General features: G+C 42.0%; 1 protein-coding gene across 1 annotated transcript; it reads left to right on the top strand.

Annotated features, from left to right (window-relative positions):
- Positions 1-3046: 3046 nt before the first annotated feature.
- LOC118401165 (C2 domain-containing protein 5-like) lies at positions 3047-43820 on the top strand. The gene is made up of 29 exons (XM_052474888.1): positions 3047-3360; positions 7411-7519; positions 7642-7728; positions 7882-8053; positions 8741-8836; positions 8937-9092; positions 10160-10409; positions 17677-17834; positions 18280-18495; positions 19189-19277; positions 21553-21661; positions 31828-31942; positions 32106-32279; positions 32479-32670; positions 34118-34304; positions 34418-34582; positions 34678-34722; positions 35806-35946; positions 36130-36193; positions 36282-36343; positions 36438-36536; positions 36659-36748; positions 36909-36981; positions 38675-38767; positions 39346-39381; positions 39658-39759; positions 42158-42355; positions 42534-42679; positions 42839-43820. Exons 2-29 carry the CDS (start codon positions 7430-7432, stop codon positions 42962-42964), a joined length of 3531 nt encoding a protein of 1176 aa, XP_052330848.1. The 5' UTR covers positions 3047-3360; positions 7411-7429; the 3' UTR covers positions 42965-43820.
- Positions 43821-60948: the final 17128 nt, after the last annotated feature.

Genomic DNA, 60948 nt, shown 5'->3' with positions numbered 1-60948 from the left:
ACAGTCTCCTCTGAGCAATGGACATTGGATCTGTGGAAATCTGTCCGTTGTTCTGTCTGCCGTGTCTTTGTGAGATGCAGAGTAGGTGAACGGATAATCTCCACATGTGTGATTCACACCGTGAAGCATGGAGGAGGAGGTGTGATGTGTGGGTGTGCTTTGCTGGTGATTTATTTAGAATATCTGGGTCTCAATCCACTGCATCCGCCGATGTCAGCCTTCTGCATCTGCGATGGAAGATGGCAGAGCTACAGCAATGTATGTCAAACCTGGAGACATCTCGAAAATCGGCCTGGTCATGAAAACGTCCGTAGCATCTCTATGGAAATTTTTTGTCTATGACCCCAAAATGTGTCACGGAAATCGTCTGAAAAATGTATGGAACTGAATAGGGCATTTCTTTGTCAAAGGTATACAGGTAGTTCCATGGTAAAAACATTTTTTTTTCTGAGCTTTTTTATACTTCTCAGATATAGGACAGACATTTCAAGACATGCTTCTTTTTGATAAAAAAAATGTACTCTCAGTTTTTCCATGTATGAAACAGTTATTCAATGCATTTCTATGGGCCAATAGGCCCAATGCCAAATTCAATGTTTCATCAAATCGTTTTTTATTTTTATTTTTTAAATATATTTATTTTATACCTACCAGGGGTTCTCAAATTCAAAATCAAAAAGCTACATTTTTCTTGGTATGGCCATCTTAAAACAATTCCATATGTTAGTTTAGTAGTAGTCTCGCGTTGGCATACCTCCAAAGTCACATTGCTGTCACTCCTCTCTTGAATGGCAAAACCGGTTTGAATGGTCCGACCTTCATATTATGGTATTCCAGTAAAAGAAGAACTTACATATTTAGGCATAACCATTACAAAGGATCAGAAGTCTAGAGGCTTACTAAATTTTAACCCTCTTATTAAAAAAACCCAGAAGAAACTAAATCAATGGCTACAGAGGGACTTATCTTTAAAAGGTAGAGTCCTAATAACCGAGGCTGAAGGTATCTCTAGAATAACACATGGTGCTCTATCTTTATATCTTGACCGTAAAATAAGCAAGGAGATAGACCAGATGCTTTTCAACTTTCTTTGGAGAAACCGTACCCATTACATTAGGAAAACTGTTGTAATGAACACTTATGAGAATGGTGGACTGAATTTTCTGGATTTTACTACTTTAAATAATACTTTCAAGATCAATTGGATAAAACAATTCCTAAGAAGACCCACTTCTATCTGGAATTGTATTCCTCATCATGTCTTCTCTACTTTTGGTGGCCTTAACTTCATGTTGTTTTGCAATTATAATATTGACAAAGTTCCAGTGAAACTTTCTGCTTTTCATCGGCAGGTTTTCTTGTCATGGTCCTTAATTTATAAACACAATTTTTCTCCACACAGATATTATATATGCAATAATCGGGATATATTGTATAAAAATACCTCTCTGTTTTTAGAATATTGGTTCAGAAATAATATCCTATTGGTGAGCCAACTGGTAAATGCAGAGGGTCTTTTACTCAGTTATAAAGAATTCTTATCACTTTACAAGGTCCCTGTAACACCTAAAGATTTTGCAATTGTTTTAGATGCCATTCCCTCAGGTGTTGCTATGTTATTCAGGAACCTGACCCTCAGAGCCTACCTTCTGTTGACCCTGTTGACTCATCAGTAGGAAAGATTTGTTTCTCTTTTGGTCCATTCAACAACAGAGCGATACGATCCTTGTTTCAGCAGGATGTTGTATCTATCTATACCTTATGTCATGCCTTATTGGAATGGATTTATTGATAATATCTGTTGGAAAAAAGTTTGAATGTTGCCACAAACATACCTACTTGTTAACAAAATTAAGGAAGTTTCCTTTAAAATTATAAAATTATTCATAAATATTATCCTGCCAACCACTCATTCTTCACATCAACTCAAATTGCTCCTTTTGTAATGACCACCCAGAAACAGTTGTGCATCTTTTTTGGCATTGTATGCATGTAAGAAAACTGTGGCAAGACATCAGTAGGTTTATAATTGAACACATTTCTGAAGATTTTACACTATTGTGGAGAGATGTACTGTTTGGATTCTTTACATACAATAGAAATAAGCAGAATCATTTTTATGTAATTAATTTCATTATTCTTTTGGCCAAATTTCATATACACAAATGTAAATTTACAAACAGAAAACCACATTTTCGTATCCTACAAAAATAAATTGAACTGTATTTTAAGACGGTTAAATGCTCTACTAACAAAAAAGCTGTTAGAATTGTAAGTATATGCATGTCCCTTAAGGTCCTTGTGTAATTGTAATGTGATATTGTACCCCCTAGCTCGATTGTCCATTGTTTGTAATCTATGTATGCTTGTGTTCCCTCATGTCCTTTATGTATTGATTTGTTGTTAATAAAATAAAAAAATAAAAAGGTTTGAATGGTCCGCTGGCTCCCAGCAGCAAGATTCTGATTGGATGGTGCAGGAGCAGATGCGTCAAAGTAGTGGAATGGGGTAGTGGGTTTTAGGTTAGTTGGAAGTTGGAGTGTAAGGTTAGTTGGAAGTTTTTTTATATATTTTTTCTCACCTTTTCCCATTTTGTGTCACAAAGTATTATCGATATATATAATAGTCAAATTGGGGGGTTAAATTCCAAAGAAGAAGAATAATGATGTCTGTTGTTGCTATGTCCATCACTGTTTTCAGACCAGGAAGGACACACGTTACCTTATGCTAGTTTGCAACATTGCAGAAAAAAAACGTAATTCTGTTTTGTCAGAAGTGTGCTCTACAGACCAAATCGATGGGGGTTTAATCTACGATCTCCCTGCCATCCTCAACATTGATTAAAATAATCCTCAAACACTGTTACAGATTTGCCTCTGATTGGGGTCTCCAAATGCGCCCCTGTGTGTACAATTAATTATCAGGTAGAACAGACAACCAGTAGGCTCCGGATCTCGAGGGTAAGAGTTGAATACCCCTGCCCAAGTGAGTAATCCCAACTCCACTTTTACTTTGGCAATGTGAATAGTGGACTTTTATTGTGAAAAATTCCGAAACGCCGTGCCCCGGAACTACTTTTTAGTGTTGATGACGAGACGCTAGCATTTTCCATTCGTACAGTCCGGACGCTAACAGCAATGTGTATTTTTTTTATTAGCTTAGCTAATTATCATTTGGACAGAAGTAACCCAGTTGTAGCAGTGAATTGTCATATAGCGTCGAATAGTGAATATTAGCTACATCTACCCGGTCTTTGAGAGGATAACCTTCCTGTCATGTTTGGGAGAGAGGCGGAGGTCAGGCGCGCGGGCTGTCAACAATGTCCAGCTGAAAAAACGCAACTGGGTCTCCAACTTTCTCGTAAGTCATAGTCCTGGTAACGACACTGACGTCTAATGACATAGCTAGCCAACTTGCTTAATATGTTAGCTACCTATGCTGTTTTTAACAGATGTCAATTTTGTGGGGCGAACCGGTCGCACAGAAATGGCTATCTACGCATGTCACTGTCAACTGCAATGCCGTAACGCTAGCTAACTTGTAGCTAGCTACTGGTGGGCTGGACGCATGAATATGTGTGCGGTTTTTTTCCTGATAAAAACTAGTTCATTGCATCCACCATGGAGCCCAGTTTCATAATATTACCATATGTCCCAGCTGCCTGTCATAGTTTGAAGTAATCATTGAAAAATGTGCATTATATTTAGGGAATTTTTCACCCTATTTAGGGCATTGAGTTAAAAAAGCTGCATACAAACATGGTCTCTTTTTTTGCTTGAGTCAGGCAGGTGATTTCTGTGGGGGAGCCAGCGGAAAATACTTGGTAATTTTTTATAGTTGCTCCTTGATTGGCTCAGTGTTCTGTCACTCAATGGGGACACTACTTCACTTCACTGCAGTTGCCATACCAGGCAGTGATGCGGTCAGGATGCTGTTGATGGTGCAGCTGTAGACATTTTCTGAAGATCTGGGGACTCATGCCAAAATTGTGTCACTTCTCTTGCGTTCAGTGCAAGCAGAGTCAGGGTATATGCAGCACTTTGGGCCGCATGGCTCGTTTCGAACTGTGTGAAGACCATTTCCTCCTAACAAAGACCGTAAATTAATTTCCCTGAAGTTTACATAATTATGACATAACATTGAAGGTTGTGCAATGTAACAGCATTATTTAGACTTAGGGTTGCCGCTCGTTCGATACAATATGGAACGGTTCCATATTTCACTGAAAAAATAAACGTTTGGTTTTCGAAATGATAGTTTCCACGGATTTGACCAAATGAATGACATAAGGCTCGTATTTCTGTCTGCTTTATTATATTATAATTAAGTCTATGATTTGATATTTGAGAGAGCAGTCTGACTGAACGGTGATAGCAGGAGCAGGCTTGTAAGCATTCGTTCAAACAGCACTTTCCTGCATTTGCCAGCAGCTCTTCGCAATGCTTGAAGCACAGCGCTGTTTGACTTCAAGCCTATCAACTCCTGAGATTAGGCTAGCAATGCTATAAGAACATCCAATAGTCAAAGCTATATGAAATACAAATGGTATAGAGAAATAGTCGGTCATAATTCCTATAGTAACTACTAGAGGTTGACTGATTTATGATTTTTCAACGCCGATACCGATTATTGGAGGACAAAAAAAGCCGATGCCGATTTATTTAAATAAAATAAAAAACATCTGACAATGTAAAAATTTGTCGTTCTGCCTCGTTCCTAGGCCGTCATTGAAAATAAGAATGACTTGCCTAGTTAAATAAAGATTAAATAAAGGTGTTAAAAAAAAAAATCTGATTGTTATGAAAACTTGAAATCGGCCCTAATTAATCGGCCATTCCGATTAATCGGTCGACCACTAGTAACTACAAACTAAAACTTCTTAACTTGGAATATTGAAGACTCATGTTAAAGGAACCACCAGCTTTCATATGTTCTGAGCAAGGAACTTAAACGTTAGCTGTTTTACATGGCATATATCGCACTTTTCTCCAACACTGTTTTTGCATTTTAACCAAATTGAACATGTTCCATTATTTATTTGAGACTAAATTGATTTTATTTATGTATTCTATTACCGTAAGTTAAAATAAGTGTTAATTCAGTACTGTTGTAATTGTCATTATAAAAAAATATATATATATATATATGAGTTGCAGGGTCCTTATTCTAGTGATGCGCTTCCTGGGCACTATGGTGTTGAATGCTGAGCTGTAGTCAATTAACAGTATTCTCCTATAGGTGTTCCTTTTGTCCAGGTGGGAAAGGGCAGTGTGGAGTGCAATTGAGATTACGTCATCTGTGAATCTGTTGGGGTGGAATGGGAATTGGTGTGGGTCTAGCCTATCAGAGAGGGTGCTGTTGATGTAATTCATGACCAGCCTTTCAAAGCACTTCATGGCTACCTACGTGAGTGCTACAGGGTGGTAACCATTTAGGCAGATTACCTTCACTTCCTTGGGCACAGGGACTATGGTGGTCTGTTTGAAAGAAGTAGGCATTACAGACTCGGGGAAAGGTAAAACATTTCAGTCAAGACACTTGCCAGTTGGTCAGCACATGCTCGGAGTACACGTCCTGGTAATCTGTCTGGCCACGTGGCTTTGTGAATGTTGACCTGACGAACGTCAGAGCTGGTGTAGTAGGATTCAATCTTAATACTGTATTGACACTTTGCTTGTTTTATGGTTCGTCTGAGGATTTCTTATAAGCTTCCAGATTGGTGTCTCGCTCCTTGAAAGCGACAGCTCTAGCCTTTAGCTCGTTGCAAATGTTGCCTGTAATCCATGGCTTCTGTTTGGGATATGGACATACGGTCACTGAGGGGACGACGTCGTCGTTACACTTATTGATGAAGCCGATGACTGAGGTGGTATACTCATCAATGCCATTGGATGAATCCCGGGAACATATTCCAGTCTGTGCTAGCAAAACAGTCCTGTAGCATAGCATCCACGTCATCTGACCACTTCCGTATTGTGAGAGTCACTGGTATTTCCTGTTTTAGCTTGTGAACAGGAATCAGGAGGATAGAATTATGGTTAGATTTTCCAAATGGAGAGCGGGGGAGAGCTTTGTATGCATATCTATGTGTGGAGTAAAGATGGTCTAGAGTTTTTCCCCTCTGGTTGTACATGTGACATGCTGGTAAAACTGATTTTACAACCCAGCAGCAGGACCGCTACCTCCGTCTTTGTGCAAGGAGGAGCACTGCCAGAGCCCTGCAAAATGACCTCCAGCAGGCCACAAATGTGCATGTGTCTGCTCAAATGGTCAGAAACAGACTCCATGAGGGTGGTACGAGGGCCCGACGTCCACAGGTGGGGGTTGTGCTTCAGCTCAACACCGTGCAGGACGTTTGGCATTTGCCAGAGAACACCAAGATTGGCAAATTCGCCACTGGCGCCCTGTGCTCTTCACAGATGAAAGCAGGTTCACACTGAGCACATGTGACAGACGTGACAGAGTCTGGAGACGCCGTGGAGAACGTTGCACCACAGACTGTCCAGGAGTTGGTGGATGCTTTAGTCCAGGTCTGGGAGGAGATCCCTCAGGAGACCTCATCAAGAGCATGCCCAGGTGTTGTAGGGAGGTCATACAGGCACGTGGAGGCCACAGACACTACTGAGCCTCATTTTGACTTGTTTTAAGGACATCACACAAGTTGGATCAGCCTGTAGTGTGGTTTTCCACTTTAATTTTGATAATTTGTGTGTGATTTTGTCAGCACATTCAACTATGTAAAGAAATAAATATTTAATAAGAAAGAATATTTAATTCATTCAGATCTAGGATGTGTTATTTTAGTGTTCTCTTTATTTTTTTGAGCAGTGTAGATAGTGTGGTCTACACCTTATTGTAAGGTACTCTACCTCAGGTGTGCAATACCTCGACTTCTTTACTCCTCACTTTTCTATTTTTCGAGTTATTCCTACTCTTTAAATGTCTGCAAGCTATGTCACCTGACCACGTACTCATGTCAGGGCCAAACAGAACTGTCAGCATTCTTAGCAGCACACCTGCAGTGTGATCTTAGGTTTTTTAGCTCATTAATGAATTCATCTTTTATCATGGTCTGACGAATACAGGTGAACAGTACACGTGTTGGCATTGTAATAATGGAAAAGCTGGAGACCCGTGCACTGTCTTATTTTTTTTGTTTTAAACTGAGGCTTGAATGCAAAATAAAGATATTAAAACATCTTGGTGCCCATCAAATCATAGTGCAGAAATTAAAAGATTTAAACATTTCTTCAACAGTGTGCAGGTCTCCATCTCTTCCAGTATTCATATTTTGACTCCTACGCACCTGGAACAGACACTTCAGTAATCAGGATCTTAAGAGTGCAGACGACTTCTTATTTAGGCATTATAATATTGAAATGATTTACCTTTTAATTATTGCATCTGCAGGTTAAGACCAAGCTGAATCATGCCGGGGAAGCTGAAAGCGAAGATTGTGGCAGGGCGCCACTTACCTGTCATGGACAGAGCCAGCGACCTCACTGATGCCTTTGTAGAGGTGAGCATCCTGAAAAACATCAGGTCAACGTAATCCTACAACCATTTCAACACATACAGTATACACTGTGTTCCAGTGCTGCAGTCCTAGCCTTGTGGTGTTCTTCATTGATGTTCTTACAGGTCAAGTTTGGCAACACAACTTTCAAAACGGACGTCTTCCCCAAGTCACTTAACCCACAGTGGAACTCGGAGTGGTTCAAATTTGAGGTAAAATGTCTGGATATGGCTTCTTTACTTATTCTCTGTGAAATTAGTTGCAGGAGGTATTTGTGAATGGCATTGGATTACAGTGTAAATATGCTACAGTCAACATGATAGTCCTGTATCCTTGTTTCCTCAACTTTGTCACCCTTCCTGTAGGTGGATGATGAGGACTTGCAGGATGAGCCGTTACAAATCACAGTGTTGGACCATGACACTTACAGTGCCAACGATGCAATAGGGAAGGTCTACATTGACATCGACCCTCTGCTCTCCTGCGAGGCTGCTACTGTCATTTCTGGATGGTTACCCATCTACGACACTATACACGGTGCATTTTTTTATAGGGTCTTTATTTTTGATTTCAATCACCTTTTGACTATCACTTTTTGATGTAGTTGTCCATGGTCACAGTGACTTTTTTCACCTCATTGCCAAAACATTCAGAAGATGGAGGTGCTGTAAGTTGACCCTTTTGCACACCCCACCATACCATTAGACATCCAGTTCTTCATCACTGGAACATTTTTACAGATGAGTTTGATATAATGTAAAAGCTTATACATAAAATTAAAAAAAAAAAGATTGTATGGAAAGTTTCATTTAAATCAAAAGTTAAAAAGTCATCACAGAGAATTCTACAAGATCATTCCATTTGACTATCTACAATGCTATACACGGAGTCTGTTATATAGTACCCCATCTGACACTAATGATGTCAGTCATATACTTCCCCATCAAAAGGTGCATGGCTACAGTGGGAATTGTTAGATATAGAGCCAGGCCTCTAAAGTAACACACAGTGTTCTCTGTGTAACAGCCTGTAAATGCATGTTGTTGCTCTCTGCTGCCTTACTAAAAGCTGTTCTTTAACTGTGTCTGTTGGGTCATGATGATGTAGTTCCTGTCTTCCTGGTGTCAGAGGGGACAGTAACGAGTTATTGAAGAATTGGGGTTTCTAGGGTTAGGTGCTGTTTCTGACTGGTAGTAATGTTTCTGTTGATCTCCTCTCTTGCAGGTATCAGAGGGGAGATTAATGTTCTGGTGAAGGTGGACCTCTTCAATGACCTGAACCGCTTCAGACAGTCCTCTTGTGGTGTCAAATTCTTCTGCAGTGAGTCTGGTTCGCTATGTGGCTGTACTATACTAGAGATGAGGTCTAATCACAAGAAATTACGATAATGTGTGTGTTTATGCACGTCTCTGTGTATTAGCAACGTCCATCCCGAGGTGTTACCGCGTGGCGCTGGTCCATGGCTTTGTTGAGGAGCTGGTGGTGAACGAGGACCCAGAGTACCAGTGGATTGACCGCATCAGAACCCCCAGAGCTTCAAACGAGGCCCGGCAGAGACTCATCTCTCTCATGTCTGGTACATAACACCACTATCAAACACTCTATATATACACTCCCCTATGTTTTTATTTGTTCAGTGAAGTGAAAATGTTTAATTGGTCTCTCTACTCCAGCATTTTGGAAATGAGATCAAATGTTTTATGAGGCGTCAGTACAGGAGTGTCACCCTTTATATTTGAGGATATTTTCGTGTCTTCAGAAAGTTTTCATACCCCTTGGCTTATTCCACATTTTGTTGTTACAGCCTGAATTCAAAATAGATTACATTTATATTTTCTCATCCATCTACACATAATACCCCACAATGCCCAAGTGAAAACATGTTTTTAGAACTTTGCTAATTTATTTAAAATCCTGTTTCCATTGATCATCCTTGATTATCCTACAACTTGGAGTCCACTTGTGGTAAATTCAATTGATTGGACATGATTTGGAAAGGCACACATCTTCCAGAAGGACAACCATCTCTGCAGCACTCCAACGATCAGGCCTTTGTGGTAGAGTGGCCAGACGGAAGCCACTCCTCATGCACATGACGGCCTGCTTGGAGTTTGCCAAAAGGCACCTAAACGATTCTCTGGTCTGATGAAACAAAGGTTGAACTCTTTGGCCTGAATGACAAGCGTTACGTCTGGAGGAAACCTGGCACCATCCCAACCTGGCACTGCGCGTCTGTCTTTCTTGTGTTTGATAAGCTGTCTAGATAGCTGCATGTAACTCCCCACTTGAGTTTTGCATTGAGGCAAAAAACAATCTGCGAGTTTGTACGAACATGTTCATATTTTTTGTGTACAACATGTAGCCCAACTCCCCTCTTGAAAAAGGACCATGGAATTGCACTTATGCTTAATAGCCTACTTAAGCATGGAAGTTTGATGGGCTACACCAGACAAAGGCGTTCATTGCCGGTCAAGGACAGGGAAGCGGCAGCGGAGCACTGAGCAGCAGATACGTTTAAAAAAAATCCTATGCAAGAACAGAAATCTCTGTATCCTTAGCCACGGCCAATCAGGTTTCCAGAAAATCCAGAACCTCAGCCACTCCATTAAATTAAACCTTCTCTTCTTCTGTGTTTGTGTGTAGGTGAGCTGCAGAGGAAGATAGGTCTGAAAGTGTTGGAGATGGGTGGTAATGCGGTGGTGGGGTACCTGCAGTGCTTTGATCTGGAGGGAGAGTCAGGTCTGGTGGTCCGAGCCATCGGCACCGCCTGCACTCTGGACAAACTCAGCCCTGGGACGGCTCCCAACACTACCACACACACCAACACACACACACTCCCCAACACCGCCCCCACATCCAATGCCTGCAACTCTCCTTCCAAGGACAGCAAAGAGTGAGTATTGAGTAATCGCATGAACATGGAGCCTGTGTGTGCATGCGAGAGAGGGAGAGAGAGTATCTGTCTCCTGCCATTGTACTGACTCCTGTTTGTTTTTGGGGCTCAACATTTTTGGTCTAATTTAGGGCTGGGCGGTATACTGTATTTTACTATATACCGGTATTGATGCACGGGCCGGTTTGGATTTTTTCTTTACCCTCCTATAATGGTATTTCAATACTTGTGTTGTTAAATGTGATAGGGAAATCTGGGGCTTGTAATGTCAGTTTTTATAGTTTGCTCTGTTTGCTACTTGAGTTGTCTTTCTCCTATTGTCCAGCTGCGTGCCGCTTTCCAAACCAAGCCCTGACCCCTGTCACACAAGGAAAGAGCAGTTGTTTGACCACTGAGTCAAAAGCACTTTTTTGCTGTTCAGTCTGCATGGTCAGATAGATGCAACAAGATGTTGGTGACATGCTACTTTCCACAAGCGTTCTATAAGTAAACTATTAGTTTGTGTATCTTACTGTCTGCTAGTTTGTAATTTTGTAGGAAGTTAGCCGCTAATGCTAATCACAAGCTAGTTGGCTAGCTAGCTTGCTAAATGTACTCAAGAGCAAGCATGTTGTTTGTGCAACGGTGTATTCTAAATTAAAGAAGTATAGGCAAAGTATAAATATGTTAGCTAGCTTGCTACATGAGGTAAGAAACCATGTAATGTAACATTACAATTATGGTCATCTGTCAATAATTCCTCCCTGCCTTATTCATTCGTTCAAACAACTATGTACTCATTGTGCTTCCCACTATATTCCAAATATTTAATTAGAATAATAATTATATTTCCATGATTCCAACAGTTCACCAATTAACTAGGCCTAGATTCTTTGCCCTTATCATGCTGCCTTGCATGGCACAGTGTGGAAATGCTGAAATGAAATGTTTTTTAGTTTGAAGTTGGATTTAACAGTATAAAACAGAGTGGAGAAAGCCCCATTGAAATCACTTCATTTGTGTTGCCACCCTAATGTCATTAACCACTCATCAAGCATATAAAGTTATTTTATTATTCAAAAACATAAAATACAGTCATACCATAAAATAAATTGTAAAGAATATTGTGATATGATATTTTGGCTGTATTGCCCAGCCCTAGTGTTTGTGTATTATAATCATGTGACATGGCTACATTCCTTATCTGGGACATACACACAGCCCCCTCCCTGTACAGCCTCCCTCTCTCTCTCTCTCTAGTGAGTTCTAGATGAGTTATATGTCTGAGGGCTGTGCATGAGCTTGTTACTGCTAGTGCACGGTCAGAGAGGAATGGAGGGATGAAAGGAGGTAGGGTGGGTGCCCGATGCAAGCATTTTCTTTAGCTACAGCATGTAGGTGCATGTTAAAATGCAAAAGGAGGGGGTGGAGAACCTCATATTTTGTCTTGTCTTTTGTTGTACTCTATTTTTCTTTGCTGCAATGTTGTGGTGTGTTGTGTTTCTCTTCTCTACCTTTGCTGCACACGGATTGGCTCTTCTCTTGCTGTGTGCGTTTGGATTCGTCCACTCTGTCCGTCTCTGCGTGGTGAATGGTTCAGGTCTCCCCTGGCCCACGGATGTCGCTCCACCCACAACAGCCCTGTCCACTCAACCTGCAGCTCTCAGAGACTGTCCCACTCCCAGAACTTCTCTGTCTCTGTCCCTACTCTGGTCTTCACTGGTACGGACAGAGAAAAAGAGAGAGAGTAAAGGAGGGAGGGAAAGAGGAAGGCTGATCGTTACTGGTTCAGAGTGAGAGAGCGAGAGAGAAGGGGATTGAGGGAGAGAAATATTGTCCCAGAACTTCTGTGTTCCTACATGGGTCTTCACTGGTACATAGAGAGGGAGGGAGAGATTATTACAGAGGTAAGGAGACGGAGGTGAAGGGGGGTGGAAAGGGAAAGCCAGAGCAAGGGACAGAGAAACGAGAGATAATTACCACCCCCTTCCTAAAAAAAAAACAGTAACAAGGAGAACCCCTTCTTCCTTGCCATTAGATGAGAAGATGGTGACATCCACAGCCCCAAACTCTTCCTGTGTCGCCCTCAGCCAATCATAGAGCCCCTACAGGCAGAGCCACACACACTGTTGTACATTAGATACCCACCCAAGCAGATCCATCCCTTCCACCTGTCCTCAGCACCCGTCTTAGTCCAGTTTTAGTTTAGTCAACTTTATTTGTCTCCAAGGCGCAGTCACTCAGAAGCCTGTTGTGCTCAATTCCATTTCAATTCAGTCTTTTCTGGAGGTGAATTGAAAATTCCACTACAAGAAACTGCTCATTCCTTTGGTGTTGTTTTGGTATGGCCCGTGTGTGTGTGTGTGTGTGTGTTTCTGCCGTGCTTTCCTCCTCAGTTGGATATACAGTATCTGTGTTTCTGTTTACCAGTGTTTCCCTTAGGATTTTTTTCAGCAGTGGTGGTAAAGTTTTTTTCTGGATCAAAATGGTGCTTAAATTGTGGGTGTTGTGAAAGTGTGTTAGTGGGTGTGGCCAATGGTGCGGTCTCCGGCCCAAGATTTTAGAAGCCCTCTTGGCCGCAGAGACAAACTGTTGCTGTTTTAAAGCAGATTTCCTGCAATTCTACACATTTTGCCATGGCTTATGCAGTGTTCTTATGCTGAGTCACTTAAACATTATAACTAAATCAATGGGGGCCCCCATGCCATGTAAATTTGGAAATGTAGTTTCTCCCTGACTGTTAGTTCTGAAAGATAATCTTATATATAAAAAAATATACTGAACAAAAATATCAACGAGGCCTCCCGAGTGGTGCAGTGGTCTAAGGCACTGCATCACAGTGCTAGCTGTGCCACTAGAGATTCTGGGTTCGAATCCAGGCTCTGTCGCAGCCGGCCGTGACCGGGAGACCCATGGGCCAGTGCACAGTTGACTAGGGGAGGGATTGGCCGGCAGGGATGTCCTTGTCCCATCGCGCACTAGCGACTCCTGTGGCGGACTGGGCGCAGATCTCGCTGACACGGTCGCCATGTGCACAGTGTTTCCTCCGACACATTGGTGCGGCTGGCTTCCAGGTTAAGTGGGCGTTGTGTCAAGAAGCAGTGCGGCTTGGTTGGGTTGTGTTTCGGAAGACTCACGGCTCTCGTCATTCGCCTCTCCTGAGTCCGTACGGAAGTTGTAGCGATGAGACAAGACTGTAACTACCAATTGGATACCACACAATTGGGGAGAAAAAGGGCAACAAAAAAACATTTGGAGAAAAAAAGAGGTAAAAAAAATATCAACGCTACATAAGTGTTGGTCCCGTGTTTCATCAGCTGAAATAAAAGATCACAGAAATGTTCCATATGCACAAAAAGCTTATTTCTCTCACATTTTGTGCACCAATTTGTATACATCCCTGTTAGTGAGCAATTCTCCTTTGCCAAGATAATCCATCCACCTGAAAGGTGTGGAATATCAAGAAACTGATTAAACGGCATGCTCATTACACAGGTGAACCTTGAGCTGGGGACAATAAAAGGCTTTTTTTAACAAATCAAAAACTAAAAAATTGGGCGTGCAAAATTATTCAGCCCCTTTACTTTCAGTGCAGCAAACTCTCTCCATAAGTTCAGTGAGGATCTCTGAATGATCCAATGTTGACCTAAATGACTAATGATGATAAATACAATCCACCTGTGTGTAAAGTCTCCGTATAAATGCACCTGCACTGTGATAGTCTCAGAGGTCCGTTAAAAGCGCAGAGAGCATCATGAAGAACAAGGAACACACCAGGCAGGTCCGAGATACTGTTGTGAAGAAGTTTAAAGCCGGATTTAGATACAAAAAGATTTCCCAAGCTTTAAACATCCCAAGGAGCACTGTGCAAGCGATAATATTGAAATGGAAAGAGTATCAGACCACTGCAAATCTACCAAGATCTGGCCATCCCTCTAAACTTTCAGCTCATACAAGGAGAAGACTGATCAGAGATGCAGCCAAGAGGCCCATGATCACTCTGGATGAACGGCAGAGATCTACAGCTGAGGTGGGAGACTCTGTCCATAGGACAACAATCAGTCGTATATTGCACAAATCTGGCCTTTATGGAAGAGTGGCAATAAGAAAGACATTTCTTAAAGATATCCATAAAAAGTGTTGTTTAAAGTTTGCCACAAGCCACCTGGGAGACACACCAAACATGTGGAAGAAGGTGCTCTGGTCAGATGAAACCAAAATTGAGCTTTTTGGCAACAATGCAAAACGTTATGTTTGGTGTAAAAGCAACACAGCTCATCACCCTGAACACACCATCCCCACTGTCAAACATGGTGGTGGCAGCATCATGGTTTGGGCCTGCTTTTCTTCAGCAGGGACAGGGAAGATGGTTAAAATTGATGGGAAGATGGATGGAGCCAAATACAGGACCATTCTGGAAGAAAACCTGATGGAGTCTGCAAAAGTCCTGAGACTGGGATGGAGATTTGTCTTCCAACAAGACAATGATCCAAAACATAAAGCAAAATCTACAATTGAATGGTTCAAAAATAAACATATCCAGGTGTTAGAATGGCCAAGTCAAAGTCCAGACCGGAATCCAATCGAGAATCTGTGGAAAGAACTGAAAACTGCTGTTCACAAATGCTCTCCATCCAACCTCACTGAGCTCGAGCTGTTTTGCAAGGAGGAATGGGAAAAAAATTCAGTCTCTCAATGTGCAAAACTGATAGAGACATACCCCAAGCGACTTACAGCTGTAATCGCAGCAAAAGGTGGCGCTACAAAGTATTAACTTAAGGGGGCTGAATAATTTTGCACGCCCAATTTTTCAGTTTTTGATTTGTTAAAAAAGTTTGAAATATCCAATAAATGTCATTCCACTTCATGATTGTGTCCCACTTGTTGATTCTTCACAAAAAAATACAGTTTTATATCTTTGTTTGAAGCCTGAAATGTGGCAAAAGGTCGCAAAGTTCAAGGGGGCCGACTACTTTCGCAAGGCACTGTATATACATACACATACCTATATAGACATACATACTTTTTAAAGACTACACCGTTATTACCCGCAAACCCTACCACCGATCCCCCAATTGGAGTAAACTAATAAACACTTCTGCTTTTACCTTCAATTTATACATCTTATACACATTTTACAGACAGTCTACTTGACAATAGTTCTCTTTTGTTTGTTCTTAGTCCTTCCTCTATTTCCATCCAGTTTGATTTCTATTTGTAACTGTGCTATTTCACAAAAGTTCCTAACCTATATACATTTTACAGATCCTGTATGTTTTACAATGTTTATCTTGTTATTAGTCCCACCCTTTAGCTCCATTCAACACCTCCCATCTATCTCTCAACATCAGCCATTTCGGGTTTCTATTTGCCTTATCTGGTTTTAGTCATTTAAGTTTACACTGAAAATTTTACACCCCCATTTATATATATATATATATATATATATATATAATAAATAAACAGTTTGTCAAAAGTTTGTACACACCTACCCATTCAAGGGTTTTCCTTTATTTTTTAAAACTATTTTCGATATTGTAGAATAATAGTGGAGACATCAAAACAGTGAAATAACACATATGGAGTCATGTAGTCACCAAAAAAGTATTAAACAAATCAAAATATATTTTAGATTCTTCAAAGTAGCCACCCTTTGCCTTGATCCAGGCTGTATCACCACCGGCTGGGATTGGGAGCCCCATATGGGGGCGCAGAATTGGCCCAGCGTCGTCTGGGTTTGGCCGGGGTAGGCCATCATTGTAAATAAGAATTGACTTGTCTAGGTTAAATAAAAAAAATAAATAAAAATATTCACACACTTGGCATCCTTTCAACCAGCTTCACCTGGAATGTTTTTCCCACAGTCTTGAAGGAGTTCCCACATATGTTTTCCCTTGTCACTCATTCCAAACCATCTCAATTGGGTTGAGATCGGATGATTGTGGAGGCCAGGTCATCTGATGCAGCACTCATTACTCTCCTTCTTGGTCAAATTTCCCTTACACAGCCTGGAGGTGTGTTGGGTCATTGTCCTGTTGAAAACAAATGGTAGTCCCACTAAGCACATACCAGATGGAATGGTGTATCGCTGCAGAATGCTGTGGTAGCCATGCTGGTTAAGTGTGCCTTGAATTCTAAATGAATCACAGACGGTGTCACCAGCAAAGCACCATCACCCCCCATGCATTACAGTGGGATACACACATGCAGAGATCTTCTGTTCACCTACTCTGTCTCACCAAGACACGGCGGTTGGAACCCAAAGTCCAAATTTGAGATTTTTCGGACCAGAGGACAGATTTCCACTGATCTCATGTCCATATTGCTCGTGTTTCTTGGCCCAACCCAGTCTCTTCTTATTATTGGTGTCCTTTTAGTAATCTCAGCATGAAAAGAAACGTCTCTTTCAGGACCCTGTCTTTTCAAAGAATTTGTAAAAATCCATGCATTCCAGTTGACTACCTCATGAGGCTGCTTGAGAGAATGCCAAGTGTTCAAAGCTGACAAGGCAAAGGGTGGCTACTTTGAAGGATCTCAAATTCAAAATATATTTTGTTTTGTTTAACACATTTTTGGTACTACATGATTCCATATGTGTTATTTCATGGTTTTGATGTCTTCGTTAGTGTTCTACAATGTAGAAATAGTCCAAATTTAGAAAAACCCTTAATTGAGTAGGTGTGTCCAAACTTTGGACTGGTACAAAATATACAGTGCATTTAGGTTAGTTGACTCTTTCCACATTTTGTTACGTTACAGCCTTATTTTAAAATAGATTAAATAGTTCCCTCCCCCATCAATCTACACATAATACTCCATAATGGCTGAGCAAAAACTGTTTTTTAAATGTATTTTTTAATAAAAAACAACCGATATTTCGAGGATCAAACAAAGCTGATACTGATTTATTTTTTATTTATTTTTTTTACATTTTAAAATTCAATTAAAAAAAAGTATTTTAATTGTTATTTATTTTTGTTTAAATTTATTTTTTAAATATATATATATTTGTAATGATGACAATTAATTCAGACCCTTTACTAAGTACTTTGTTGAAGCACTTATTTTAGTCAGATGTTTTGGAGTGGTGGCAATGTTTTTGCAGCAGTGCCCCCCCCACACTGCTAAATTAATCTAAGGGAAACGCTGTGCTTACGCTTCATGTGCTTGGCTTTCTGTTCCGCGGCCAAGTAATTTGCATTCCACACACTTCACATACATCTATCAGCAAAGCATCTCTCTACACCACACCCACACTGACTGATGGGTGTGTGTGTTCTCCTGGCAGGCCCGTGTTCAGTGAGGACCCCCCCCATTCCCTCTCCGGCCCCCCCACGCCTCTCAGAACCCTTCCTTCCTCCTCTCCTCCTCCCTTCTCTCCATCCAAGCCATGCAGTCGCCAGTCCTCCTCCTCAGACACAGACCTCAGTCTGACGCCCAGGATTGGTAAGACCTCACCAGCCTCCTCACCCTCTCCTCCCCTCTCTGCACCTTTCCTCATCCCCACTCAGAAACTCACTGTGTTGTTTATTTTGCTATTCCAGTTCATTGTTTTATTGATTTATTTCAAGTAATTTTGTTAGAATCACACTGACAGCAGCTGTTGACCATAGTTCTATAATAACCCACACTTCCCCTAGGACAGGACATGGCTCCCCTTACTGATGGAAATACACCCTTTGATCCCCCTCACTTCCTCTCTTCCCCAACTCCCTTCTTCCTAAAGGAGTTGTATTTCCCTTTTTTCCCCCTGTCAGATTTCAAATCATGTGACTCTCCTCCACTGTCTTTCTTTTCTGCTTTTCTTGCTGTCTTCTTGTTTTCTCTTTGTTTTCTGTCTCCCTACCTCCTGCCTCTCTCTTTCTCTCTCTCTTCACCTCTTTCTCTGCAGAGAGGTTTGTGTCTAGTCCTGGGGTCTTCCTCTGTCCCAGTTCCCCCACCCTCTCCTTCGATTCCCCGTCCCTTCCTTCCTCTGGGCTAATCCTGTGCAGCATTGGGTCTGCCCTCAGAGCCTACACCCCACCCCCTCTCCCCTCTGTCCAATCAGAGGGGTCTGTGTTGAGAAAGACTGTATCATTCAGTGAAGAGCTGATGCTGGCGGCCTCCGGTAGGACGGTCATGAAGGTCTATAACTGTCTTTAACACTATAACACCCTGCAGGAGTCATGAAGCCCAACAACACCCATTATAACACTTGTTACACTTAAATAGTTAAATAGCCTTTATTATAGTCTCTGGTAGGGCACAAAGTTCAGAAGTCATGAAGCACTAAAACACCTTTTACAAACTGCATCTACAACCTCTAACAGCCATAAATGTGCTCCTCTCGAACTTTACCCCACTTAACCTTGGGTGAAATGTCCATCCTTGCTGGTCTCTGGCCCTGATACTAACTGCCCTGGAGTGACCCCCTGCCCATGTTTTTCTACCCCAATGTGTGGTTTAAGGCATTTCCAGCCCCCCCACAATCACCCACATTTGCAAGTCTCTATGGTGGTGTCGTATGCAGTAGTGTACAGAGGGGATAATAAAGCAGCTATGTGAATGTTCTCTATCCTCACAGGTAGATTTATGGGAATGTTGTCATTAGCAAAGGTGTATGATAAATGCTATGTAGATATTAGCTTAGTATTCTAAGGGACACTATTCATCTGGAATTTGCATGGTTGTCGAGGTGTTCCAGCTCGCACAAGCTAAGGCTCTTGCAAGGATACTTACATACTTGTGGTTGTCGACGAATGCCAGCTTTCTGTGATGAAGCGATGTGATTTCTTGAAGTGGTGTTCTCTCGTCCTATCAGGGATGGGGAGTGGGGGCAGCGTTGGAAAAGAGGCTGGGCCTCTGAAGACCCTCCTCAGACAACATACCCAATCAGCTCTGGAGCAGAGGGTAAGCACACACACCGGACACACACCACACTGCATTTTGCTGTGTGAAAGGGTGAATTGTGAAGAGTTTGTGAGGGTGAAGTATGATTATGTTAGTGAATAATGTTCTGTCTCTCCATCTTCTTGACCACTCCTTCCTCTCAGGGAGCCTCACCCTCTGGTATATTTGTAAACACCAGGGTATGACACACACACAGTGTTTATTCTGGATGCTTCTATCAAACCTCTTTCCTGCCTGACTTCTGCTCAGGGGTTTTAGTCTTTAGTTGGGCTGCTTCTCAACAGTTTACAGTGGTTTCCTCTCCTTACAGTGCATTCGGAAACCATTCAGACACCTTGACTTTTTCCACATTTTGTTACGTTACAGCCTGATTCTGAAATGTATTCTTTTTTACTTAATCAATCTACACACATTTACCCCATAATGATAAAGCAAAAACTGTTTTTTAGATTTTTTTTTGCAAACATATGAACAAATATTTATATTTACATAAGTATTCAGAACCTTTACTCAGTACTTTGTTGAAGCACCTTTGACAGGGATTGTAGCCTCAAGTCTTCTTGGGTATGACACTACAAGCTTGGCACACCTGTATTTGGGAGTTTCTCCCATTGAGAGTCCTTTGGATGTCTTTTGGCAAAGTCCAAGCAGGCTGTAGTGCCTTTTACTGAGGAGTGGCTTCCGTCTGGCCACTCTACCATAAATTCCTGTTTGGTGGAGTGCAGCATCGATGGTTGTCCTTCTGGAAGGTTCTCCCATCTCCACAGAGGAACTCTGGAGCTCTGTCAGAGTGACCATCCGGTTCTTGTTTACCTCCCCCAATCAATTGATTGGACATGATTTGTAAAGGCACACATCTGTCTATATAAGGTCCCACAGTTGACAGTGCATGTCAGAGCAAAAACCAAGCCATGAGGTTGTAGGAATTGTCTATAGAGCCCGAGACAGGATTGTGTCTGCACAGATCTGGTGAAGGGTACCAAAACATTTCTGCAGCATTGAAGGTCCCCAAGAAGATAGTGGCCACCATAATTCTTAAGTGTAAGAAGCTTGGAACAACGAAGACTCTTCCTAGAGCTGGCCGCCCGGCCAAACAGAGCAATCGGGGGAGGAGGGCCTTGGTCAGGGAGATGACCAAGAATGCGAAAGTCACTCTGAAAGAGCTCTGGCGTTCCTCGAGGGAGATGGAAAAATCTTTCAGGACAACCATCTCTGCAGCACTCCACCAAATCAGGCCATTATGGTAGAGTGGCCAGATGGAAGACACTCTTCAGTAAAAGGCACATGACATCTCACTTGGAGTTTGCCAAAAGGCATCTAAAGATTCTCAGACCTGATGGTCTGATGAAACCAAGATTGAATTATTTGTCCTGAATTCCAAGCGTCACGTCTGGAGGAAACCTGGCATCATCTCTACGGTGGAACATGGTGATGGGAGTATCATGCTGTGGGGATGTCGGCAGGGACTAGTCATGATCGAGGGAAAGATGAACATAGCAAAATACAGAGAGATCCTTGATGAAAACCTGCTCCAGAGCGCTCAGGACCTCAGACTGGGGCAATGGTTCACCTTCCAACAGGAAAACAACCCTGAGCACACAGCCAAGACAACGCAGGAGTGACTTCGGGAAAAGTACGAGTGGCCCAGCCAAAACCCGGACTTGAACCCGATCGAACATCTTTGGAGAAACCTGAAAATAGCTGTGCAGCAATGCTACCCATCCAATCTGACAGAACATGAGAAGATCTGCAGAGAAGAATGTGAGAAACTCCCCAAATACAGTTGTGCCAAGCTTGTAGTGTCATACCCAAGAAGACTCGAGGTGGAAATCACTGCCAAAGGTGCTTCAGCAAAGTACTGAGTAAAGGGTCTGAATACTTATTTAAATGTGATATTTCAGTCTTTTTACATTTGCTAAAATATCTAAAAACCTGTTTTTGGTTTGTCATTATGGGGTATTGTGCGTAGATTGATTAGTAAAAAAACAAATTCATTTTAGAATAAGGCTGTAACCTAACAACATGTGAGAATGTTAAGGGGTCAGAATACTTTCCGAAGGCACTGTGTATATGTGTGGACAGAGACTAAGTCAGTATGGGTTTTTCTCTTCTATCTTATGCCCTTACAACCCTGCATGTTATTGTTTGAAGAAGACCAGGTTGTGCATGCCAATCCTTAATTCTACTGTCTCCCAAGGAAACAGATGTCCTGGAGACAGGTTTGAACCCTGACTCCTGACTTTTACTGTAACTGACCCTATTTGTATCTTTTCAGGAGTTCCCCATCTTCACGTTGACCTGTTTCCCCCCTGGCTTCTTGGTTCACGTCGGGGGCGTGGTCAGCACCCGCTCGGTCAAGCTGCTTGACCGCATACACAACCCCGGTGAGTTCCACAAGAAAGCACCGTCCTGGCTATAAGAAAACACATGTTGTATTACACGTTGCACTGTAGTTTCCAGGCTAGTTCGATCATGTTTATGACATGACCCGCTCACCCAGTGGGTGAGGGGTGTGTCACACATCGTGAGATCAGTGTGTTAGTCAGCGAGAGTTAATTAGGATTGGGAGGTATCCAGGTTTTCATACCTAATTACTGTACCAAACCGGGTTTTACGGTATTGCTGGCAGTGCACAGAAGGGGGTGCTTTTTTTCAAAAGTAAAAATAAATAAATAATAATAATAAATAATAATAGTAACGCTAACAAAGTACTAGTGAATTCCCATAGCGGATGCTAGCTAAATGCTAAGAAGCGCAAGCGAACATAAACTAATGCAAGGACAGACACCCCAGCTCATAAAGTTTTACAACTATCACAAATGGTTTGCTGCAGAAACAAATATTAGACAGCAGGGCTCTTGAACCAGGAGGGGATTGGTTGTCTTTACTGTTACCAACAAGTGATCAAGTTCAACTTGAAATTCTGGGCTAAAATAGAAGAGAGATTTTGCTCTTTTAGCTAGCAAGTGAGCAAATGCATAGCTGGAGCCCTGAGCTGGAGATAGTTAAAGTTATAAGATATTTCTCTGGCAAACAATAGTGAATTTCAAGTGTAACTTGATCACATCTCTTACTCTGCACGACAGTGGATCGTCACGTCAGGAAAGTGTCACGTCAGGTATCCTCTCTGGTGGGGATTTGGGGGCATGCGTAAGTAGAAAAAGGGCTTAAAGTCCAGGTAGCAAATAATGGACTTCATCTGATATTTACAGTGTCTTCAGAAAGTATTCATTCTCCTTGACTTATTCCACATGTTGTGTTATAGCCTTAATTCAGAATTGATTCATTTTTTTTCTCACCCATTTAAGTACAATACACCATAATGACAAAGTGAAAACATGTTTTAAGAAATGTTAGTTCTATTTCATTTTCAATAAATGTATTATCTACTTTATATAAATATTCACACCCCTGAAAGTGACAAAGTGAATTCTCTCTCCCCAGTTTCAGCTTGCATCTAACTAGCGAGATTTAGGATATTTACGAGCCCATACCAGTGTCAAACTTAGCTATGTTATCAACATATAGCAGTACACAAACAAAATCTAGCTCGCTTATTTTGCCAGCTAGAAAAAAATATCCATGAATGTATTCAGAAATGGTGGAGGATAGCTAGCTATATCAAGAGAAAGTTATCTGCTGCCTTTTCAACAAGAAGCAACTGTGACCACATTGATCGTAAGATTCAAAAAGACACTTTCCACAGACCAAAATCCACAATTCACCCTGCCAAAGAAAACATGGCTCTGTGGCTTCACCCGAAATGCCACCCGATCCGCAAACGGATTCATGGCCGAAGAGTCACATTTCAGTTTAGCCCGCACTTGGCAGGCTATATAAAAAAAACTGCCACAGAACGGCCAAATTACCGCATCTCGCAGCCCCCAGAAACACCTTGAAAACTACTCTTTCCCATAGGTTTGTACTATCTATCTATCTATCTAGCAGTTAGCCTAGTGGTTAGAGCGTTGGGCCAGTCGTTCCGCCCTTGAAAAAGGCAGTTAACCCACTGTCCCCTGTAAATAAGAATTTGTTCTTAACTGACTTGCCTAGTTAAATAAAGGTTAGAATAAAAATATATGACAGCATCAGCAGTTGGCTACCAACAGTTGGCAGACATTTACATTTGGTTTGTTTTATAAGTGTTATTTAGATGGAAGACATGAGCTAAATGCAGTAGCTCTATAACTAGCTAACGTTAGCATAGAGGTAGCAAGCTAGCTAGCTTTTTCATTTACCTGGTTCACTTCCATGCCAGTGATAATGCTTGCAGTATCTGCTTGCAGTCTCTGCTGACTGTTTGAGATGTGTTAGAAGTCATGTTAATTGTAGGAATAGCATCCAGTTTGAGAAGCAACTTCTTTCTGAAGTCCTCTTTCCATTGTTGATAGTCGTGGAAGTTCTCAGGGAAGAAATGTGCCCAACAGATTGAGTAGACTCCCAATGCGCCCACCTCATTTACACACATTCATCCCACTTTTAAGAAGTTTTTCATTCACCGTATGACGCTGACCGCAGGGCGTTGTGGGATTGTTTCCGAAGTTAGAGCTGATTTGGAGAGAACCTTAAACCCAACTTTTAGAATAACGTTAAAATATTCTAATTGATTTAGGAGTTTGAAATTTGGGAATGTTTTCTTGGGGTGCTCTAAGTTACTATTATATGGGTTCCTGGCATTGAGAAATAGGTGCTACACTGCGTTTAATTTTCAAAATCGTACACTATCCTTTTAAGGGTGTGTCTCAGTCTGTCATACAGAGGAAACACTGCTAGATATGTGGTTAGAGAGGACTTAAACCGGGAGCTGATAGTTGTGTGTGTGTGTGTGTGTGTGTGGTAGCTTACGCTGTGCTGTGTGGTGTTTGCTGTCCCTGGTGTTGAGGTTTGGTAGTGCATGGCTGTGTGCTATGGCTTGGCTGTGTTGTGTGTTGTATTTTGGGCGTTAGGAGGCCTGTATCACTTAGTGTCCTGCCTAGCAGTAAAGAATGGTGTTTGTACATATGTGTAGGAGGAGACTCGGCCTATGAGGAACAGTTAAATATCAGTGCTTGTGTGAAAATGTCTTTGTCTGAGTGCAGCTGTATTGACCCTCTGGGAAGAATACATTTCGTTAAGCTTTCAGTGTCCGTTGAGTTTTCAGATGGAACGGAAAATATGGAGCTATACAACGTGATGGTCGGGAGTAGGCTACAGTACTAAGAGCATAACATTTCCAAACCCTAATTGTATAATTGTAGTCTAACCAATACCTAAACAGATTCAGTGAAAATAAAAATCTAATGGATTTTTCAAGACCAGTCCCCATGCTTGCTAAAATAGTTGACCGTATTGACTATTGCGTCAAATCCTATTACTTCAATATGCTCTTTAAATAAATAAGACCTACACCACTTTTAACAGCACATTACTCAACACTAGTGAGACTCATGTTGCCGCCAATAATTACATATGGGTCCATCCACAAAGTATCAAAATAAAGAGGTGTTGGTTAACCTTTTGCGTGTAGGGGGCAGTATTTTTGTTTTTGGCTCAAATGTACCCATTTGAAACTGACTTTTTCTCAGCCACAGAAACTATAATATGCATATAATTGTCATATTAGGATAGAAAACACTCTAAAGTTTTCAAAACTGTCAAAATATTGTCTGAGAATAACAGAACTGATATTGCAGGTGAAAACCTGAGGAAAATCCAATCAGGGAGTGCCTCTTATTTTGAAACCGCTCTGTTCCTATGCATGCCTATCCTCCATTTTATATGGTTATCAACCAGATTCCTTTTTCTATGGCTTCCCTAAGGTGTCAACAGTCTTTAGACATAGTTTCAGGCTTTTATTTTGAAAAATTAGCGTGAAAGATCACATTGCATAAGTGGATAGGTGGGGGCTCTGAGTGAGTTTTGCGCTACAGAGTAAGGCGGCCATTGTTTCTCCCAGTGTTTTTGAAAAACCTACATACCCGTTTTGATATTATCGAATATATAATTTAAAAACAACCTGAGGATTGATTATAAAAAACGTTTGACATGTTTCTGTGGACATTATGGATATTATTTGGAATATACGTCTGCGTTGTCGTGACCGCTCTTTCCTGTGGATTTCTGAACATAACGCGACAGAGGTATTTTGGGTATAAAAATAATCTTTATGGAACAAAAGGAACATTTGTTGTGTAACTTGGAGTCTCGTGAGTGAAAACATCCGAAGATCATCAAAGGTAAACGATTAATTTGATTGCTTTTCTGATTTTCGTGACCTAGCTACTTAATGCTTAGTGTACATAATGTAATGTTATGCTATTGATAAACTTACACAAACGCTTGGATTGCTTTCGCTGTAAAGCATAATTTCAAAATCTGAGACGACAGGTGAATTAACAAAAGGCTAAACTGTGTTTTGCAATATTGCACTTGTGATTTCATGAACATTTCTTTGTAATATTATTTGACTGTTGCGCTATGCTATTCAGCGGGTTGCTGACAAATGATCCCGCTAAAGGGATGGGTAGCGTCAAGAAGTTAAGGTATGTTGTCCTGCTAACAGCCCATAATGGGCTATTATAATACTGAACATGGTGTCCAGGTCAGAATAACCAAAACATTTCTTTATTAAAGACTAAGAATGTTGGTACCGGGCTATAGGACTGTGCCATCAACTTGATAATATATATAACGATATTTTGGAGATGATTTTGTTTTCAAAAAAACAAAAGTGAGCGATTTGTAATCTGAATAAGGCCATAATAGTATTTGTAAAGGCCAAAACATGTATTTCAGTTTTTAGAGGGAGAGAAACGCTGGGCCAATTGTGTCGCCGCCCTATGGGACTCCCAATCACAGTTGGATGTAATTAATAATAATAATTAATACTTTTTGATGTATTATTATTTTTGTCTTTACTGGTCGATTAGACTGAAATTGTAACCTATCACGGCCGGTTGTGATATAGTCAACGTAACTTAAGTTTTACATTTGACGATAGAATTTTCCCCCTACCCACCTCCTAGCCAAGTCTATTGTCCTGCTACCTGCTAATAGCCATAATGGTGATGCACAACGTGACCGTGTGTGTTTTGAAAGAGTATTCTCCAGTAAGCAACCATTTGTTTACCTTCATGAGCCTACTTTGTTCTAATATTTCTGTCATTCAGTGATATTTATTCCCATAGTAATTCGTTATGGATCCATAAAGCAATAAACATCTGCATTTTGAAAGTATTTATGTCATTATTTTATTAACGAAAGCATAAAGATTCTGAAGAAATACAGTTCTGTACAGTATGTGCTTTATCCAACATTTTGCAGTTGCATGAGGTCACCCAGACGCAGATTTATGTAGGTGCCAAGGCTATATGACTGTGCCATCAACTTGATTATTTAGCAGACATCACTTGCTTATATTCAGTCAACACATATATCTTAAGAATATCATGGAATATAATTGAACATGTTAGTTTCTCCATGCTCGACTCAGAGCAGCGTGAAACGGTGCTGAAATAGTCGTCCAAAGAGAGTAGGCTATATATAACGATATTTTGGAGATTATTTCATTTTTTTTTTTTTTACCTATAGCAGTAGCCATTGCACGGATTGAGGGAGACAATGCCATCCTGGCTGATGCTCAGACTCTGCTTGCAGATGTAAGAGAAGAAATCTGTACTGCCTGAAGCCCATACATGCCACAGCTGCCTCCCGGGTGGCGCAGTGGTTAAGTTAAGGGCGCTGTACTGCAGTGCCAGCTGTGCCACCAGAGACCATGGGTTCGTCGTAACCAGGCTTGTTATTCAGTGAAATCGGGGCGGCAGGTAGCCTAGTGGTTAGAGCGTTGGACTAGTAACCGAGAAGTTGCAAGATCGAATCCCTAAGCTGACAAGGTAAAACTCTGTCGTTCTGCCCCTGAACAAGGCAGTTAACCCACTGTTCCTAGGCCGTCATTGAAAATAAGAATTTGTTCTTAACGGACTTGCCTATTTAAAGGTAAAATGTATATATATTTTAAATAAAATCATCCCATGTGAAGAGTCAAATCATTTAATTGAAGTTCAATTCATAACTAAATTGTTTTTAAAGATTTCTATTGGAAGGATTTAATCATTTGCAATTATGTCTACTTATGATAAGGTGAAAGGTTTATGTCTCCATATGATATGGTAAATATATGCAATGCAAAAAAACATCTTAAATGGTATTAATATTCATTCCCATATAGTCCTGTTAATTCCCATATATTCCCGTTAATTCCCACGGTAAGTTTGGAATATTACCTAAAATATGCAACTCTAGTTGCAACACTCACTAGCGAGTTCCAAACTGCCTCTGGAAGCAACATCGGCACAAGAACTGTTCGTCAGGAGCTTCGTGAAATGGGTTTCCTTGGCCGCACGCACACAAGCCTAAGATCACCATCCGCAATGCCAAGCTTCGGTTGGAGTGGTGTAAAACTCGCCGCCATTGGACTCTGAAGCAGTGGAAACGCCTTCTCTGGAGTGATGAATCATGCTTCACCATCTGACCGACATATATGGGTTTGGCGGATGCCAGCTGTAATGCCAACTGTAATGTTTGGTGGAGGAGGAATAATACTCTGGGGCTGTTTTTCATGGTTCTGGCTCGGCCCCTTAGTTTCGAACTTAGCTTCGAACTTTGTGGCCACAGTTTGGACATACATAGTAGTATCATCTGCGTATGTGACTGACCGCCTCGATTCGGTCTTATGTTGTAAAATTTGAAAATGTGTTTTTCAAATTGGATTAAAGTAGAGACAGTGTATTTTATACACTGCAGTTGAAGAACAATGGAAAAGTAATTCTGCTTTGAAAGTTGATAAACTTGTAACCCCATTTTTGCGAAGATTTTCTTTGTCTACATTCAGCATTGTTCACACCCTCTTAAGCCTTAGGCCCTCCGGTCTCTTTAAAGATTTACATGTGAGGCCATTTGCTAAACACAGTGTTTAGTTTAGTAAACAACCAAAGATTTCAAAACTAAAAGCGGTGAAAGTAGTAACCAACAAAAAGGAAAAACTCCTGGTAAAATACAGTATCTAGTCCTTGGCCTATATCCTAATCTGACTTTGGTGCAGGTCATGTTGTTCTTCAAATTAGTCTCTGGTAAACACACACTATATCAAATAAAATGTTGATTTGTCATATGCACAGGATACAGAAGGTGTAAACAGTACATTGAAATGGTTACTTACATAGTAGCAATATCAAAAATAGTGTCCAGATAAAACTATTTTATTATTTTTACATGAGGGTTACCTGACACGCTTGTCTAAATTGATGGGTCATGTGAAGGAAATGTTGTAACCAACTCCAGCCACATCTAGTTAAGTGGATGGGTCACTACTGTCTAGACGTGTACAGGTTCATGAAATACAATAGATGGCCTTAATCACCCCCAGATACATCTGGCTAACTTGATGGGCCATGTAATCATCTGGCTAAGTGTTTTGTTTAGACATGTACTGTAGCTAGCTAGCTAACAATGAACCGGCATAATCCCAACCCATACTACCACCATCCAATACAAACATTGTCATAGCTGTAGTATGACTCTGCAGGTAGCTGAAGCTAACCCACAGGTAGGGTTTCTGAGAATGCAAATGGGTTACATCCGTAACGTTCGCTAGCTAGCTAACCATGAACAGGCGTCAGAGCTCAGGCCTATTGAGGACAACAATGAAATAGCAGTATCAACAGTATCAAATGCTTTTGACAGGTCCACAAACAAAGCAGCACATTTAATTTCCGTGTCAAAAGCATGGACAAGATCATTAATAACTAAAATGGTAACCGTAATAGTGCTATGCCCAGGCCTAAAGCCTGTTTTATTTACATTCACAATACATTTGTCAGATAAAAAAGATCAAATTTGTACATTTACCAATGATTCAAGAATCGTAGCTAGACAAGGATGCCTTGAAATGGGGTGATAATTATTACAATCACTACTATCCATGCCCTTAAGGAATGGCAGCACGAGCTGATTTCCATGCTTTTGGAATATTTCCTGATACCAGTGTTAAATTGCGTTTATTAAGCCAACAATGATGGGTGCTGCACACTTAAGCAGACCGGGATCCGGTTAGTCGGGCCCTGTGGATGTCTTCCCTATTCTCTCTTCTCTTCTCTAATCGCCTAAAAGAAAAGCTTTGACTATAATTTCTCTGATCATTCAGCACGTTTCCCCTATCAACATTCAGCCCAATATAATTATGAATAGGCTTAGAAGTTCTTTCCAAAAGAGAGCCCGCTGAAATAAAATGACAGCATTTTTTAAAAGTAAATTAATTTGTTGTGGCAGAGAGGAGGAAGTGGAACCCTTCAGGGATTTGACAGTTTTCCACAATTTAGCCGTGTTCCAATTACAATTTGAAAGGGCTGAAACATAATAATCATGTTTAGCCTTTCTGATTTGTCTTACACAAGGATTCCTCAGTTTAATAACTTGCCAGTCCAGGCCTAAAGCCTGTGTTCCAGGCATAATTTATTTTATGAATGACTTCTGATATTTCCGGAGTGTACCAGGCATTCGCTCTACCCTTTAAGGGAACATTATTAAGGGACATCAGTAAGGATCATAGCCTTCACCTGGATTTATGTCATGAAAAGAGCAGGTGTTCTTAATTTTTTGTTTACTCTGTGTGTGTGTGTATTAATGTTTTATTACTCAAACTACCGGCGGGCCGGATTGTTCCCCCTCTGTATGTTTGATACCCCTGCCTTAGACTGTAGAGATCTGCTAGTGAATGCCTCTTCTCTTTCTCTCCTCTCTTTAGCCTTTACCTCTCTCCCTGCTTGTCGAATTCCACAGCATATCTTTGATCATTCTTCTCACCATATCTGCTTTTCTCTCTACCTTGTTCTCACTTCTTTCTCTTTCTCTCTCTCTCTGCTAGACTCTGGTATTGACTCAGTGGTCTGTGTCTTTGCAATTACTGTGGTGCTGTTGTGTTGTAGTTTGTATCTTTTTTTCCTCTCTCTTTCTGTACTAATGGTGTGTGTTGTTCTGGCCCAGTGTTGGGTAACACACGCTCTTACAAACTGCTAGACTGGAATAGTGTCGCTGCAGGTACCTCCCTCCTCCTACTGGTCTCACACACTGGAGACATGGCAGCTCACTGAAACACACCCACCCAGGCACACAAATATGGGTGTCTGCAAGCATCTAGTTACAGCTCTAAACTAAAGCTCTGTTTCTTTCACTGAGCTGCCATCCTCCTCTCTCCTAGTCTGTGTATGTGTGTGTGTGCTGAGCATGCGCTAAGCCCCCCCCAGTCCTTCCCCCTTGGCTAGCCCACCATCCCAAGCTGCTACAGCAGTGTGTAACGCTTGCATCCCTAAAGTTCTCCCTGCGCTTCAGTAATGCTCCTCTAAGAAGCCTGTCCAGGTTAAAACTGAGACGGACTGGGTATGTGCATCATCCCTGGATTCATTGGGCCGTATTCATGCTGGGAGGGGGGAAGAGACAAGAGGATGGAGGGGGGTACAGGAATGGAGGGAGTGTGAGACACAGGGTAGTGTAGTTAGACGGTGCTGTGTTGGTTCAAGATCTGTGATGAATGAATATGGCCCTCCTCTGCCCATGCGTGTGGATGTGAGCGTACCTGTGAGACATGCTGCTTCTTTTAGAGAGGGCTCTGCTCTGGGTCTGTTAAGCCTGAGCCATTTATACATCCATCTCGCATCCTTCCTTCTTCCCCGTGTCTCCATTTTCCTCTTTCTCTCTCCCTTCTTCCCTCTCTATCGTCTCTATCTCTCTTTGAGCATGTGGCCTCTCCCAGGAGGTACAGTGTGGACCCATGGTTATTATTAAGGACCATGGTTCAGCCTCCACCAGGTGTCCCTCATTTGAGTATGATGAAGGCTCTGAGAAGGGCCTCTTCTCCTCCTTGCCTGGCCTTATGTGAGGCCAGGGTCTTGTTCAGGAGCCTCAAAAACTGTTTATAATGTTTTGAAACAGGAAGGCACTTGTCCAATAAGAATACTCCTATTAATTTAAGTTTTTTTTTTACATATATATATTTTTTTAGCTTTGGTGTGAACTACTGAACACAATACTTTATGGGAATGAAGTTAAGAAGATGTAGGGGGTTGGGACGCCACCCTACATTCCTGTCTTCCTGTGATTGGCTGGCCTGGAGATGATGCTATGAGATGAGAACAGCCCAGACACTAACTAAACACCTTCATTATGTTCATCATCAACATCATGTTCACTGTGTTACGAACTGACAGTTGGTTAAGTGGTACCTGCTTGCTATGATGCACCATTTTAACAACAATCAGCAAAAATAAAGGGTCAGTTGATTCTCTGTTGCTTCTTATTTAATGGTATTCGCTAGTTTCGATACGTCTAGTTTCTGATGGTCAGTAAGTTTATAAAAGTAGCTAGTTTCTAATAGGTTTTAGTTTCTGACAGTCACCTAATTTCTGATTGTCGCTAGTTTCTGGTAGAGAGTCAGTCAGGTATCCAGCCAGTGTGTGTGTGTGTGTCTGTGTCGCTATGTATGTGTGTCTGTGTATGACATTGTGTGTTTGTGTTGCAGACGAGCCGGAGACGAGGGACGCGTGGTGGGAGGAGATTCGTCAGGAGATCAAGTCTCATGCAAAAGCCCTGGGTTGCCACGCTGTGGTGGGATACAGCGAGAGCACCAGCATCTGGTACGCTGCACACACACACTATACAAAGACCAAAGTTGTATTTCAAAGTCTGTTAGAGCATTATAAGCACAGAAAGTTATCTAAAGTTATGTGGATCTAAAGTTATCCACCATCTCTCTCTCCACCCTCTCTTCTCCCTTTCCCCTCCCTCCTGTTCCCACAGTGAGGAGGTGTGTATCCTGTCTGCATCTGGCACAGCGGCCATGTTGAATCCCAGATTCATGCGTGAGGGCTGTCTGGACACCGGCGGCAGCGACCACAGGTTATCTCGACAACCACACCCCGGCATGGTGGGGTCGGAGAGGGGCGAGGGGGAAGTTAGCTCAACCTGGCTGGGGTAGGAACACACACACACACTGCTGGATGGGTGTTAGTGTAGGTGTGAAAAGATTTGAGTGGCCAGTAGGTTTTGGACTAACCTAGTCATTGATTGCTTCTAAATGGAGAGGGGTGTTCTGAATTAATTGGATTAATTGAATTTAAAAATGGTGTTCTAGCATTTTCTTCTGAGCTGTGTGTGTGTGTGTGTATTTCAGGTTTGAGGATGCGTCGCCCCCTAGCTGCGGGTTTGTTCACATCCCGTATGATGAGTTCAACATGCCGTTCCCAGCTCAGCTTACATACTGCTACCACTGTAGGAGACAGAAGGTCCCTGATGTGCTCTTTACTACCATAGACCTACCTGCTGAGGCTGAGGTTACTGGGAAGGGCTGCCTCATACAGGCCAGGTAACATACACACACTACCACCATATATCCTGTCTGTGTGGGTAATAAACTCAGCAAAAAGAGAAACGTCAACTGTGTTTATTTTCAGCAAACTTAACGTGTAAATGTTTGTATGAACATAACAAGATTCAACAACTGAGTCAAAAACTGAACAAGTTTCACAGACATGTGACTAACAGAAATTCAATAATGTGTCCGAGAACAAAGGGGGGTCAAAATGTAACAGTCAGTATCTGGTGTGGCCACCAGCTGCATTAAGTACTGCACCAGATTTACCATCTCACTGTGAGATGTTACCCCACTTCCACCAAGGCACCTGCAAGTTCCCGGACATTTCTGGGGGGAATGGCCCTAGCCCTCACCCTCCAATCCAACAGGTTCCAGACTTGCTCAATGGGATTGAGATCTGGGCTCTTCACTGGTCATGGCAGAATACTGACATTCCTGTCTTGCAGGAAGGGTACCACATGAGGGAGGAGGATATCTTCCCTGTAACGCACAGCGTTGAGATTGCCTGCAATGACAACAAGCTCAGTCCGATGATGCTGTGACACACCGTCCCAGACCATGATGGATCCTCCACCTCCAAAACGATCACGCTCCAGAGTACAGGCCTTGGTGTAACAATCATTCCTTCGGCGATAAACGCATATCTGACCATCACCCCCGGTGAGACAAAACCGCGACTCGTCAGTGAAGAGCACTTTTTGCCAGTCCTATCTGGTCCAGTGACGGTGGGTTTGTGCCCATAGGCGATGTTGTTGCCGGTGATGTCTGGTGAGGACCTGCCTTAAAAGCCCTCAGTCCAGCCTCTCTCAACCTATTGCGGACAGTCTGAGCACTGATGGAGGGATTGTACGTTCCTGGTGTAACTCGGGCAGTTGTTGTTGCCATCCTGTACCTGTCCTGCAGGTGTGATGTTCGGATGTATAGATCCTGCGCAGATATTGTTACACGTGGTCTGCCACTGTGTGGATGATCAGCTGTCCCTGTAGCGCTGTCTTAGGCGTCTCACAGTACGGACATTGCAATTTATTGCCCTGGTCACATCTGCAGTCCTCATGCCTCCTTGCAGCATGCCTAAGGCACATTCACACAGCTGAGCAGGGACCATGGGGATCTTTCTTTTTGTGTTTTTCAGAGTCCGTAGAAAGGCATCTTTAGTGTCCTAAGTTTTCATAACTATGACCTTAATTGCTTACCGTCTGTAAGCGGTTAATGTCTTAACGACCGTTCTAGAGGTGCATGTTCATTAATTGTTTGGAAAGCATGGGAAACAGTGTTTAAACCCTTTACGATGAAGATCTGTGAAGTTATTTGGATTTTTCCGAATTATCTTTGAAAGACAGGGTCCTGAAAAGGGGACGTTTCTTTTTTTTCTGAGCTTATGTTTTTTCGTATGAGGAAGGTGGCCCAGAGAGGTATGTAAAATGATGTTATATTGCAGGTTGTGTCGAACGAAGAAGAAGGCCCAAGGGGAGGTGAATGCTACATCCATCTCTAACCTCCTCCCCTTCATGGAGTATGAGCTCCACACACAGCTGATGAACAAACTCAAACTGCGCTCCATGAATGCTCTGTTTGGACTCCGCATTCAGATCAGTGTGGGAGAAAACATGCTCCTGGGACTAGCTGTAAGTCTGTGTGCGTGCATGCCTACCTCACCTCCAGTCTTCTACGAGTTGTGTATCTGACGGGTCTGTGTGTGTGTTGTGTATATCCCTCTCTTTGGCGTGTGTGTGTCCAGTCTGCAACGGGTGTGTACCTGTCAGCGCTGCCAGCTCCAAGTGGTATCCAGATAGCTGGAAAGACCCCCAGTGACCTGAGCTACGACCAACACATCTCCACCATGCAGAAACGCATCGATGACACCATCGCCAAGAACAAGGAGCTCTACAACATACACCCCCCGGTGAGAGGCACGCACACACAGCCATATGTGTGTAGGTGTAATTCTGTGTAAATATGAAAGTGATAGTTATCTCCTGTCTTTCTCTGGTTGTTAAGAAGTTATTTACGTTGGACCCTGAGGCATTCACCGGCCTGAATACGGTACTGAGCATGCCCAATTAGTGATGCATGCCACACTACCCTCTCTATTAATCAACTCTGTATGAGTACAACACCCTCTAGAATCACAGCTCTGTATGAGAACTACAGCCTTTAAAGAATTAAACCTCTATACGAGTACAATACTCTAGAATCACAATATGACTAGTCCTACAATTACAGCTGTACGAGGACAGTCCAGAATCACTAATCTATGGAAATGCATACACTCTAAAATCACAACTCTAAGTACAGTCTAGAATCAGAGCTCTATGATAGTCCACTCAAGAACACAGCTAGTATGCTCATGCATTTAAGGGGCTATAGTTTTTCTTAACACAAAATACATTAGTGCAACAGATATGGCAGAAAATAGTTTTCATCAGATGACAACAGCAGTGCAATGCTACTTGGCTAGCATTAACACATGTAAATTAGCTTACAATTCAAAAGCAAGCTATTTTCCTTTAGCAAAAACGATGCATGGCCATCATATTTCTAATGTTTATCACAGAAAGAATGTAGCCAGCTACATTTTCTAATGTTTGCATTTTATCTTATTACTGGAGAAAAACTACACCGGAGGAAAGTACTTGGGAAAAGTAACCTACACCTGTCAGAGCTCTGTCTGGTGATCCAATGACTAGAGCAAAGATATTTCATTCAAGTGGAGAAGTGAAACTAAAGCATGAAATTTGTCCTTTTCCATTGATGATTTGGCGCGAACCATGACTGAAGCAGAATTTACAATAAGAAGCATTTTAGATCTTCATTTAAAAAACGCAGCAAGATATTTTATCTGAACTTTTCTGAGTAGAAAAAAAAGATAAATGCTGCGTTAACCCAACCCCTGAAGAGTCTTCTCACTTTTCCTCCCTCCACTAAATTGTTGTGTGTGCTATTAACTAATATAAAAACGTACTTTGATAGCGCCTTCTTGGGTGTGGGTGAATTGGATGTAGCTACTTATTGTGTGGTTTGGACTGATGCTGTTGCTATGGGACTGTGACTAACTCAGCGGCTCACAACCTGGACAGGGTTGGTCGGAGCCACACACACCTATTGTTTTTATTGCTCTTGTTGTAGGAGTGTATAGAGGAGGTGGTGGGGTCTCCTATCCCTGACAGACAGCGGTCCAGCAGACTGTTCAGGTCTACCTCTGAGAGTTCAGATGAGCTGTCCGAACTAGACCTGTCCCATGGCAAGAAGGATGCCTTTGTACTGGAGGTATGGCTGGCTGGGTGTCCTCTAACTGTAGAGTGTGTGTGTACTGTAGGGTGTGTGTGTACTCTAGGGTGTGTGTGTGTGTGTGTACTGTAGGGTTGGTGTGTTATGTTGGATGTGTAAATTGTAGTGTGTGGGCATAGTATAGGATGTGGTGTGTTAATGTATTTCTTCTCCTGTCTTCAGATTGATGACACTGATGCAGTAGAGGACATCCAATCCCTACTTACTGATGCCCCCATACCTGCAGGTATATAGACACTGTTCTACTAGAAATGATATTTTCTATTCAACTCTGCTCTTTCACCATGTCTGTCCATATGTCTGTCTCTCTCCAGGGTTCTACAGCTGTAACACGGAGGTCATGCCTGGGATTCACAACTGGACTTCAGGACTACAGGTCAGGCTCACACACTGAAACACTACAACGACGACTACTACTACTTATTTTGCGATTTATAATATCTTACTCATTCTCTTCCATTCCTCCCAAGATGTTTACATCTGTCCGGGTCTACAGACTCAGTAATGCCAATCTGACCAACCAGGGCCTGAACAAGATCTTTACTGAACTCTGTGAGAACTTGCTCAAAGTAAGACCATACACAAGAGCGAAGCGCGGGTTAAGCGTTGGTGTTCCTCTTACTTATTCTACTTAATATATAACTTCCATATTAAGTTGAACTGTCTGCTTTTTATTTGTCTGTGTGTGTAGAGTCTATACTTTAAGCTGCGTTCCATGATCCCATGCTGTCTTTGCCATCTCAACTTCACTGTAGCCGTACCAGAAGAAGAACTCATACAGGTGAGAGGACATACATACCTGAGAACACCTCTCCTATCTTGTCCATCTTAACTCGGTTTTGGTCAGTATCTTTATCTTACATTTGTGTCATTAAATGAGAGCAACAAGGTAAAAAGAGTTTCATTCTCTCTCATTTTCTCACATCCCCTCTCCCCTCCAGGTGGCGGTGACAGCCGTAGCCATGAGTTTTGATAAGGAGACTCAGCAGGCAGCAGACAAGGCTCTCACCAGGGGTCAGTATTCTGAAAGCCTATACAGTGGGGCAAAAAAGTATTTAGTCAGCCACCAATTGTGCAAGTTCTCCCACTTAAAAGATGAGAGAGGCCTGTAATTTTCATCATAGGGTACACTTCGACTTTGACAGACAAAATGAGAAAATCACATTGAATTTATTTGCAAATTATGGTGGAAAATAAGTATTTGGTCAATAACAAAAGTTTATCTCAATACTTTGTTGGCAATGACAGAGGTCAAATGTTTTCTGTAAGTCTTCACAAGGTTTTCACACACTGTTGCTGGTATTTTGGCCCATTCCTCCATGCAGATCTCCTCTAGAGCAGTGATGTTTTGGGGCTGTTGCTGGGCAACACGGATTTTCAACTCCCTCCTCCCTCCAAAGATTTTCTATGGGGTTGAGATCTGGAGACTGGCTAGGCCACTCCAGGACCTTGAAATGCTTCTTACGAAGCCACTCCTTCGTTGCCCGGGCGGTGTGTTTGGGATCATTGTCATGCTGAAAGACCCAGCCACGTTTCATCTTCAATGCCCTTGCTGATGGAAGGAGGTTTTCACTCTAAATCTCACGATACATGGCCCCATTCATTCTTTCCTTTACACGGATCAGTCGTCCTGGTCCCGTTGCAGAAAAACAGCCCCAAAGCATGATGTTTCCACCCCCATGCTTCACAGTAGGTATGGTGTTCTTTGGATGCATTCTTTGTCCTCCAAACACGACGAGTTGAGTTTTTACCAAATAGTTCTATTTTGGTTTCATCTGACCATATGACATTCTCCCAATCTTCTTCTGGATCATCCAAATGCTCTCTAGCAAACTTCAGACGGGCCTGGCCATGTACTGGCTTAAGCAGGGGGACACGTCTGGCACTGCAGGATTTGAGTCCCTGGCGGCGTAGTGTGTTACTGATGGTAGGCTTTGTTACTTTGGTCCCAGCTCTCTGTAGGTCATTCACTAGGTCCCCCTGTGTGGTTCTGGGATTTTTGCTCACCGTTCTTGTGATAATTTTGACCCCACGGTGTGAGATCTTGCGTGGAGCCCCAGATCGAGGGAGATTATCAGTGGTCTTGTATGTCTTCCATTTCCTAATAATTGCTTCCACAGTTGATTTCTTCAAACCAAGCTGCTTACCTATTGCAGATTCAGTCTTCCCAGCCTGGTGCAGGTCTACAATTTTTGTTTCTGGTGTCCTTTGACAGCTCTTTGGTCTTGGCCATAGTGGAGTTTGGAGTGTGACTGTTTGAGGTTGTGGACAGGTGTCTTTTATACTGATGACAAGTTCAAACGGGTGCCATTAATACAGGTAACGAGTGGAGGACACAGGAGCCTCTTAAAGAAGAAGTTACAGGTCTGTGAGAGCCAGAAATCTTGCTTGTTTGTAGGTGACCAAATACTTATTGTCCACCATAATTTGCAAATAAATTCATTAAAAATCCTACAATGTGATTTTCTGGAGAATTTTTTTTTCTCATTTTGTCTGTCATAGTTGAAGTGTACCTATGATGAAAATTACAGGCCTCATCTTTTTAGTGGGAGAACTTGCACAATTGGTGGCTGACTAAATACTTTTCTGTCCCACTGTATGTCAAGGCTTAGAGATAAGGTTCTGGAGTTAGGGCGAGCTGGAGAGATAAGACCCTCTACTTGAGTTGGTATATTCAGGTGGGTTGAGGGGTTTGTTTGTTTTCCAGGGAGTGGTGAGAATGAGGAACAGCTCCAGTTTTCTATGGAGCTGTGTGGAGAGTCAACCATCTCCAACAACCAGCCTACTGCCAAACCTTCAGGTACACCACCACACCTTACCCCTTATAACCTCTAATCTTAACCACTAACAACTGCCTAACCTTTAACCTCCAATAACCATCCCTTAGCAGACAAAACATCAGAAATCACCTAACTGCCTGTAACCTCTCACCCTTGAAGCTCCCTTAACCCATAGTGTTCTATTCTGTATTTTTAAATGTGTTCTGTGATGGTTGTGTTAAACTTTAATTTACCACCGGAGACTGCATCACCAGGTAAATACTGTAACAGTATGCCCAGGTAAATCTTCTTTCAGGTATTTTAGACCTGCAGGCCTGTCTGTATTTCTAGGAGAGAAACAATCCTGCTCGTCATTGGTCTGGAGAGAGAGGAGGGGTTAAACTAAAATGGCTGCCCTCCACCACCACCTCCACTTCAACCAAGACAAGGAGATGGGATTTAGGACTAGGGAACAAGATGTGGGTATAGGACTAGGGAATAGAACGTAGGAAAGGAAGCGTCTGTCTGTAAGGTATTGAGATACTGTGTGTTGCTGAGGACTGAAGAGTCAACACACGTGGCGGTGGATCATGTTGTGTGTGTGTGTGTGTGTCGACAGGTGTTCCTGAGAGTGCCATGGTCCACTCGTCTCGAGGTAGGCTCCCCCCCACACCCCACCCCCTACCTGCTGCCATGGCTACCACGGTCCTGTTTTAAGTTCTCATCCTTACATTTTTTATTTTGTCCCGTGTTCTTTTCTTTGTGTGTCTGTATTATGTCATGTGTGTATGTGGTTTTCGGTACGTGTGTACGGTGTGTATGTGTGTGTGTGTGTGTGTGTGTGCGCACGCACGCATGTATGCGGTGTGGATGTTCTCTCTGTGCATGTGTATGTGTGGTGTGTTGTGTGTGCGCGTGTATTTTTCTCCAGCTCCCTCGGTTGATTACGGTTCCTTTGCAGACAGATGCAGCACCTGGCTAGAGCTGCTTAGGCTGAAAGCTCACACCATAAGACGAGGATCAGTTAAGACAAGTAGGAGGACACAGTTGCTAGCACACTCTGGTACACACACACACACAAATATACACATCCCTCCCCGCATGCCGCTGTGGGGTGGAGCGTCTCAGATCATGCACCAGCTGATTAGCTAGAGTGTGAAAGTTGAAGCCCCGCCCCTCAGAGGGATAGCCAACCAACAGCCAGTGTATAACCTCTGACTCTGTCGCAATAGTGACTGACATGGAGGAAGTAAACATCAAGGAGTATCTTAAAACATGCTTAAAACGCACTTAAAATGTCTCACTAAAGCTGGTGACTGGGGGAAATGCATTTTGATATTTCTGCACTACGTAAATAAACAGTTTCATAAACTGTGATAATAACTGAGCATAATTAACTGGGTTTAAATGTCACAACACATTTAAAATCACACGGTATCCCCTTTATAATGCACTACTTCGGATCAGAGCCATATGGCAGATCCCTGTGTAATGCACTAACTGGGGAGTGATTTGAGATGTAGACTTAATGTTGTTCAAATTGTCTGTGAAGGTTCCTGGTCTGATTGAAGCATCATTCACTATGTTACAAGATGGAACATCTTTCACACTCTGGCTTGTTTCAATCATTCTGCTTAACAGACTGCCTTCTGTTCTGTATCGATCATACACACACACACACACAGGCTAATTCAAACAAACGCACATAGGGACTCTTTCGCACCCACACACGGGTACAGTGCCTTCAGAAAGTATTCATACCCCTTGACTTATTTCAAATTTTGTTACAGCCTGAATTCAAAATGTATTAAATGTATTCTCCCCCCCCCCCTCATTCATCTACACACAATGTCCCATAATGACATGGTGAAAACGTGTTTTCAGAAATTTTAGCAAATGTATTGAAAATTAAATACAGATATCTAATTTCCATAAGTATTCACACCCCTGAGTCAATACTTTGTAGAAGCACCTTTGGTGGCGATTACATCTTTGAGTCGTCTTGGGTGTGTCTGGATCAGCATTGGGTAGTCTTGGGTGTGTCTGGATCAGCTTTGGGTAGTCTTGGGTGTGTCTGGATCAGCATTGGGTAGTCTTGGGTGTGTCTGGATCAGCATTGGGTAGTCTTGGGTGTGTCTGGATCAGCATTGGGTAGTCTTGGGTGTGTCTGGATCAGCATTGAGTCGTCTTGGGTGTGTCTGGATCTGCATTAAGTCGTCTTGGGTGTGTCTGGATCAGTATTGAGTCGTCTTGGGTGTGTCTGGATCAGTATTGAGTCGTCTTGGGTGTGTCTGGATCAGCTTTGAGTCGTCTTGGGTGTGTCTGGATCAGCCTTGCACATCTGAATTTGGGAATTTTATCCCATTCTTCCTTACAGATTTTCTCAAGCGCTCATAAGTTAGCTGTTCACCGCCGCTCTCCATCTATCTTCAAGTCTCCAGATTTTCAATGGGATTCAAGTTTGGGCTTTGGCTGAGCCACTCAACGACTTTCACATTCTTGTTCTGAAGCCATTGCAGCATTGCTTTGGCTGTATGCTTGGGGTCACTGTCCTGTTAGACTGGGGCGAAGATTTACATTCCAGGGTAATTTGCACTCTGAAGCAGGTTTCCAAGGATTTGCCTGTATTTGGCTCCATTCGTTGTTCCTGCTTTTCCATTTCTCAAGGATGGAGACCACTGTGCTTTTGGAAACTTTCAACACTCTAGAAATCGTTTTATACCTTTCCCCAGATAGATTTGTGATGAGGCATATATCTGGGAGATCTTACAGAAAGTTCCTTGGACTTCATGGTATAGTTTCTGCTCTGTCATGCCCTGTCAACTGTGAAACCTTATATAGTGTTTGTTTCTAAATCATGTCTAAACAATTGAATTGGCCACAGGAGGACTCCAATCAAGTAGTAGTGAAATCTCAAGGATGCACTTGAGCTCAATTTGGAGTGTCATAGCAAAGGGAAGTGAATACTTATGCAAATGAGATTTCTGTATATCATTTTCAATAAATTTGCAAATGATGCGGTATTGTATTTTTTTTTGTTATATTTAATCAGTTTTGAATCCGGCTATAACAACAAAATGTGGAATAAGTTAAGTGGTATGAACATTTTCTGAAGAAACTGTAAATACATACACACGTGGCTGAGGCCTGGCCAGTGTTGAGGCTGTATGGCTGTTTGTCTGTCACTGCCTGGCAGCTTACCTTTTCATCATTGTGATTATTCTGTCACCATGCTGCCCTACATGCTCACATACACACAGCTTATAGTTCACATTCAAATTTCACACCCTCTGCATCCATTTTCTTCCAGCTCATAGCCCATCATGTCTGCTATTCTATGTTTCGCCATCTAAAGGCTGAGTCTGTTATTGCCATCCATTCCTGTTTTTTTCTCTCACTCCCTTTCTCTCCCCCCACCACCCCTCCTCCAGTCTCGTCTTCAGAGCGCTGCAGTCCTCTCCCAGAGGGGCGGTCCCGGTCGCTACGCTCCACCAGGTCGTTGCCGTGCAGTGCCCCTGTTACTGTGGTGAAGATGACTCCTCTGTCCTTCCTTCCCGGGACGCGCATTGTGAAATACTTGGGAATCATCAACATGTTCTTCATTAGGGAGACCACGTCACTACGAGAGGTACACGTATACACATGTTTGTGTGATCGATTCCTGAAGATGTCATCAGAGATGAATAGGACATTTTTACATTTTTCTGTGGTGTGCATAGTCTGTTCCTCTGCTCGCTCATAGCAGTGATATCTCAATGGTTAGCATATTTCGTGTGTGTGTGTGTGTGTGTGTGTGTGTGTGTGTGGAGGGGGGTGTAAGTGGCTTCCTCCATTCCTTCATAGCGGAGGTGTTTGCCATGGTCCGTGCCCATGTAGCAGCTCTGGGGGGAAATGCCTTAGTGTCATACAGCATGAAGGAGTGTGTCTTCATGGAAAACCCCAACAAGAACCAGGTACAGTAACACACACTGTTCATTTGCTTTGTTAGTTAAAGAACTGGAGGCCTAAAGCATTACAAGATTTTCTCAAAGAACCAACAGGTTAAAGAACCTCATGTCTGTCCTCTCTCCCCCTCTCTCATTCTCTCCCTCTCGGTTTCTCTCTCTCTCTAGGCTCAGTGTCTGATTAATGTTAGTGGTGATGCTGTTATCTTCATCAGAGAATCAGACCAAGAGTCCATACCACCTCTGTTGACCAGCAGACAGACCAGCAGCACTGGGGCTGACGGGACCACTTGACACACAATTGAGTCTAGCCATCCAAATAATCGTGATTTGTGTCTGCCTTAAACAGATGGAATGTCTTACGGTTAGTTAGGACCCCACAAATTACACATGCAAACAAACATGCAGTTGACAAGTTGGAGAAATTGTCTCTCATTGTCCATTGAGATACTCTACAGAAGCCATTTAGAGAGGCAGTCTGTCATTTCTCTCTCTGTTGTTGATATAATAGACATTCCAAAACATGGTGAAGCTTTATGCAGCTAATAGACCTATCCCTCTCCATCCAGTCTCATCAGTCACTAGCCGGCCATGCTAGAGCGGACAAGGTATTCATTAATAGACAGCTCCGTACAGGGTTATAGATGGCCATGGTAGAGAGAACTAAATTGTAGAAATAAGTGTTTTAATTGTCTGTCAGGTGATATTTGGGCTAACACACGCCCTGTGGACAGCCTCCTGCCATCTTCCTGGCTCCATACTACTGAACTCTCCTGTCTTTAACGATCATGTAAATGCTGGAAAACAAACTAATTGCAATGACACATTTTTGTTAATTGTTTAGATGCCACTTTTGTTTGTAAATGTGCGCTACAATCAGATTTGTGTATTTTTATAATGTAAAATTATATTTGTCAAGTCTAATGAAATTCTGGAAGTTTGATTTATATGGTGTAAGAGAAGTAAGGGTACAGTGATCTGTTCTACTGTTAATGAATATAACCTGTCTCTCTTTCGCTGTAGGACTTGAATGTACGTACATACATAGACTGTGTTGCTTAGTGTCTGCATGTATCTGTTATTGCCATGACTGTCTGTCTGCTCGTTGCCTGATGATCCGTCCTGCACAATAAACTAAGCTAGTCCTGTTGACTAGTCACTTTATTCCTAGTTATACGTACATATCTGCCTCAATTGCCTCATGTCTCTGCACATCGACTCGGTGCTGGTACCCCATGTATATAGACACGTTATCGCTACTCATTGTGTATTTATTATTACGTGTTACTACTTTTCTATTATTTCTGTTTTCTTTCCCTCTGCAGTGTTGGGAAGGGCCCTTAACTATTTTACTGTTAGTCTACACCTGTTGTTTACGAGGCATGTGATGAATAAAATGTCATTTGATACAGTGAAAAACAGCTTGCCAGTGCCTGTTCCTGCCTCAATGTCAAAGCAGATAACATTGCTTTGAAATCATTCATTTGTAAACGAGAAATGACAAGTTTGGTGTTTGAGGCCGCACGTATAACGTCAAGGTCAGTACCAGAGCTACATGATTTAGGGCTAAGACAGTGCAGTATGAAGATGGGCAGAAACTGCTTCTCCAATATAAATCCCTGATCAAGTTGTAGGCGATGTCACGGGGACGTTGGCTAGCTAAGCTCATGCCTATGCGCAGTTCGAACTGCGCATGTGCAGGTTGTCAAATCAGACGCCTTTGATGTATAGTTTTTGACTAAAATGAAATTTGTCAGTGTGTCACTTTCACGGGGTAGGCGTGATAACATGTTCAACTACCGAAGACATTGGCTCCAATCTAGGTTGTGCCTTTAGATGAGAAGAAAGTTTCACTTATCTCGTTGACTTCTCTAACCCCAGACCCCAGCCTGGTCTTCTTCGCAAGTGTTCCCGGGAGTCTCGTGATGTTGCACCTCTGGGTTTAGAAACTCTGTGTTTAGGGTGTCTGTCCTGCACATGTGCCGCAGTCTTTTCCTTTCCCCGTGAACATTTTCATCCACCTGTAGCGACATGTCTCCACCACTGATATAATAATGCCATGTTCACATGCTAGTCGGAACTTGGAAATGTCATACACGTGCCGCGTTCAACCAGGTAGCAAGTCGGACATTTCCGAGTTTCCTAGTTTGTATGCTTGTGAACACCGAATGGTCTTCATCTCAGTGCTTGTCTTCCGGTCCCGCAGTAGCCTACTGACGGTCCCTGTTGCAGAGGGAGAGGAGGCACCCAGTAAAGGGCTAAACACAGCGCAGACATGGGCTGTATCACTCTGCCGCACCGCCTATTCCTCTGGCGCATGGCTCTCATCTGCATGTTCGCCATTGTCCCCCTCTACCTGCACATACCAGATGAGCTATCTAGCTAGCTGTCCCATTTTAGTTAGGATAGCTTTCTAGCATACAGTCATTGCTTTATAACCAGTTAGCTAGTTATCAACATTTGATTTGTTCTCTAATTCTTTGTGTGTTTAATCTGAGTCTATTATGGTCATACATTTGGCAGAAGGTTAGGAAGTGCAGCTCAGTTTCCAACTCATTTTGTAGGCAGTGTGCACATAGCCTGTCTTCTCTTGAGAGCCAGGTCTGCCGACGGCAGCCTCTCAATAGCAAGGCTATGCTCACTGAGTCTTCACATAGTCAAAGCTTTCCTTCATTTTAGGTCTGGGCATCGCTTCCTTTTAGGTGGTTGTAGAATTTAACGTCTCTTCTGGATTTTGATAATTGCCGGCTATCGGCCTAATTCTGCTCTGCATGCATTATTTGTTGTTTTATCTTGTACACAGAGGGTATTTTTGCAGAACTCTGCATGTAGAGTCTCAATTTGGTGTTTGTCCCAATTTGTGAATTCTTCGTTGGTGAGGGGACCCCAGACCTCACAACCATAAAGGGCAATGGGTTCACTAATTGATTCAAGTATTTTTTTTTTACAGGTCCTAACTGGTGTCAAATTTTGTTTCTTTTTGATGGCGTAAAAGGCCATTCTTGCCTTGTCTCAGATTGTTCACAGCTCTGTGGAAGTTACCTGTGGTGCTGATGTTAAGACCGAGGTATGTACAGTTGAAGTCGGAAGTTTTCATTCACCTTAACCAATTACATTTAAACTCAGTTTTTCATCATTCCTGACATTTAATCATAGTAAAAATTCCCTGTCTTAGGTCAGTTAGGATAACCAGTTAATTTTAAGAATGTGAAATGTCAGATTAATAGTAGAGTGATTTATATTTCAGCTTATTTCAGCTTTTATTTCTTTCATCACATTCCCAGTGGTTCATAAGTTTACATACACTCAATTAGTATTTGGTAGCATTGCCTTTGAAATGGTTTAACTTGAGTCAAACATTTCTGGTAGCCTTCCACAAGCTTCCCACAATAAGTTGGGGAAAGTTTGGCCCATTCCTCCTGACAGAGCTGGTGTAACTGAGTCAGGTTTGTAGGCCTCATTTCTCGCACACGCTTTTTCAGTTCTGCCCACACATTTTCTACAGGATTTAGGTCAGGGCTTTGATGGCCACTCCAATACCTTGACTTTGTTGTCCTTAAGCCATTTTGCCACAACTTTGGAAGTATGCTTGGGATCATTGTCCATTTGGAAGACCCATTTGGGACCAAGCTGATGTCTTGATGTTGCTTCAACATATTCAGATAATTTTCCACCCTCATGATGCCATCTAATTCGTGAAGTGCACCAATCCCTCCTGCAGCAAAGCACCCCCACAACATGATGCTGCCACCCCCATGCTTCACGGTTGGGATGGTGTTCTTTGGCTTGCAAGCCTCCCCCTTTTTCCTCCAAACATAACGATGGTCATTATGGCCTAACAGTTGTATTTTTGTTTCATCAGACCAGAGGACATTTCTCCAAGAAGTACGATCTTTGTCCCCATGTGCTGTTGCAAACCGTAGTCTGCCTCTTCCTTGCTGAGTGGCCTTTCAGGTTATGTTGATACTTTGATGCGAAAAGTGAAAATCAATCCCAGAACAGCAGCAAAAGGACCTTGTGAAGATGCTGGAGGAAACAGGTACAAAAGTATCTATATCCAGTGTTGGTGGATTGGTGCACCACTATAGTGGATATACACAGCTCAAAAAAATAAAGGGAACACTAAAATAACACATCCTAGATCTGAATGAATGAAATATTCTTATTAAATACTTTTTTATTTACATAGTTGAATGTGCTGAACACAAATCACACAAGATAAATGGAAATCAAATTTATCAACCCATGGAGATCTGGATTTGGAGTCACACTCAAAATTAAAGTGGAAAACCACACTACAGGCTGATCCAACTTTGATGTAATGTCCTTAAAACAAGTCATAAGGAGGCTCAGTAGTGTGTGTGGCCTCCACGTACCTAATGGCAGTCAGGCTACCTCTGGCGAGCACATGGAGGGCTGTGCGGCCCCCCAAAGAAATGCCACCGCACACCATGACTGACCCACCGCCAAACCGGTCATGCTGGAGGATGTTGCAGGCAGCAGAACGTTCTCCACGGCGTCTCCAGACTCTGTCACGTCTGTCACATGTGCTCAGTGTGAACCTGCTTTCATCTGTGAAGAGCACAGGCTGCCAGTGGCGAATTTGCCAATCTTGGTGTTCTCTGGCAAATGCCAAACGTCCCCCACCTGTGGACGTCGGGCCCTCATACCACCCTCATGGAGTCTGTTTCTGACCGTTTGAGCAGACACATGCACATTTGTGGCCTGCTGGAGGTAATTTGGCAGGGCTCTGGCAGTGCTCCTCCTTGCATAAAGGCGGAGGTAGCGGTCCTGCTGCTGGGTTGTTGCCCTCCTACGGCCTCCTCCACATCTCCTGATGTACTGGCCTGTCTCCTGGTAGCGCCTTCATGCTCTGGACACTACACTGACAGACACAGCAAACCTTCTTGCCACAGCTCGCATTGATGTGTCATCCTGGATATGCTGCATTACCTGAGCCACTTGTGTGGGTTGTAGACTCCGTCTCATGCTACCACTAGAGTGAAAGCACCGCCAGCATTCAAAAGTCACCAAAACATCAGCCAGGAAGCATAGGAACTGAGAAGTGGTCTGTGGTCACCACCTGCAGAACCACTCTTTTATTGGGGGTGTCTTGCTAATTGCTTATAATTTCCACCTATTGTCTATTCCATTTGCACAACAGCATGTGAAATTTATTGTCAATCAGTGTTGCTTCCTAAGTGGACAGTTTGATTTCACAGAAGTGTGATTGACTTGGAGTTACATTGTTGTTTAAGTGTTCCCTTTATTTTTTGAGCAGTGTAGATACTTTTGTACCTGTTTCCTCCAGCATCTTCACAAGGTCCTTTTGCTGCTGTTCTGGGATTGATTTTTACTTTTTGCACCAACGTACGTTCATCTCTAGGAGACAACGTGTCTCCTTCCTGAGCGGTATGACGGCTGCGTGGTCCCATGGTGTTTATACTTACGTACTATTGTTTGTACAGATGAACGTGGTACCTTCAGGCGTTTGGAAATTGCTCCTAAGTATAAACCAGACTTGTGGAGGTCAAACATTTTTTCCCAAGGTTTTGCCTGATTTCTTTTGATTTTCCCATGATGTTAAGCAAAGAGGCACTTAGTTTGAAGGTAGGCCTTGAAATACATCCACAGGTACACCTCCAATTTACTCAAATTATGTCAATTAGCAGAAGAAGCTTCTAAAGCCATGACATCATTTTCTGGAATTTTACAAGCTGTTTTAAGGCACAGTCAACTTAGTGTATGTTAACTTCTGACCCACTGGAATTGTGATACAGTGAATTATGAGTGAAAAAATCTGTCTGTAAACAATTGTTTGTGTCATGCACAAAGTAGATATCCTACCGACTTGTCCTAAAAACTATAGTTATTTAACAAGAAATTTGTGGAGTGGTTGAAAAACAAGTTTTAATAACTCCAACCTAAGTGTAAGTAAACTTCCGACTTCAACTGTATAGTTTTTGTGTGCTTCAGGGCAACGGTGTGTAGATGGAATTTGTATTTGTGGTCCTGGCAAATGTACCTTTTTTGGAACACCATTATTTTTGTCTTACTGCGATTTACTGTCACGGCCCAGGTCTGGCAGTATCTTTGCAGAAGATCTAGGTGCTGCTGTAGGCCTTCCTTGGTTGGAGACAGAAGCACCAGATCATCAGCAAACAGTCGACATTTGACTTCAGATTCTAGTCAGATGCTGCAGACTGTAGAGTTATTGTATGGCAGTAAATCCATACTGGGAAGTTCATTATCGCCAATTCGTTGATATATATACAGTATGTCGTTGTTGAAGAGAGTGGGGCTCAAGCTGCATCCCTGTCTTACCCCACAACCCTTGGAAAGAAATGTTTGTTTTGTTTTGCCAATTTTAACCACACACTTGTTGTTTGTGTACATGGATTTTATAACGGTGTATGTTTTTCCCCCAACACCACTTTCCATTAATTTGTATCGCAGACCCTGATGCCAAATGGAGTCAAGCTTTTTTTAAATCAACAAAGCATGAGAAGACTTTGCCTTTGTTTTTTTTTTGTCAATTAGGGTGTGCATGGTTAATACATGGTCTGTCATACAATAATTTGGTAAAAAGCCAATTTGACATTTGCTCAGTACATTGTTTTCACTGAGGAAATGTACGAGTGTGCTGTTAATAATAATGCAGAGGATTTTCCCACGATTGCTGTTGAGACATATCCCACAGTAGTTATTGTGGTCAGTCCTTGATACCAAATATTGGGGAAAATGCCAGAGCTGAGGATGTTAAAAGGTTTAAGTAAAGCCAATTGGATTTTGTGGTCTGTATATTATATCATTTCATTTAGGATACCATCAACAGCACAGGACTTTTTGGGTTGGAGGGTTTGTAATTTTGTACTGTAGTTCATTCAATGTAATTGGAGAATTCAGTTGGTTCTGGTAGTCTTTAAATAGTTGATTCAAGATTTGTTTTCGATCATGTATATGTTTTTGCGGTTTGTTCTTTGTTATAGAGCCAAAAAAATAGGAGAAGTGGTTTATCCATGCATCACCATTTTGGATAGATAACTCTTTGTTTGTTCAGTGTGCTCCAATTTTCGCAGAAGTGGTTTGATTCTATGGATTCTTCAATTACATTGAGCTGATTTCTGACGTGCTGTTCCTCCTTTTTCCATAGTGTATTTCTGTATTTTAGTGATTCACCATATTGAAGGCTCAGATTTTCTGGGTCTATAATATGTTTTTGGTTGGAAGGGTTTCTCAATTTCTTAATTTATTTATTTTTGTTTGTCATCAAACCTTTTGTCATTGTTAATTTTCTTAGGTTGTCTGCTTTAATTTTTGGGATTTGATAGGGAAGCTGAGAGGTCAAATATACTGTTAAGGTTTTCTACTGCCAAGTTTACGCCTTCACTATTACAGTTAAATGTTTTGTCCAGGAAGTTGTCTAGAAGGAAATTAATTTGTTGTTGCCTAATTGTTTTTTTGGTAGGTTTCTACACCACTTTCCATCTATAGCATTTATTATTATTATGCAGTTCCTTTGGCTTTGATGCCTCATGATTTAAGTATTGCTCTGTTTTGCTGTGATCTGATAGGGGTGTCAGTGGGCTGATTTTGAACGCTCTGCGAGACTCTGGGTTGAGGTCAGTAATTAATTAATCTACAGCACTACTGCCAAGGGATGAGATGGAGGGTCATCACTAGCTTCCATAGCCACGGTCATAAACCCTGCAGTAATCTAATTTGTTATTATAATTTGTTCTAGCCAATTTGGGCTGTGGAATATAGTGGATACCAAGCCGAGTAGACTGGACACATGACAGTACATCCACCACGGAGCAGTTTCGTAAAATTACTGTACATAAAATCCTGAAAAAATGATTTTTCACCCTGCCAGCTCCTATTGAGCACCATGGTACCAACATGCCTTCTGAACGTTCTATTCTCAGCCCACTGTTCTGCATCACAATGCTATTGTCACTGTTGGCAATGAGTTCTACCCACGTAAAGCTACTTCTGTGGATTTAATATGGCGTTTGGCAACCAATTTTAAGGTGCATTATCGCCACCAACTGGACTTGAGTGTGGACCAAAGACAGTGAAGATCTAAATGCTACCCAATATTCGTCTCCCTAAGGAAACAAAATACATAAATAATACATCCCCTGAATATTTCCCCAGCACTTAATCCTGGCTCTTCAACCTCATTTACTCCTCAAATCTAATAACAATCGCTCCCTTTCCCTCATATTTCTGGCACTGAAATAGAAAATGTCCCACTGTCTCTACCTCCTGAAAATAATAATAACACCTCCCAGTCTGTTTCCCCACCAATTTCAATGTACTATTGAGGCCTGTGTTCCAGTCTTGTGACTATACTTTCCTACTATCTCGGCCTGAGGACTTCCCTGCCCCCACCTTTTCCTGGATCTTGTACAGGTGTCTTCCCTTTCTCTCCCTGTTCCACAACTCTTGCCATTTATTTTTAACCACTGTTCTTATTAACCCCTTGGCTTCTGCTTTACTGATTTGCCATTTCCATCTCAACATTAGGATGTTTTAAGAGCCTGCTTGGTGACAACATCCACATCCTCATTCCCCACTACTCCCACATGAGCTGGTAACCAGAGGAACATCACAAATACCCCAATTTCCTTCACCCTATACAAGCACCGCAAAACCTCATACAGTACATCATGTCGCTCTGAGACACTAACTTAAGCTCCTCAGTGCTGCACAGGAGTCTGAGCAGATGACTACTCTGTCTGGCCTCACCTCCTCCACTCACTCTGCAACCAATAGTAAGGCCAGCAACTCCATTGATTAAACAGATAAATTATCCATTGCTCTTTTTGTCACTGCCACCTTGAACTCAGGAACATTAAAAGCTGCACCTGTCCTCCCTGTTTGAGTCCATCTGTGAATATATTCAAGAAAGCATAGTATTGTGGCTTTAAATGTTCACTTACAACTGAATCTACTCCTTCCTCAACATATCTTACCCTCTCAAGCAACCGTAGATATATCACTGGCTGAGGGAGAAACCAAGGTGGGATAGCAGGAAGAACCACAGAGGGGCTAAACTCCCAAATAACCCAATCTCTCGCCATGCCATTGCCTATCCTCCCATAGCTTGTATTCAGATTTCATTCATGTTCCCTGCACTCTAGGATTACCTTTTTTTTCAGGCTGTATAGCCTTATGCCCTTGTAGATTTACCCAATATGTCAAGGCTAGCTCTCCCAACTCTACCTGCATCGCTGCCACTAGGGAGGTCCTGAGTACTCCACAACATATTCTTAGGGCTTGGGCCTGCATTAAATCTAGCTGTTAAAAAAATGTCTGAGCTGCTGCTCCAAATGCTATACCTCCATAATCCAGTGATGACCTTAACAGCGCTATATATATATCATTATCACTGCCATTCTATCTGCACCCCAATCCATTCCTGACAAGCAACGCATCACATTCATTTTTTTTCTCATTTGAGAATTACCCTGTTAATATGCTCCGCCCATGTGTCAAACCAGAGCCCCAGGATCCTAAACCCTCCCACCCTCTCCAGATTCCTTCCATACAACTTCCAAGTATATGTATATTTCCTCCCCAATCTTCCTTCTTGAAAAAGAAAAAAACTGTTTCTCAATTGAAAACTTGAAGCCCCACCTGAGGGAACACTGCTCAACTTCCCTAATCACTTCTTGAACTCTTCTGGCTGTATGGGTACCCATGTAAAGCTTGTGTGCTTACCCAAAGATATTAGAGAAAATAAGAGAAGAATCCAATTGGGCAATGACTGGGGGACTGTATAACACCCCACCCAGCAGACTGTCGACCAATTAAGTTTGCGTTGTAATGCTGCATCACACGGTTGCTAAACTGATTTTCACGCAATCCCCTCTCAAAATCAGAGTATGAGTTGAGAAATCCACATCCTCAAAAGTACGTAATGTCACAATTCCAAAGCTATATGACATTACAGAGAAGTTAGTCATCTTACATCTCTGAAAATATTTGTGATGTTGTACTTCTTGTTCACTAAATTCATGCTAATGTTGGGTTTTTGAGCTAGCGCCAAATTGACTCCCATTCACTCCTTGAAGGAAAGCTCCCCCTGCCCCAAAATAGCCCTAAATACAATGCGCGGCTCATTGACAATGCATGGGCAACAGACATAACTGGCATTAATACGATTTTAAGTGGAGTTTCCATCTCCTCAAATGATTTTTGATTTACCGCAGGTAATTAACAAGGTTACGGCTTCTTATTGAGAGATCACTATTCATCTGCCTACACTTTGTGGTGACCCACGTAGCCAGAGATGGCTGGCACCTACCCGTCAAAAGGTAAACATTTTCTGGTCATGGTTAACAATATTATTTTTCAGAAAAAGGTATAAAATGTATAACATTGATAACATCCACATAGGGCGGCGGGTAGCCTAGTGGTTAGAGTGTTGGGCCAGTAACCGCAAAGTCGCTTGATTGAATCCCTGAGCTGACAAGGTAAAAGTCTGCAGTTCTGCCCCTGAACAAGGCAGCTAACCAACTGTTCCCCGGTAGGCCGTCATTGTAAATGCGAATTTGTTCTTAACTGACTTGCCTAGTTAAATAAAGGTTAAATAAAAAAATGTCATATTAACACCATGATGAAAACATCACGACAACAACAACCTGGGCATGCTCAGACTAACACTCTCCACCTTGCTCTTTCTGTTTTCCACTCTCCTCCCCTTCCCGCCAACGGTATCCAGGGTGTTTCTTCTCCTGGAGACAGGGTTCCTGTATGTGCTCATCGCCCCATTGAAGTCTGTGCCAGGGTGGCTGTGGGGCAGAGAGCACAACCATGTGACCGTCGGGTTGATCCCCTAGCTGCTTTTCAGAATGATGTTCGCCTCCGGAGTCCTCAAACTCACATCACACTGCCCTACCTGGTGGGGCCTCACCGGTAGCAGTGTACAGATCTCTCTCTATCCCTGATGTACTCCTAAGACTCACTGTATCGCTATGCCCCTGGCCTGTGTACGTGTCTCTCTAATGTGTTTGTATGTATTTATCGCTCTATCCCTGATGTACACAACCGGTCAAAAGTTTTAGAACACATACTCAGTCAAGGGTTTTTCTTTATTTGGACTGTTTTCTACATTGTAGAATAATAGTGAAGACATCAAATCAATGAAATAACACAAGGTTGTGTTAAACAAATCAAAATATGATATATTTGAGATTCTTCAAATAGCCACCCTTTGCCTTGATGACAGCTTTATACACTCTTGGCATTCTCTCAACCAGCTTGATGAGGCAAAAACCATCAAGCGCTATGCTGAAACTGTCTCTCATGAGGACCGCCATAGGAATGGAAGACCCAGAGTTAGCCCCGCTGCAGAAGATAAGTTCATTAGAGTTAACTGCACCTCAGATTGCAGCCCAAATGAATTATTCACAGAGTTCAAGTAACAGACACATCTCAACATCAACTGTTCAGAGGAGACCGTGTGAATCAGGCCTTCATGGCCGAATTGCTGCAAAGAAACGACTACTAAAGGACACCAATAATAATAAGAGACTTGCTTGGGCCAAGAAATAATACCTCCTGAACAGAATATTATTATAATTAACAGAATTCCATCTGGTTATTGGGACAGACATTCATGTAATTTTGGACATGCAGGACAAATCTAATAAGACAACCACAAACCAGTTTCTCAAAAATGTGAAATCACACACAATGACTGGGCCCTTCTGTAACATGCCATTCACATCAATGTCATGTTTCCCCTATCCGCCTGTTCCATTGTCTGTTCCATTTCCCATGTAGCCTGCTGCTGCATGTAACTGTCAAAATAAAGGAAACACCAACATAAAGCATCTTAATATGGCGTTAAGCCACCAGAACAGCTTCAATGCGCCGTGGCATAGATTCTACAAGTGTCTGAAACCTTCTGTGTGGAAGCAACCCATGCTTGCATTATAATAATTCATAATGATCATTAAAAACTGTCTGACTGCCAGATTATATGGGATGCCACCACTATGGGATGCCACCAAAGGATTTATTCATTTTGGTTGAACAAATCACAATTAAAGAAATTAGAATTGAAAATGTTAACTGTGTTAGAGTGTTCTCAACAAACAGACTGGGTAGCTATTACTCTTTCCAAAGTTGATATAACAGAGTGTCGAATTTGCCATCCATTTAGTTGGACTCAACCATTACTTCCATGGTAATCATCCCAGTCATTTACTCACCAACATTTATCTAACTAGCTGTTATGTTAAGGTAAGGATAGTTAGCTAATTCAGTTTGGACTTAAAAAAAAAAAAACGAACATTAAGAAAAACTAAACCCTCCTACCGAACCCTGCACAACTAAGATTTTTTTTAAAGGAGCCCAGCACTAAACCCTACATATCAATCTTTTTCCCTCTTCCACATACCGGTACTGCCATCAATCATACACTCTGCACGCCAACCAGATGAGTTCAATGTACAATATCATAGGCACAACCGAGCAAACACCACCTCTTCCTTCCTAATCTGACCTTTGAATCTTGGTCAACCAAACTTTATTTGGAGGGCATATAAATCCCGGCACTTGGGCTCGCTGTCCCACCTCTTCTGCCACACATCTATCATAATGGCTGTACTCTTAAATTTAGCCTCATCTACAGTTGAAGTTGGAAGTTTACATACACTTAGGTTGGAGTCATTAAAACTTGTTTATCAACCACTCCACAGATTTCTTGTTAACTAACTATAGTTTTGGCAAGTAGATTAGGACATCTACTTTGTGCATAACACAAGTACTTTTTCCAACAATTGTTTACAGACAGATTATTTCACTTATAATTCACTGTATCACTATTCCAGTGGGTCAGAAGTTTACATACAATAAATTGACTGTGCCTTTAAACAGCTTGGAAAATTCCAGAAAATGATGTCATGCCTTTAGAAGCTTCTGATAGGCTAATTGACATAATTTGAGTCAATTGGTGGTGTACCTGTGGATGTATTTCAAGGCCTACCTTCAAACTCAGTACCTCTTTGCTTGACATCATGGGAAAATCAAAAGAAATCAGCCAAGACCTCAGACAAAAAATTGTTGACCTCCACAAGTCTGTTTCATCCTTGGGAGCAATTTCCAAATGCCTGAAGGTACCATGTTCATCTGTACAAACAATAGTACGCAAGTATAAACACCATGGGACCACGCAGCCATCATACCGCTCAGGAAGAAGACGCGTTGTGTCTCCTAGAGATGAACGTACTTTGGTGCGAGAAGTGCAAATGAATCCCAGAACAACAGCAAAGGATCTTGTGAAGATGCTGGAGGAAACAGGTACAAAAGTACCTATACCCACAGTAAAACGAGTGCTATATCGACATAACCTGAATGTCCGCTCAGCAATTTTTATTTATTTAATTTATGTCACCTTAATTTAACCAGGTAGGCTAGTTGAGAACAAGTTCTCATTTGCAACTGCGACCTGGCCAAGATAAAGCAAAGCAGTTCAACGCATACAACAACACAGAGTTACACATGGAATAAACAAACATACAGTAGAAAGATCTATATACAGCATGTGAAAATGAGATAGGATAGGAAGAAGCAAGCAAGAAGCCACTGCTCCAAAGCCGCCATAAAAAAAGCCAGACTAAGGTTTTCAACTGCACATGGGGACAAAGATCGTACTTGGAGAAATGTCCTCTGGTCTGAAACAAAAATAGAACTGTTTGGCCATAATGACTATCGTTATGTTTGGAGGAAAAAGGGGGATGCTTGCAAGCCAAAGAACACCATCCCCACCGTGAAGCACAGGGGTGGCAGCATCATGTTGTGGGGGTGCTTTGCTGCAGGAGGGATTGGTGCACTTCATAAAATAGATGGCATCATGAGGTTGGAAAATGATGTGGATATATTGAAGCAACATCTCAAGACATCAGTCAGGAAGTTAAAGCTTGGTCCCAAATGGACAATGACCTCAAGCATACTTCCAATGTTGTGGCAAAATGGCTTAAGGACAACAAAGTCAAGGTATTGGAGTGGCCATTACAAAGCCCTGACCTAAATCCTATATCAAATGTGTGGGCAGAAAAAAGCGTGTTTGAGAAATGAGGCCTACAAACCTGACTCAGTTACACCAGCTCTGTCAGGAGGAATGGGCCAAAATTCACCCAATATATTGTGGGAAGCTTGTGGAAGGCTACCCAAAACGTTGGACCTAAGTTAAACAATTTAAAGGCAATGCTACCAAATACTTATTGAGTGGATGAAAACTTCTGACCCACTGGGAATGTGATGAAAGAAGTAAAAGCTGAAGGAAATCATTCTCTCTACTATTATTCTGACATTTCACATTCTTAAAATTAAGTGGCGATCCTATCTGACCGAAGAGAGGGAATTTTTACTCTGATTAAATGTGAGGAATTGTGAAAAAGTTTAAATGTATTTGACTGAGGTGTATGTAAACTTCCGTCTTCAACTGTACTAACTTGACTGTGTATTGGGGTTCCCCAATTTGATCTTATCCCAATGTAATCAAGGTAAGGAAATTATGTTTTTGTGAAATACTGCAGTGCCTTTCGAAAGTATTCATACCCCTTGACTTATTAGACAGTTTGTTGTGTTACAGCCTGAATTCAAAATGGATTAAATAAATATTTGTATCACACAATACCCCATAATGACAAAGTGAAAACATGTTTTTAGAAATATTGGCGAATGTATTGAAAATGAAATACAGGAATAAACTAATTTACATAAGTATTCACACCACTGAGTCAATACTTTGTAGGAGCATCTTTTAAGAGTCTTTAAGAGCTTTCCACACCTACATTGTGCGACATTTGCCCATTTTATTATTTTCAAATTCTTCAAGCTCCCCAATTGGTTGTTGATCATTGCTAGACAGCCAATTCTTGTCTTGTCATAGATGTTTAAGTAGATTTAAGTCAGAACTGTAAGGAACATTTACTGTCTTCTTTGGTAAGAAACTCCCGTGTAGATTTGGCCTTGTGTTTTATGTTATTGTCCTGTTGAAAGATGATTCATCTTCCAGTCTCTGGTGGGAAGCAGATTGAACCAGGTTTTCCTCTAGGATTTTGCATGTGCTTAGCGCCAATCCGTTTATTTTCTTTATCCTGAAAAAATCCCCAGTCCTTAACAATTACAAGGATACCCATAACATGATGCAGCTACCACTGTACTTGATAATATGGAGAGTGGTACTCGGTAATATGTTGTACTGGATTCGCCCCAAACATAACACTTTGTATTCAGGACAAAAAGTGGCACATTTTTTGCAGTATTACTTTGGTGCAAAATGCAGGTTGTGGAATATTTGTATTCTGTACAGGTTTCCTTCTTTTCACTCTGTCAATTAGGTTAGTATTGTCGAGTAACTACAATGTTGTTGATCCATCCTCAGTTTTCTCCTATCACAGCCATTCAACTCTAAAGTTACCATTGGCCTCATGGTGAAATCCCTGAGCAGTTTCCTTCCGATCCGGCAACTGAGTTAGGAAGGACGCATGTATCTGGGTGTATTAATACACCATCCAAAGTGTAAGCAATAACTTCTTTTTAATAATTCATTCAATGTCTGCTTTTTTCCCCCATCTACCAATAGGTGCACTTCTCTTTTTTTGTTAAACCTCCCTGGTTTTTGTGGTTGAGTCTGTGTTTGTAATTCACTGCTTGACTGAGGGACCTTACATATAATTTTGTATGTGTGGGGTTCAGAGATGACGTAATCATTAAAAATCATGTTAAACACTATTATTGCACACAGAGTGAGTCCATGCAACGTATGTTACTTGTTTGACATATTTTTACTCTTGAACTTAGTTTTGCCATAACAAAGAGGTTGAATACTTATTGACTCCAAGACATTTCAGCTTTTCATTTTTTATTAATTTATAGATGGCTACGAATAATACAGATGAGAACTCTCTTGGTGCGGGCGACAGCTTGTGTTTAAGGTACTCTACCTCAGGAGAGCAATACCTCGAGACTTCTTTAATATTAGCCATCGCGCACCAGCTGTTATTGACAAAAATACACACCCTCCCAACCCTCGTTTTACCAGAGGTAGCGTCTCTGTTCTGCCGGTGCATGGAAAATCCCGTAAGCTCTATATTGTCCGTTTCTTTGTTCAGCCACGTCTCGGTGAAACATAAGATGTTACAGTTTTAAATGTCCCGTTGGTAGGATAATCTTGATAGTAGGTCATCAATTTTATTTTCCAACGATTGCACGTTAGCAAGGAGAATGGAAGGCATTGGGAGTTTGCTCGCTCGCCTCCGGATTCTCAGAAGGATCCCCGATCTGCGTCCTCTTTTCGGGCATCTTTTCTTCACACAAAGATGCAAAGATGCATCATTATAAAGCAAAGCACCTTGCATTGGTTGCTTTGGTTAAAGGGATACTTTGGGATTTTGGCAATGAGGCCCTTTATCTACTTTCCCAGAGTCAGATGAACTCATGGATACTGATTTTATGTCTCTGCGTCCAGTATGAAGGATGTTAGTTAGTTTTGTGAGCCAATGCTAACTAGCTTCAGTGCAATGACTGGGAGTCTGTAGATATCTGCTAGCATGCTAACGCTAGTTAACCATTGTGGTAGTTAGCAACTTCCTTCAAACTGCACCCAGACATAAAAATGGTAACCACGAGTTTATCTGACTCTGGGGAAGTACTGTAGATAAAGAGCTTCATTGCCAAAATCCCTAATGTATCCCTTTAAGAAAGCGACTTCAAAATAATTACTCTCCCTATCAAATTTCTTTCCAATTCAGGCGTTGTTTCTTCAGTAAAGTACAATATGCCGCAGTAGGCCTACTGGCCTTGTGGTCCTGTAAGAATATATAAAGGTTCACTGTTGAGTGTTATCATGTTCTATAAATAAATATCCACTATCCATACAAAACGTTACACTTAGTGTGGCATGAACACAACCAGTCATGATGCCTTCATCTGATTTTCAAACAAATCACTTCAAAAAGTAGGCAACCTGTGCATGTTCGTCCACTCCAAAATAATCCAAGTAGTGCAATGCATGTATACTCATGCAATTTGATGAATGGAAATATAAATCTGTTGACAAAACACCAGACAGTGTGCCTAATGTCATTCAGCGATTTCCATTGATTAGGCCTACGTTAATTGATGTGTCTTGCTTACAAATGTACCTTTTTTGTAGCCTGAAATGTCAGGACACCTGAAATAGGGCTGAAACTGTTGTGGGAAAAACAGCCATTTACTAGATTAGGCTAAAATGTGTAGGCCTACTACCACAAACTTCAAATAGGCCTACCGTAGCCAGTTATGTAGAGGTAAGAAAATAGGTGGCTAAACTGATTGCTGGTCGCAGGGAAAAAATAAACACTCCCTATTCTTTCAATGCATTTTTCTGAAAAAGGTGGGTAAACTGCGTTTAGTTGTTTACCCTCCACAAGGCCTACACCACGGCCTGTAGCTTACCCTCTCAAACCGAGGCAATTTTACACACATGAACACATGCAGAACAGGTAGCCTACATTCAATATAATACACAGCAGTGGAGGCTGCTGAGGGGAGGACGGCTCATAATAATGGCTAGAATGGAGTCAATGGAATTGCATCAAACACATGGTTCATATCATTCCATTGACTCCATTCCAGACATTATTATGAGCCGTCCTCCCCTCAGCAGCCTCCACTAATACACAGGTAGGAGTTGAATCAAAACATGTTTACACCCTAGTTCATGAGTTGTCCATAATTCATGAGTTGAATGCTTGGAGTCTTCACAGATCATGTGACATTAAACACTACCTTTTTTTCCTGACAATAATGACAGCGTTATTTGTCTATATTAGGCATTTACCAATTTAATTAGAACATTGAACTTAAACCCTGTACAATTCCTGGATCTTGAAGATCTCGTAAAATGCACTGTATTTTGCCATAAAAACAGTTCTCATGGGCATACAAATAGAAAATAAATGGTCTACTACTTCTGGCCACAGACAGCACAGAGAACACCAATGAAATTCAGCAAACCTGAGTGGACAGTGCCATGGACAGGGAGATTGTTTGTGCAGCCATGCAGAAATAAATAGCTTCGACTAAGACAAAGAGGTGTGGGTCTTTGTTTCATTTGGTAGCTTTTATATAAATATTTACCACTGTGAAACATTTTACCATTGCATTTTAAACAAATAGGAGAATGGTTAAATTAGCATTATTTAGAGACCCCTCCAAGGTTAGACTTCAGCTGCATTTAAGGGAGCTAAGGTCTCATTCAGGGGAGCTGAGCG

The sequence above is a fragment of the Oncorhynchus keta genome, chromosome 22 (assembly GCF_023373465.1).
Source record: "Oncorhynchus keta strain PuntledgeMale-10-30-2019 chromosome 22, Oket_V2, whole genome shotgun sequence".
NCBI classification, from domain to species: domain Eukaryota; kingdom Metazoa; phylum Chordata; class Actinopteri; order Salmoniformes; family Salmonidae; genus Oncorhynchus; species Oncorhynchus keta.
The sequence above is the reverse complement of the archived record's forward strand: the minus strand, read 5'-3'. Positions and strand labels throughout refer to the sequence as shown.

What these genes read in the sequence shown, in the direction of transcription:
- LOC118401165 (XM_052474888.1), top strand. Translation starts at nt 7,430, where the DNA reads ATGCCGGGGAAGCTGAAAGCGAAGATTGTGGCAGGGCGCCACTTACCT. An exon ending in TGATGCCCCCATACCTGCAG is followed by an intron (nt 36,194 to 36,281) that starts GTATATAGACAC and finishes GTCTCTCTCCAG; the next exon opens with GGTTCTACAGCTGTAACACG. An exon ending in CATGGTCCACTCGTCTCGAG is followed by an intron (nt 39,382 to 39,657) that starts GTAGGCTCCCCC and finishes ATTTTTCTCCAG; the next exon opens with CTCCCTCGGTTGATTACGGT.